The sequence below is a fragment of the Seriola dumerili genome, unplaced genomic scaffold, assembly GCF_002260705.1.
Source record: "Seriola dumerili isolate Sdu_G_001 unplaced genomic scaffold, Sdu_1.0 BDQW01000393.1, whole genome shotgun sequence".
NCBI classification, from domain to species: Eukaryota; Metazoa; Chordata; class Actinopteri; order Carangiformes; family Carangidae; genus Seriola; species Seriola dumerili.
In genome coordinates this window covers 824,585-896,673 of record NW_019174648.1, presented here as the reverse complement: position 1 = coordinate 896,673, position 72,089 = coordinate 824,585, and the positions used below count along the sequence as shown (strand labels likewise).

The following is a 72,089-nucleotide window of genomic DNA, read 5'->3' as shown; positions in this document are numbered from 1 at the left end:
CAGAAGATGACAACAGAGAGTCTCTACAAACAATCTCTTAAGCTTCTTGAGAGGATCGTGCACACACTCGTATTTTTTTCCATCAAGTTATTCTGAGTTAAATAACTTATTCTGAGTTAAAGACGTCTCTGGCATTCAAACCCAGTTCAACTCCTCATTTCATTCATCAACCAGCATGACAACGACGAAAAGACAAAAATCTTAAATCAGCAAAAGAAGGAAAACATAAATGTTTACACCTTGCTGTTCCTTTGTTTTCCATCTGCTGAGACAGTGGGAGGCGGGAAAGACAGAGAGAGAGAGAGAGAGGAAGAGGTGGTGGAGTGAGGATGGTGATGAGTGACGAAGGCCGAGGCCGGCTCTATTGATTATTTAGCCGTGTGCTGCTGCTGCTGCTGCTGCCCACATGTTAGTGATACAGTGAGAGCCCACACAGAATTTAGAAAGGAGAGAAGAAGAGTGAGGATCTTTGCATCTGACACAGATGAACACATGCACAGAGATGCTTCTTTTTTCTCTCTCTTTAACTCACACACTCACACACACTCACTCTGAAACATATACACACACACACACACACACAAACATGTGAGTTCACTCTCTATAAAGTAAACTGAATGGAGAGCTGCATTTTGTTTTATCTTCCTTCCTCTTCTCCTCTTTGCAGCTCTACATCTGGTCTGTGTTTAGAGGGACTTTCTCTCTTATCATACTGTACGTGCTCTCTCACACACACACACACACACACACAGACACACACACAGACACAGACACAGACACACACACAGACACAGACACAGACACACACACAGACACAGACACAGACACACACACAGACACAGACACAGACACACACACAGACACAGACACAGACACACACACAGACACAGACACAGACACACACACAGACACAGACACAGACACACACACAGACACAGACACACTCACACACACACACAGCTGACAGCCTCGTAAACTCGCGTTCACAGTCGACGTACTTTATTCATGCGCTCACTCTTGGGCTGTTACGCAAACACTGAGAAAACTGTGCGAGATAAGTTTGTGCAAAGTTTGCAAAGTAAAACAGGTTGGCAGCCGCGGTGAAAATCTCCCATCATGCATCTGGGCTGCTTCTTATTTGCATGAACTATTGTCAGATAGAAGAACATGTGTCCCGGTGACACTGATAACATTAATAAGCAACCAAGGAGCATCACGAGGTGCTGTTGTCACTCTGATCAACACTGAACTGCATTGTACTGCAGGCTAATATAATCTATCACTTGGTAATTTCAGATTATTGATTGTTATTGTGAGTCTTCTGGGTCCTTTAAAGCTTGAAACGATTCATCTAGTGTTGACAACAGGTGACCTGTCTCTCTGGAAAAGGGCCGTTGAAAACTCTTTATGACGATGAGGGAACATTAAACTCAATGTCCAATCCGATCAATTCGGAGGCGGGGCTTCACTTGGAAACAACAGTCATGGAGGAGGAACTAGTGGTGGCTGTTGCCGGACACCTGGAGCTATATGACTTCACCAACTACAGGTAGTATCGAGGTTGCTATGTCGGGAGCTTATCTTTAAAAAGTTAGCATCACAACAATATGACATTATCACATTTTTAAACTCGCAAATCGGCCTCAACAATCCAGTATATTCGGTGTATATGTCGGCGGATAAGTAACAAGCAAACTGCCAAATAAAGACGCCAAACTAGATTTGAGGTGGCACCAATAGATCATTTGTCCACCAGACGGCAGTGACGCTGATTTGTCAACTGTAAAATGTCCCAGTCTGTAAGTATCGGCCTGAAAAACCAGTCATCAAAAACTTCTTTAACTTAGCAACAACAGAAAATACAAACTCTCATGTAAATCTAAACATGAATGAGATTTCTCTGATCCCTACACAGGACGACTGAGACTGAGAATAAACCTTAAATTCATCAGAAAGTTTTTCAAACTTGCAGATTTTCTCTTGACATGATGTTTTTAGACTTTGCTTTAAATAATCATTTGTGTCTAATATTTTTTTTTTCCATAATTGCGACATTTTTTACATGTACTACTTGGAAAAAATCCAGAATCTATGAATGTGATCAACACGAGACGTCTCCTCCTTCACTGACAGCGGTTTCCGCTTCATACTGGATCCTGATTCGCCTCCAAACTGGTTCTGATGTCACAAAATCCTGCTCAGAGCTCAGAGAAACTCCCCTCCATCCGGAGACGAATGTACACCAACACACACCATCCAAACATTTTACAGCATATGGGGGGGCTTTAAGTTACAGGTGAGTGACAAGAGCATCATCTTAAATGTGCCTTGACCTGCCACAGCTCTCTTCAACGCCACAGCTGAGCGACAACATCGACAGAGTTTAAAGGGAAATGTGACAGAGAAGCAGGAGCTGACGCAGCGAAGGAGGTGACAGGGAACAAAAAGTGGCAGGTGGAGAGACAAAACTCTGAAACATGCATGACATCTCTGCTTCTTCACCAAGTTCACATTCCACTCTCTGTACGCCCACAGCGTGCTGCCTTCAGGAGCATCGTGGAAAACCTGCACAGACCCGAGAGCTAACGTCACAGGAAAGTCGCAGATCAGAAAAGGTGTGAGACTTTCCACAACCTTCCTGTTGTTTCCTCAGAAGCAAATGACCAACAATAACTCATCATGAATCATTCTTTTATCAGTTATTCATGTGCTTACATTTTCTCCACCTCCTTCAACTTCACATTTTGGCAATTAACTCTGGTTTAATGAGACTTTCACTTTTTTTTCCAGCAGATTAGAATCACTGTACTGCATCATTCAAAGTAAATTCTGATATTTCCTGCGGCACATGAACGCACACACCTCTCCTGCCAGCTGACAAAAACAAAAAAACCTTACAATAATAAACATCTCACTTACTCACACCCTGGATAAATCTTGTGCACAGAGCAGATATGACCCCTCGGTGAGTCATGAACAGAAACCATGAAGTTTGACACCACCGGTTCAACTCTGCTCCTGCAACTGCAGGCTGTGTAAAGTGACACCAGGTGTGTGTGTGTTTTCTTAAACTGAAATGGATTTTTAATTTCCTCTTACCTCTCGGCGGAGGCTTGCTGACCAGCTCTGCGACGTGCCTCTGCAGCCGGACCACTCTGCCCTCCAGCGCGCCGGACCGGTGGCACACGGACACCAGCTCTCCCTCCAGCTCCTCCAGGATGCTCACCGAGTGGCGGGACAGATCCGAGAGCTGCCGGAGCACCGAGCACAGGGTGAAGCCGCACACGTCCGCCAAGTCCCCGAAAATCTCCGCCTGCCGCCGCCGCTGCTGGTGCTGCGGACGCGCCTCCAGCAGCAGCAGTCTGCCGTCGGGCTTGCACACATCTTTTGGAAGTATCGTCCGCTTGCAAAAAGGCATGATTTAAACAAAAAAAGAAATAACAAAGTCCGTGCGTGGTCAAGTTATATTCCTGTGGTCCTTCTCCCTCCGGTTGGCGCACAGACGCATGCTACGACTCCTCCGGGAGGGAAAACTCCGCCGCTGGTGGAGAGGCTTGGAGCGAGTTGCGCGTCGTGCGCCCTCATTGTTTTTGACTGGGAACGAGCTTTTCACTGCTTGTCGGTGTGGAGGAGAGACTCAGCTGCTCTGACGACTGCTGTCAAGACAATCAGAGTGTAATACAGAAAACATCCGGTTCGAACTTTCAAAATCAAAGCCCGAATTTAGCCCATATTCTTTATCAAAACCACCGAAGTGTCCAAGTGGATTTAAGGATGATCTTAGGTCTAATTGTCGTTGTTATTTTAGTATAAATACACTGATATATAATCTTAGATACGATATAAATGTAGAGTTTAACTTTAATATATTCTACTACATTGGCCATACTAAAGATAACATATTATGCAACGAAGAATTTACTTGAAATTGATAAAACTGACTTTTCTCTTATTGCTTTGTGACTTTAGTTTTGTATTTTAAAAGTATTTATGTTAGCTAAATGGTTTTGCATACTCAAAATCTAAAAAGAAGAAGTATCCATGTGTCAGTCTGTCACTTTAATGGCTATTCTGATTTTTTTGTTCCACATTAGTTATGAAACAAATGCACAATTTTATCCTGCAATTTTGTTTTTATGACATTTTTGGCGTGATTTAAATTTTCTAGACCACTTGATAGTGTTCAACCCTCTACGTGCTTTTATTTTGAAGCGAAATAACAAAAGTCGCATCTTATTTTGTCAAGTTTGACGCGGCGACACGGGGAGCAACAGTCTGGTGTTTCCCGTGAAGAAAAAAAAAACCTGTCTGAAGGAGGAAGAGAGATGAAGAGGAGAAGAAAGATGAGGAGGAGGATGAAGAGGAGGAAGAGAAAAAGAGACTGGAAGGTTGAAAGAAGAAGAGACTGAGGGTGTAGGAGACGGGGGATGGATGAAGTGTTCCGGAGTCCTTCACGCACCGCTGCGCGTAACGGTGCGCGCCCACGTGTGACTATGCGTGTGCATGTGTGGGTAGGTGAAAGACAAATTAAATGAGTGGAGACTCCTGCCCACAAACTTTTAGTGTGGGGCTGTTAGTCACGGTTTGTTGCCCCTTAATCTTAATGCTACTGTGTGCGGTTGTATTTTAATAATATTGTGTGTTGTGGCGCTGGTTTGTGTTTGTCCCTTTCCTGTTCTAACATAAAAGTGTCCATGTAAAAAACAGGGTTCATAAAGAAATGGTTTTTTCCCACTTTAGTGTGTAAAAACGAAGCATCAATCATCTTCCGGGGCTGAAAAAATGAAGCCAACAAGCAAGTGCCAAAAACTGCAGTTCCTCTAATGGCCACTTGAGGCTGGCCCCAACAGTGAGTCAATCTCCACAGGGTATGCATAGTTGAAGGTGTGGTTGCTTTGAGTGACAGGTGGGGGAGCGTATGCTTGCTACAAACCGGTTGGCACCGAAGTCTCCACACACGCCTCTCCCCTTTGCCCATTTTTGGAATTAGCCAGGAGTTGGGCGGAGTCAGGCACTGCCAAGATGGCGACGGCGGAGCAGCCCACTCCGAAGGTTACGTCCATCTTCGTATACAGTTGACTGTGTAAATTTGAGTGGTCTGCACAGAGCCCTGACCTCAACTCCACCCAGCTCCTTCAAGATGAGCTGGAACAGCGACTGTGGGACGGACCTTAAGTTGGACTTCACCGATGGTCTTGTGGTTGAACTGGAGCGAAACGCTGCAGCCAGGTTCCAAAATCTGGTGGAAAGCCTGAAACCAGAAGAAAGAATGAAAGAATGAAAGAAAGAAAACGTCACTGGAGGCTTCACGCTGTAGAAATGAGACATGATTTAAACAACTGGGTCTGGAAATGAGCGGAAGAAGAAAAACCAGGGGACACGAATTCCTGAGTGAGAGAAGAAATGAACCAAGACAACATGAAGCTCTGTTTTTACTCTAAATTGATTGTTTCGTACATCTTGTACAAATTTGTGGCTCATTGTAGTTAATTACTTTAAAAAGAAACAGTACAGTAGAAACCTGCTACTTTTTTAACTATACACAACCTGTTTGACACGACAAGTGAAAGTGAAAACTGCACGTTTTTCAGCTTCTCTCGACAACCATTCCATACATTCACTCCTTTAGCTAAAACACATTATTATATTTGCATGAAGTTGGGTTGAAGTTTTAATCTGAGTTGCATTAGAGGAGTCTGCAGATACTAGTGAGTAAAAATACAAATATCAAGTCTAAAAACAGACACAATTTTATGCATAAAAAAAATCCTGTAGCTAAAACTTATGTCATTGTTTTCACGTGACACCAGTTTCCCACGAGTCTGACCCAAGATCAGAACAACCTGTGTAGATTACTCATCAGATGCATTACATAACATAGTCACAAGACCATCATTAGATTTCACCGAGAGGATCTTTAGCATAACAGCGAACGCCTCCTCCTCAGCTTTCTGTTTTCCTGCTTTTTTTTCCCCCCCTCATAGTCCCTGAACACACCACCGATCCAAGCCAAAACTCTCTGGTCAACCAACATTACCAACTTCTCAGAGTGGATTTATCTCTTTCCTCCCACACAAAGTGACAACAAGTGCACGGAGAGCGCGGTCAGAGTATCTCTTTAAGAAACCAGATCAGTTGCAGGAGCCCCTGGGGCACATGACGTGGCCCCCTGGACTCCGAGGAGCAGGGTGGAGGAGCTCTATCCTCCCTCTCTCTGGAGCTGTTTGAATCCCTCTTGCTTCACAACTGTTTTCCCCCCTGCCAGCTGCTCACATCCTCCGCCGTAAATCTCACTAAATTATCATTTGTCCTCCGCTCACCTCCCTCTCATGAGAGATGACGCATGAATCAAGAGTTTCATTCCAAAAATGACATTTGGTAGAATCTAACACTTGCTCAGATTAATTGATTAATCGTTTTAATGTGTCTCTCCTCTGTGTTTTGAAGAACTTTTACCTACATACTAATGGTTCTGTGTCCATGCATGACATATTAAGTATAAAAATTAATCACCTTTAATTACACAGCTTTGAATTCCTTCTCATCATTTTTTTCGCCTCACCTTTTTTCTGTTTTCATGCACTTTTATACATATTTATCAGTAATATTGATTGTTTTATTTATTGTTTGTTGACTTGTTTAATGCACAATTTTTGTTAATCTATCAAAGATACGATTTCATACAAGAGTTTGGAGGGTCAAAGCTTTTTTTTTGTTTGTTTTGTTGCCAAGACGAAAACAATAACAGCAAAATAGTTTTTAAAGAAGCTATTTGTAAGTTTTGCTAACGCTACATAGCTAACGTTAGCATTAGCAGCCGTTTACTAAACCATTATAGAGGAAGCAATTTGAGTTCAGCATCAAGCTTCATTCGTTTACTCACCAAGAGTCGTCTCCAGAGGTGGAAAATGTTTGCTCTTGTCTCTATCACGTCTTTTGTTCTACTGAAGTTAGCATGCTAACTAGCCAGGCTAGCCCGTCCGTTCACTTTTCCGATAGCAGCTCACTCTAGCCTCCAGTCTGCCCTGAAGACGTAGCGCTGCTCTGAGGACGTATTATAACCTCTTGTCTTTGAGGAATAGCCTAGCTCGATGGTCAAGGAAGGTGATACACAGGCAAAGGTGAATATTTGATTTACAGTCCTCAAGCTAGGTGACCCGAAAAACAACAACAACAAAAAAAGAGGGATTTGGTCAAGGCTGGGGGAAGTTTGTTGCTAGGGTTAAACGAAACACTAGATTTCAATTAAAGTAAACAAAGCATCTCAACACTGTGTGACTGACTCTGTGTGACTGAACAACCTGTTTCTGTAGCTCTTAAGAACAATGCACATCAAATATGGATTACATATTGAACCACTTGCTACAAACAATATCTGTTCAAGCCTCTGTTTTTGTGTTGAACACAATCAGAGTTTGTTTTTTGGTTGTTGTTTTTTTTGTTAACAACTCTGACCTTTGACCTTTTTGTTCTGTTGGTTCTCCATAACATCGATCCAGCCTGCTGAATCAGTCTCTCCCATCCTTTTTGGTTCATATTCAAATGAATCGGTGTCACCACAGTTCAGCGTGACTGCGAGCTGTTTTTCACTGTTTTTTCCTCCTTAAACTGTTTTCATTTGAATAATTTGAATTTGTGAGTCGCGAAGAGATAAAACTACACCCAATATTCAAGGAGAAGAAAGCAAATATTGGAGAGAACTCTTGAGAGAAATAAACAATTTTGTGCAGCAAAAATATGCAGCCCCTCGGATTTATGAGCCTATTGGGGATATTTATCTCATTTTGAAAAAAATGTGTGTTTTTAACATTTAATATAAAGTGTCGACCGAGAAGTAAAATCCTCAAACAAGATTCTATTTTACAATGAACCCGTCCAGCTGCACAGATCTCCTCCTGCTCCTCCGTGAGCTGAATTTACAGCACAGTGACGTCTCAGCAAACTTCTCTACAACACTTTCCAGGACTCTCTGCTTTCTGCGGAGCCCAACGTATCCCCTCCTTCCACTTCCCTCCTTCCACTGCCCCCCCCCCCAAAAAGAAAAGCACATCTGGTCCTCAGAGCACCCCCCGGGCCCCCTTTAGCAACCCCTCCCAGACGTGAACTTGGCCTACCTAAATGTTTTTGTTCATGCAGTCTGTGTCTGTCTTATGGAGCTGGGGGGATGGAGGGAGAGAAACGAGAAGGAATTTCAACATAAACTGCCTTTTATTGACACAATTGAAAACATCAACATGAGAAACTTATGAGAGACAGAAGAGAGAGGGAGTGTGTGTTTGTGTGTGTGTGCGTGTGTGTGCGTGTGTGTGCGTGCGTGTGTGTGCGTGTGTGTGTGCACGACATCAAGAATGTAGATCCAAACTGCTCTGCCTGTGCAGGAGATTGGAGAAAGAGAAGAAGAAGCGGATGGGAGCGGCCGCATTACATCATCTGCACACTTACCCTATGGCCTCACACTAATCATGTCAGTGTTGTTGCTTAGCCAATCAGTTGCCACGACAACCGACGCGTCAATTAGTCAATCAGCCGACCTAGCTAGTCAACCGAATCAACCGGTTAGTTTTTAGACTGGACGTCCAAACCCCGCCTTTCGGCCGGCGACCTCGACTGTCACTGAGCCCGTCGTCCAATCAGCCGACAGGCAGTCAGGCAGTCAATCATATGGAAGCAATTGATTAGAAACAGCTGTCCTCACCCACTCTCGCTCCCTCCCTCCTCCACCTCCTCCTCCACCTCCTCAGATGACTGAGTTCATTGTTTCAGCAGCTCAGCCCACTTTTCTGCACTCGCGCAGGGAGCACGCTCCAAATTCACCTCCATTACTTTTGTCCACTTGGACCTGCTGCCTCACTCCGTCTCACTTTTAATTCATAAAACCATCATCACTTCAGTCAGCTGATCTGCTGTCTTACATCCAGAGCGACTCACACAGGTGATGAGTTTATCTCAGTGGCTCCTAAACTAAATCTGAAGGGTCACAAAGTAGTTAAAGCTCCACATTCTCCTCTTCTTCTGTGTTTTATTTCAAGTGTTGATCCATAAGAAGATATATTTGTGGTTTTAAGAACCAAAAACCATCTCAGTGAAGCCAATCAACAAAGAGGAAGTTCTGAGCCTCTCATCTGATTGGTCGACTGTTTTCTGAGTGATTGAATAAAAATATAGCAGATTTCAGGTAAAACACTTAGAGAAACCAAATCCTGCAAGGTTTGGATGGTGGGTCCGGGTGGGTGGTGACTGCTTTGTTGTGACATCACAAAGTTACAGGAAGTCCTGACGGTTCATTTTAAGGCTCAGTTTCTGAATACAGGCTGTGTTTATTTCTCTGTGGACTGAGGCTTTGATACGTTCGCAGTATTAATATAGATCCTAGACCTGATCTATAATCAATTATATGGAAATATCATTTTATACTATATGGGACTTTTAACATCGTAAAAGAAAAACATACTGTTCGTCCCAGTAGCCTCATGTTAAAGGTGCACACAACATAACTATTTGTATTACTGCTTTCATACATTTATAGTCCATCAGTATTTCTAACTTACTATCTAACTTCCACCATTTATTAACACACTGTAAATTCATTATCTATGGTAGTTTTTTTTGTTTTTATCTTCATTGTTATTGTGTATAATTACTTTTACATGCAGTATTGTCTTGAGTCTCATCCTGGGCATTTCAAAAACTTTTTTTTTTTTCTTCTGACTTTTCTTTAATTTGGTTTTTTTCTTCGCTAAAATTGCTCCAGGTCTCTGAAAATCCCTCAAATGAAACAACCTGAGAAAGAAAAAACAGACTTTTTGCAGATTGAAAACAAAAACACACTAAACTGTGAAGAGGGATCGTAGGCAGAAATGACTTATTAAGAGATTGAATTTTATTTTTCAAAGCCGAGACTTGGCCTGTCAATCATCAGTCATGTATGGGGGGGGGGGGTCACTGCAGCATCATGGGAACACTTTTTAAATGTAGGTATGTCTTTATTTTATTGAAGAATACTATATTTTTAAATCATATTTGGCTCTAAATAAAAACAAAGATACAATTATAAGGATGTCACACCTCTCTGAAATCTGAGATGACAGATACAACTGAAAAGATGTTTAATATTTAAGGCTGAATATCCTGTGATACGCACGACCTTGATGTCACACACAGAGTCGCACTGAGCGGAAGTTAAATCTGCAGCACGGCAAATATGTGAAGCCTGTCTCCATGTGTGAGGTCCAGTGCAGTTTGACTTTCTCCAGACATTAATTAAGGATTGTGTTTAGATGTACGACCGACGATCAAGCGCCTGTGTGTGTGTGTGTGTGTGTGTTGTTGTTTAGGACAGCTGGAGGTGGCGACGGATGCAGGATGAATATATTCAGGACGTTCATAATGACTGTTGTTTTCCTTCCTGCTCAGTTTCAGTCTCTGTAAGATAATTCGACATATTAGTGTTCTGTTCTTTGAGTGGATGTTTTTCTCTGTATTTCCTTCCTCTCTCATTTCTTTTTGCTTTTTCTCACCATGCTGCCAAATGCGTGTGTAAGCCTCAGTGTGTGTGTGTGTGTGTGTGTGTGTGAATCAAATGTGATTGTTGCTCCGCTCACAAGGGGGATGCAGAGCAGGACCGGAGTAAAGCACGCGTCTGTTGAGTCTCATATTTCAAATGTTCAAAGACTGTGTTTGTGCGTGTGTGTGTGTGTGTGTGTGTGTGTGTGCACGCTTATTTGTTTACAAGAACTGGTCCCAGGCCAATAAAAAATGGGGACAACGCTGCCACTTTTGATTTGTTGCTAAACCACAAACCCTTAAAAGTGTTTAAAAATCTGTCACTTCATTTGGTCGCATTACCTCGAAACACAAATCTGTTTACACGCTGCAGCCTGCAGTCACGTCAAGGTCAAAGTTCATCGTCACATGGATGGATTCAGGCTACCTGCGTTCGCTTCCTACTTCAGATTGTTTATACATCGTTGAATAACATCAACAGTTTCTGATTAATGACCTTATTTCCTGTTTCCACCTGCATCGTTTTGTTGGTTGGTTGGTTTGTCAGCGGGATTACACAAAAAAAGTGGTGAACCCATTTACACCAAACTTGGTGGAGGAGTGGGACACGGGCCAGGGAAGAATCCATTAAATTTTGGTGCCGACCCGGTTAAAGGGGCGGACCCAGGATTTTTTTATCACTTTGTTTAATATTGCGAGATGTAACATATATAAAATTAAAACATATAAGTAAAAATTATATATAAGACCTATACATATATTGACATATACGTCTCGCCCGTATAAATATGTATGTTCATGTATGTATGTTTACACTGGAGACATGTTACATAAATACATATCCATCCCAAAACCTGTCATTGTATATTGATATAATAAACAGCAGCTTCTCAAAGTCTGAGACACTTTTCCAGAATGAGAAATTAATAGAAAAACATATAAAAAATGTTATGTTGTTTTAATAAACTTCCATATATAAATTAAATATATATCATCAACATCGTCATATTATATTAAAATAAAATCAATCAATAGATATTTTTAATGTATGTGAATCTGACAGACGTGTAGGATTGTTTGGCCTGGGAGCAGGTGTGTGTTCTACTGTTCTCTCAGGTGTTTAGTAACTTTGGTTACTGGTCTCTGGCAGTTACGTAGGAATTAGTGGCCACTGGTCAGATGATTAGACAGGTTGTCAATAAGTCAACAGGTCAGTCCGGATTATTTTAACCCTTTCATTTGATGGTGAAACTGGAGAGACGATAAAAACTGTACCAGGGAACGCAACAGTAAAACTGATCATGTTTCAACACTTATTACTTCAGAAACATACTAATAATCACTACTACGCCCCGGCTGTTTGTAACCTCCTGCAGAACTCGCTCACTTTCAAACAGGCTAAATTTAAACTGTGTTCCTAAGGCGAGTGGTGAACTCAAGGTTGTCAAAATGATGACACTCAAAACATCTGTATTTTAGAGGTTTTTAAAGGTTGAGTTAGATTTTTTTCTTTTTTTTCTTTCCCCTCTTTTAAAATGCAGCAGATTCTCTGTCCTCAAACGCTGTCCTCACTTCTCCCTGCCAGAGATGATGGATTACTGTACTGTTCAGTGTGTCAGAGAGCAGACGGTCATGGGAGCGAGCCATGCCCCTCTATATGCACACACACACACACTCCTGCTGTGTGTGTTTGTTATAGCGTGTGTGTCATGTGCTGGACAGGCCGGGTGAGGGAACGCAAGTCACGGGTATGAGTGGTGGTGATCTCTTTCTCCTTAACGTAAACACACACACACAAGTGAAGCTGAACACCAGAAGAGGATCCGTAACACACACACACACACACACACAGGTGGTGTGTGCCAAGCCAGGTTACTGCAGCGCAGAGCAGGCTGTAACTCAGCAGTCACCATATGGACTGGTACTGAAGTCACAACACAGAGAGATGGAGGGATAGATTGGGGAAGGGAGAGAGGGTGATCTGGAGGGAAGGATAGGGGGATGTAAAGTAAAAGATGGAGGGACAGAGGAAGGAGGGATAAGAGGTGGAAAGGAAAAGAAAGATTAGATGTGGAGCGGTGTGAGGAAGGATGGAAGGAGAGATGGAGGATATTTACATAAAGGGGGAATTAAAAAAAGAGGGAGGGAGAGAAGATGAGGTAGGGACCGATGCAGAGAAGGATGGAGGGAGGACGAAATGATATTTAGGGAAGAATATAGGAAAGGAAGGGAGGAGGGATAAAGGAAGAAAGAATATTTAAGGAGGGAAGGTAGGAACCAATGTGAAGGGGGAAGGAGGTGAGGGAGGATGGAGCTAGGAAACTGCAGGGGGGTAGGAAAGATGAAGGAAACTGAGGGATAGAAAGAAAGAAGAGATGAAGGAAGGAAGGACAGAGATGGAGAAAAAAAATTGGTAGGAATCGATGTGGCAAAGGAAGGAAGGAAGGAGGAGAGGAAGGGTGAATGGAGGATGCATCTAGGAAAAGAGGAGGGTGAGGTGAGAGGAAGCGAGGAAGGTTAAAGGGAGGATGGGATGAGAATAATGGAAAAATAACTGCAGAAGAACTGAGGAAGAAAGAAAGAGTGGAGTAGGAAAAAGGGAAGGAGGTAGAGAGAGGATGAGACTGGAAAGAAGAAAGGAGGGAGCAGAGGGATTAGGAGAATAAACAGATGGATGGTGCATGATGAGATGAAAAGAGAGCAGAGAGGGATGGAGGGGGGGAGGATGGGCTGAATCCAGGTGAAAGACGGAGTTGCTGTTCAGGTACCAGCCACAGATCTCACGTAGAAGCAGAATTAAAGGGACAGTTCACCTAGAAATGACTCCTGCTGCTGCACTTCACACAGGTGTCACTCATGTTAATTGCTGCCTTCAATGCAATTGTTGCTAAAACAGGAATTCAAAATTACCTTTGTATCTGTAATTTCCTTTATTCAGTTAATTTCTGCAACAGAATTTCAAACAAAAACTCTAAAATTCAACTTTAACAAAATATGTTTAAACAGTAAACTGTATTTTAAACTGGTTCATTAACATCAATAAACTCCAAAAGCCAACTTCAGTGATTTGAGCTTCTGTATTATCTGCTGATATCTTCTAATGACTCATTTCAGAGTTTTAGACCTCTAAGAGTTAAGTTTTTTAGAGCTAACTTTTTTAAATATGTCTTAAACCCCCCCCCGGCCTGATTTTGGATAAAAATGCAGAACACCATTTCAGTTTCTGAGTTGAGACTTGCAGCTATACTCTGGAACTTTTCTCAACATCTGAATAAAATCTATTTCCCATCAAAGTCTAGGTCTGCGTACAGGAAGTCTTTATAGCAACCAGAAAGGACGCACATGGACGAGCAGAGTGTTTTGTAAATAACAGTTTATTTGAAAACCAGGTGGTCTGTTCTGTGGCCAGTTTAGCTGCTGCCCTGCTTGGCGGCCAGCCTCTTGTCTCTCTCCTCGGCGATGGTCAGACGGATTCCCTTTCCTCTGGGCAGGGACACCCACGGCTTGTTGCCCTGCAGACGGTAGAGGGGCGACAGGGGCAGGTAGAAGGTTAAATGGTTAATGTTGATCGAGGGGGGGTTCAGTTCATGCAAGCCGGCGGTATCAGACAAGGTTTGTAAAAGCCTCTAATTCTGAATGTGTTTGTGATTTGCTTGTTTGTGTAAGGCTCAATCATGTTAACGACAGGTTTATTCTTTACAATTAAAAAATCACGAAAACACAATTTTTATGGTGATTAGAAACATTCATTTACATTTTTAATGAATTGTTTAATTACCAAGATTCAGGGTTATTTTTGAGAATCTGTAGCCATCATCTTATCACCATTTCAAGCTAAAATAACACTAATTTCAGTTTCTAAAATGAGAGATGTACTGATTGTCATTGTCACAGTAAATTAAATCTCTTTGGACAAACTAAAAAATTCTGATTAAAAAAATAAGTCATTAGTTGCAGGTCTAAATATTCAGTGTAACAGGTTTATTTTTAAATCTTGTAAAACATTTAGCAGAGATGATCCTTTAAAATGTTCTCTGGAGAAAACCCAGTCAGTAATAAATATATTAATCTGGAGATAATGGCCTTTCAAGTTACGTGCAGCCAGTTAAACACAGGGAGGAAAAGCGAGAGAGCGGCGTCCAGCTTTTCACTGCTGACGCTCTCCACAGGCCACATCCTCGTAATCACACCGTCTTTATCAAGGAGCTCAGAACTTCTTAGAGGAATTGGTAGTGTGTTTTCATTGCTGATCAAAACCAAAAAATGTCATCATTGCTCCAACATTTAGAAACACAGGCAGAGGTTATTCTCTTCTGCATGAAGAGTTTTTATCAACCGAGAGAAGTCAAAATATTCTGTGAATTTACCCCATCTCAGTATGACGGACATTTTATACTAGTATCAGTCCTGACACATGTTCTATAAGCAAATGAAGTTGTATCTAAGTCTGGTTGTTTCTCACGTTTTCTCTAAACTCGGTCTGATTATTTCTACGATCCTCACCTTGCCAATGACGAAGATGTTGGAGAGCCTGGTGGCGAAGCTGTTGCCTGTGCTATCCTTGACGTGCACCACGTCGAAGGAGCCGGGGTGACGCTCCCTGTTGGTGATCACACCGATACGCCCCAAGTTAGCACCACCAGTCACCATGCACAGGTTACCTGGAGGGGACGAGAAAAATCACATTATAGACATTGTATTCATATTAAAATCAAACACAAACATCAGGTGACGTGAAGGAGAGCTGAACCTACCAGTATCAAACTTGATGAAGTCTGTGATCTTGCCGGTGTCCAGGTCGATGCGGATGGTGTCGTTGACCTTGATGAGGGGGTCAGGGTAGCGGATGGTGCGGGCGTCGTGTGTCACCAGGTGGGGGATTCCCTTGGTGCCAATGATGATCTTCTTCACCTTGCACAGCTTGTACTGCAGAGAAAGAGGAGAGCAGCTGTGTTACACGTACATAATTACAGGAGTCGTCAGTTCTGAAAAGTTAGCATCAATGTTGCACAAGCTGAGGTTAAAAATGGGTTCAACCCGTTTCCAGTTCTTACCTTGGCCTCCTCAGCGGTGATGCGGTGGACGGTGAAACGTCCCTTCACATCGTAAATCAGACGGAAGTGCTCGCCAGTCTTCTCGATGCTGATCACATCTGTAAAAACACAAGCAGTCGACAGTCTTAGCATCTTCAGCAGCTTCTTTAATACATTAATGGTTTGTGTCGTGGAGTTTAACACCTTCTGGATTATACAGACGTCAGTGAAATGTTAAATGGATTTGGAGCTCCGAGTCCAAGTCTGCCATTAAATGCAAAGGAAACCGTTTAACAGCCAACTAGCCAAACTTTGGCCTGACAATACTCCTCTAATTTGTTGACACTATAAGCGGTGCAGCAGAATATATCCATCCTGACAAGCTTATCATTATCCCTAATTTAAGAGACGATACTTAAAAGCAACTGTCACCCTTTCACTAAGAACCAGACAGATTTATCCCCATCTTGTCTTTCCAATTTAACTCATTACCATTTACCCACACTTAAATTCAAAACTATGAGAGCCTGTTGTGATTAAACTGTCTTAAAGGGAGTTTTACCGTCTCCATACTATGCAATTTTTACCAACACTTCCTGCTTTATTTTACAACTTTGAGTCGACTCCAATTTACTTCACCAGCTACAAATTCACCGTCTTTGAATAAACACAAGATCATGGACTAGAGCAAGTCAAGAGCATCACGTCTCATCTTTCTCAAAGACACCTGAACATCGCCAAGGACACCTCAGTTGACACTTTCTGACCACAGCAGCGTCTCCACCTGTTCAGGTACCGGGATCATTCACAGTGACTTCAACAGATCAGGGTGGAGGTTTGAATACTTTGATTACATGCACAACCAAATGTGTTCTTTTTGGTTCATGTATCATCCCACAAATCAGCAAAAACTCGAGTTCTCTGTACAAAGAAAAAATTAAATTGCCCAGTGTAATGATATACAGTGGAAACACTTTATTCCAAAATGCCAGTTTGATTAATTTAAGAGAGGAGTTGTCAATTTATCCAAAAGAGTAGCCATCAATTTCAATAGGAATTATATAGGAACAACCTTTAACTGCTACTGGCCCACAGTGGCAGGTGTTCAATGTGTATGTATATAAATAGGACGGCGTCGTCCTGCTGTGAAGACTTCCCTTGGATTTGGAAATTAAAATGCCGCACCTCCGTATGAGGCTGTTGGCCGGCAGTGAGGTGGAGAGAAAACTGAATGGGTGACAGGTTTGGAGGAGGCGTGACTGTTGGACCCTGGACAAAAACACGTCGTGTCAAGGCTCCACAGCCAGTTCTGCAAAATTGGGTTTGTTGCAGTCATTGAAAAATACATTGGACATTGTGATTGAGCTGATGAAGTGTTAAGATTTAACTTTCTATCGAGTTGGGCAGACTTCGTTTCATAATCAAACACTTTGACACAAACATGGACCATGTTTCTTTGGTATCACTGCTAAGTACAGTCCTCATGTTTTCCCCAATTTGTGACAGCGAAGCAGAAGTTTGTTTTTGATTCATAATCTCTCCCTTTCTAATCAAACCAAGTGGAGCAGCTGATGTTGCCTCATCTGTCCTGCAATGTGGCCGAACAGTCACCTGTGTTCTTCCAAATATTCCTGTTTTCACTTGAATCAACCCGACTTGGTCCTGCCAGTATCTCACCTCCAAACCAGTCGGTGTTTAATTTAGTCCATCACAAAATCAAAAGTGACAACAATCACTTCGATTTCCAGACGACCAACTAGGAAAGTGTTAGATCTGACAACTACAACTGAAGCACAGACATCTAATATGAAGTTTAATGTGAGCGTCTTCCTGAACTGATTCGCCTAAAGTGACAGCTGTTGCGTCTGCCATGTTCAAACACTGACAAATGATGGTTTTCAATCCATCTCTTGCCACTTTTTTCAAAAGAAATCTAATGATAGAAACTGACTGAGGGCAAAATAAATCTCAAATTTAGCAACTTAATCTCAAAGTCACACTTCTGTTTTGGAGCTGATTGTTGATATTTACTTGCCTCCAACAAAATGCAACAATGAGTAAGAAATGTCAAAGTGTTGTTGTTGGAGCTCAGAACTTCTTAGAGGAATTGGTCGTGTTGTTTCAGCTCATTGCTGATCAAACCCACAAATTCATCATTGCTCCTTCTGCCTCCTCAGAAACTGACTAAAAGCATCACTAAACAAATCCACCGGCATCAAAACCAAAACACCAGTTTACAGGTTGTATAAATCCGCTTCATCTTACATAACATTACCTATAAATTCTTATATACACATCAAAACAGGAACCAAAGACCCAATCAGTAGACTTTATCAAAAACCTTACTGAACACCAGAGGACATATCCTCCAACAGATTTTAGCAGTAATGAAAGCTCTTCCAAGTCCAATGAGTTAACTCACCCATGAATCCAGCAGGGTAGGTGACATCGGTGCGGACCTTGCCATCGATCTTGATGAACCTCTGCATGCAGATCTTCTTCACCTCATCCCCTGTCAGGGCGTACTTGAGGCGGTTCCTCAGGAAGATGATGAGGGGCAGGCACTCCCTCAGCTTGTGGGGACCGGTGGAAGGACGAGGAGCCTGAGAGGAAAGGAGGTAAAATAAGTATAAATGTATCAAAAATATATAGTATATAAAACAAAGGATAGATCTTATTTGATTATTGGTATTTTTTTATCTAGTAGAAAAATCAGAGCTTGCTCGTTGATGTCTCATTTGTTGTCTGAGAGGATGGATGTGCACGCTCCATTGCTTAAAACTACATCTCTTTACAAAGCTTCAGTCCAAGGCAATTAACAAAACATGCATTAACTTCATAGAATTACTATGATGCTGTATGACAGCAAATCAAACAATAAAGGACAAAGACAGCTGTATCTGACTTGTGTGCATACATGAAACACACGAATGTGAACTTTGAAAGTGTCAAAGATCTGGTTTCCTGCTCAAATTGCCCCAATATTTTACCTGAGCAATAATTGACTATCTTCATCGTCTAAAGCAAACATGGCCCTAGCTGCAACTATTAACTGATTAATCAGTTTACACAATACTGACGGACATATCTTATGATAATCAAATGCTAAATTTAGTAGCTTCAGGCAAAAAATTCAGCACATTCTCAGGTGCCAGCTGCTGACCCTTGTCATGTCTAATAAAACTTAATGTCACGGTTTTGGACTATTAATCAGACAAATCAAGACTTCTGTAGACATCAGCTTTGATTCAGTGACATAGTGACGTGCATCTTTTCCACTTCTGTGACATTTCATACAAACAAACTGAAGATAGACAATCAGATTCTTTGATAATGAAAATAATCATTAGCTGCGTTGCTAGTTTCTTGTGTATTAAGGTCATTACAGTCGCAGGTCTGAGTATGGATTTATATGATTTACAAATCCATAGTGATCTTTGAAAAACTCAGGTTGTGTAACACACTGCTGCTTTTCAAATCCCTAAACTCCGCTAACAATTTAACTACAGATATACAGTGAGGTGCACAACAATTATCAGTTAACTTGCAGCTCTCAAAGATGAGACAGATTACATTTTTAAAATAAAAATGTTTAAGCAACGAGAGACCAGCAATTTAATCTTTGGAAAACTGTACTTTTGCTCCATGAACATTATGAACTAGAAACACGTGAGGATGCAAATACATTTAAAAAGAGGAGCTCATGTACATCACATTTCAATAGCGATGTCTTTATGATTCATACCGTTTTGCTTGCAACTATTGAACCTCAAACCTCCCTTTACACAATTTACACATCAACACTAAACAGATGACACGAAATATAACAATTTACAAAAGGTAGTGGAAACATTACTTACGAACACTCCGGTGAGCTTGTCAAGCATCCAGTGCTTTGGCGCTGCGACGCGCTTCAGGTGCTTCTTCGGTCCTCTTGCCTGGAGGAGAGAGGACAAACCCGGTCAACAAGGCGGCAAACAACCGACAGCGCTGGTCCGGTAATATAACAAGAGCCACAAATACAAAGTAACAGCGCCAAAGACGTAGGAAAGCCCGCTTAGATAAGGACACGCTCGGTCAGCCCGGTTAGCATGGTACGCTAACGCCGGCCGCGGCCTAGCCAAGCTAACGCTATCACCCATTAACATAATTTAAATCTCAAAGTTAAATTAACGTAACTATGGTTCCAAAACGTAGAAAAATCGCACAAGTTTACGTACAAAACAGCGACATTCCCACCGACTAACGTAAAAGCATTTTTCCGTTAATTTAACGCGCTAACACTGATAGCCACGTTCAAGCTAACAAGCCGTGGCTGACTGAAGTAGCGTCAACTGACTTAAAATCATCAATAAAAAACAACAATCGATGTTTTTGGCCACAATATTAACATCTACCGTTTAATAAGGTGTGGAATTTAAAACTAGGACATGTATATGTGCGATAACACAACAGCAGAAAGCGATGTTTGGTGATTATTTCAGAGAGGAATCGTGAGGAGAAACAGCTCACCATGTTGGAGTCTGCGGGGAAAAGGACCTCTCCTCTTCCGGAAATCAATGTTAAGGCCGACTACGGCAGACTGGGAGGGACATAAGAGCTGAAAGTCGCAATGTAAAATCGTACAAATTTGACTGCAATCGTTTCCAGGCACTTTTACTTTTACTTATTCTTCTTATTTTCAAAAATTAAATTCTCTTTAAAATGAACAACTTTCAGCTACTGTGAATTATAATTTGTATGCTCATTCTTTAGAAACTACTAATATTGATATTATACATTACTTTTGCTTTTGATAGAATATTTTTTATAGTAATGTGTTGCTACTTTTACTGAATATTTCTCCAGCCACTGCCTGATATGTAGGCTGTAATGTAGTAAATGTGACAGTTGTTGACACATTTCAGTCAAAACTGCCAAAACAAGGGGAAAAGTCAGGGATTACTAAAGATCATAGGATTTAACCTCTGGGGACCATTAATGTCTGTGCAAAATCTGTCTAATAAACAGGGCCATATTTGTTTGGGCACCATAGTGATTTAAATGTGACGCAGCAACCATAATATCCCACAATAAAAACATGATCCAAACCTACTTTCAAAGTTTTGGTCCATTTACCCTCCTGTTAGTTCATCCTTCAACTCCCTTCGCTTGTTTCAGACTGTCTTGGTCAGGAAATGCCAGTGTTGCAGTACCGTTTACACTTATGGAGATAAAATTCCTCCTGTGTCTGTGTCTTCCTCTGCCAAATGATACCAACTGATGCACACATGAAACACTCTCTCTCTCTCTCTCTCTCTCTCTCTGAAGGTCTCTCTGCTTCCTCCAGGCTGGTGCAGGAACTAAACCCAAAAGCTTGGGACAAAACCTGTAGTCTATTTATACATACTGTAAGAAAAATGCTCCCTTGCGTATGGTATTATCACATATTTATCTCTGCTGACCCACTTTATTTTCTTATTTTCTTTCCTTGAAACATAAATCTTCAGAGCGTGCACGAATCTGTTTTTCAGTGCAGTGTTTCCAGCAGAATCAACCCACTAACCTACATTTTATTCAGACCACTTTTTACGTTTTGCACAAGCTTGGAAGAGCTCCACAACGTGGCCTTTGGCCAGCAGCTAGTTGGGGAACCCATCTACGTTTTCTCCATTTTTAATTTCCTGACCCACTTCTTTTAAAAACACGCTGTTGTACTGGACACTCAATCCACAACCCAGGAAGTTTTAGCTCAGGATTAAACACAGATTTGTGGAGTCACATTACAAAAGTTGACGGAATAAAGAGGCGACATTTGTTTAAAGTGGCTGTCTGAAAGCTGCAGTATTGTTAAATACAGATGCAGAGTGTAATAAAGTCCAGCTGATGGCAGTAATAAAACAAGTATGCATGGCTTAAGCTTCTTATCTCAGAAATACACGCACACTGCAGCCAGATTTTTAAAAAAAATGCTTTCTCAGCTTTGTAAACCCAAAAACAGCACTTTGTTATGACACACAATCGTGATTCATTAGTCACCCTTAATTATTGACAATCCTCTCTGTTTTTCTGTTTGTTATAATGTGCAGCTGTTGTTATGGTCATGTTCATTCTTTGATCTTTGTCAGATTTCTGTCCATCTAACTTCCATTTAACCAGGAAATACATTGAAGAAAGATGCATTTTTACAAGAGAGACCAGGACAAAAAGATAGACAAAAAGATAGACAGATAGATAGATAGATAGATAGATAGATAGATACTTTATTTATCCCCTAGGGGAAATTCATGAAAACAGTGTAAAGTTAACACAGAGTCACATCAACAATTAGTCACATATAAGACCAGAGACCACAAAGGAGAGAAGCTTGATTGTGACGTTTGGGGTCACAGCTCAGACTCAGAAGTAGCTGGATCTCACCACGACCTTTCAAAACGAGCGACCACCTTAAATTCATTGATAAATTATAAATCATAAAGTCATTTTTAGAGGCTGATTTTCTGCCTTTTACTATCTGAGAAATATTTCTAATATCAGATGTTTGGTCTCTGAGCTGATATGAGAATCGACACTGGGTTCATTTAAAAGCCATAATATCATTTATATATTACTGGTCTTGTGTCTTTATTTTATGTCTTCCTGCTGTTTTTAAACCATCTACTTTTCTCTTTATTCTCTCTTGTTCTCTAAACGTGTCCCTCACTTTCTCCCACCAGTTAAGCACTTGAACTTGTGTGTGACCTTTTCTGTTTTCACACTTTTGTTTTCTAACCCACATTGTCCACGTTAATTAATTTTTAAAGAAGTTTATCTCAGCATGAATTATGTAACACGGGACCATTTGATGAGGACTGTTCCTGTACCGTGTGTGTTGAACAAAGCTCTGTGCCAGTCTTGTTACATGACCACCAGATGGCAGCATTGCAGCAATGTATTGTTGAGTTCACATATAAGTGTGAAACTTGTTGATAACTGTATTCGATAGGAAAACTGATATACGTGGGGTGAATTAAGAACGGGCAGAAAATGTCATTTGTGTGCAGATAAGCATAAACTGTAATATACAATATATAAAGAATGAAGATTCTAATTATAAATCAGTTATTAATTAATAATTACTTAGGTTTAAATGGAGCTGCTCTGGAAACAACAACAGTTTTAAAACTCAGCACAAATAATGACAGGATGAAACTTTTGTCTGCACTTTTCCTACAATTGAGCTGCAATGGAACAATATGGATGTTTCTTCCAAGAAGACTTTAAAGAAATTGTTGGGTTTTAACAAAGCAACAAAATGAGCCTTACACAATTTTACCACGCAGAAAACGTAAAGACGTGCAGCATAAAGCTTAAAGGTTTTCTTCTTAGTGATTTGAAGCAATTGCACTTACCACCACGTACCAGCAGGTGGAAGCCTTGCACAAACAAACAGACAGAATGAGACACACTGAAAGTTTCTATGAGCATTATACTGTATGTTTTCAAATGCTTTCAAAAAGGCAGAATTTAGGTTTTTCTAACAGCACTATGACAAAAGTAAACTTTTATTTTAGCTAAAAAATAGTCCAATATTAGTATGTAGTCCAATTGTTTATGAAATATTTAACTGTTAATATAGTTATTATTCTGTATTTTGGTGACTATATTGTCTCGTATTCTGTATATGACCCATGTATCTGATGATAAACCTATAAAAAAAATGTGAATTGGACATTTTAGAAATTGGAAAGTGTAGAGATCAGTAGATGCTGCTTCAGATCTGTGGTGTTTGTGCTGCTGTTTTAATGACAAATATTCAGTCCAGCTCAGATTTCACTTTCTTTATTTTTCCCCCAAACTCCAGAGCCGTAACAAAAATACAAGCATTTTTCAATATGATCTCAGTCATTTACATATTCATATAGATGTACAAGTGAGAGCCGGTGAGCAAAAGTGCTTTAAAAATCATCTTTGAATAATATTTATTTCATCATTAGGAAAAAAAAAAAGAGAAGAAGTAGAACCAAAAAGCAAGCAAAAATAAAACACAAAGTAAGACTTTAATCTACAGGTTTAAAGGTAAATATGAGGAATAAATCAGTTTCACAAATGAACCTGGCAGCAGAGCAGTGGCCCAACGTTTTCATTAGTGTGGAGAGGAAACCTTGTAACGGCGACCTTTTAACACGTTTTCACACTCCTTGATGTGTCGGGACATTTTTCACGACCCTGAGGCCCAGAGGCAACGTCCGAGTGAGTAACAAATCTCTGCTGTCATGTGTTAAACTAAACTTACTTCATTAATCGTAGGGACGATGAAGGGTTTTAGTTTAAGTGTGTTAGACATCCCACCTAAAGCCTCAACGCCGCTTGTGAAACCTTTAGTTTATTTGTGAAAACAGTTTTTCTAGACCACGTCAGAGCAGGTCCAGATCTAAAACCACCAGCCTGGACTTGTCAAAGGGGGTTTTAAGGTAGACCTGGTCTGTTGTCGACCTGATGGAGGAAGCGGGTTTTAACCAGACACAGGACAAAATCAGGAGCTGAGAATCTGCGTAAATGTGAGAACTGAAAACTGCGGTATTGACGTTTTCGTCTAAATCTATCAGCATTACAACCGGTGGCCAGTTTTAATACAACAGCCCGCAACTAACAATTACTTTCATTATTGATTAATCTGCAGATTATTTCTTCTGGTTAATCATTCGAGTATTAAATGTATTTGTTGCTCGACTGTAAATCCAAATATCACAAAACATGTGGTTCATAATGATGTTTGACTCATTTTGATTGACAAATTAATTATTGTTCTGTTAATTGCCTCATTTTTTCAGCTCCAGTGATAGTGTTGATGAAACTGTTTTAGAGGCGTGTTGATTCGACTTCATGGTCATTCTGGAGGCTGTTGAACTGTATTGCGTTTCACCGGCAGGTTTTTTCCGCCCTAATTATGTCATTGAGGGTATTTAATTACAAGCAGGAAGTCCTGACATCTGGAAGGGTTCAGACTAGCTCAAACTTTCTTGACTCATTAATAATTAATCCACTATCAAACTTGCTGTTGATCAACCAACTGAACGGCCCCAACTCTTGGACTTTTAAGATGAAGTATGAAAATGTAAATTTGATGGAGAACTAGAACAAACAGAAGAAAGAAAATCTTTTAATGATCTGTTTGAAGTTCAGGTGATTTGTAGTTTGAGCTAAAACATACAAAACTTAGGTTCAAGTGTCCATCAGAATTTCAAATGGTACACTGTGATTACCTGAACCTTTTTTCCTTTTCTTTTTTTGCAGTAATTAAGTGCTAAAATACACCCATGTGGTTTTCCAAGCAAAGTGAAACCAAAGTGAGGAATATGTTTGCATGGATCTGAGTTTCTGCCATTAGAAACCAAATAGCTGTGAGGTATATTTTGGTTCAAAAGGTCTGTGCCGGGGTTAATCTGCAATATCGGGGGTCAGGGAAAAAGAGGAAATGAAAGCCCGCAGACGATTCAAACATCTCGACCAGGCAACTTCTCCAGGGAGGGGATGGGAGGAGGAGGGGAGGGTGGGTAACGTCCGTCTGGTTCACACAGCAGAAAAATAACATTCACTCAGCTGGGACAACACACACACACACACACACACACACGCAAAAGAAAAAGGACTTTAAAACAACGTTGAGCAGATGGAAACAAACACAAGACTGTGTTCGATCTGAAGAATGTTATTTTGACCCACTTAGGCGACGAGACGGAGGAAGAGAAGATCCAGTGTGTCTGTCTGCTGGATGTGGAAGTGATGAGAAGCATCTTTATTTCGCTCTTTGCTTCCCACTATGTCGGAAAAGTGACTGGTTTAAAGGAAAAAAACGCAGCAGATCCTTTCAAAAAAAAAGAAAAAAAGAAGGTATTCTGTCAAATTATTCCTTCAGCGGGTTTTCATTAATCTCAGCTTCTCACGTTTCATTAAAGAAAGTTTTGTGCTCACTGACTGTAACCGAGACCCACACCAACATCAAAAAGTGGTACTGAGCAGTGTGTGTGTGTGTGTGTGTGTGTGTGTGTGTGTGTGTGTGTGTGTGTGTGTGTGCAGGAAAATGGTCTTAAAGGACTTGTGTGTTTATTGTGTGTAAGCTGACCTGTCTATATCTAAATAAATTAACAAGGCCCAGCGTTTGTTCTTCCTCCACCAGGGGTCTTAATCCTGCTCATCGTTTCCCCCTTTAACACACACACGTTGCATTTGTGTTCTTTTCACACACCCACACACACACACACACATGCACACACACACACACACACACACACATTAACAACCCCGATACCCTGTGAAGTCTGTGTGTAACTGAACAAGTGCCTGTTTCATGGCTGCTACTCCCGTTTCCCTGCTGTAATACCATCCCCATGCTCCCGTGTGTGTGTGTGTGTGTGTGTGTGTGGGTGTGTGTGTGTGTGTGTGTGGGTGTATTTCCATGCCTTTGTGTGCCTGCGTATAGTTGGTTTCATCCTGTGTGTGTTTGTATGGACTTAAATGTACATGCAGGTGTTTTGTTGCAAGCTCACGCACACACACACACGTGCACATATATACAGACAGACAGACAGACATACAGGTGTGGTTTTGTTTTTTTTTTTGGTGTGTGTGGTCCAAGAGGAGACCCACAATGGCCCAAGATGACAGACAAGCTGGGTTGAGGTGAAAGGCCTTTGTTCCTGCCGTCTCCCCCCGTCTCTTCTTACCACAACAGATATAGGTCAGAGCCCCCAGCCTGACTGCATCCATCTACAGCTGGACACGGCACAGTAAAGCTCCTATAGATGGGCAGGGGGGGTGGAGGGTCAATTTAACCCCCCACCCCCGGGATGTTTTTCAGTCTGCAGCAGCGAGGAACAACTCCTGGTAGATGGAGAGTTGACTGTGTGATCTAAAAACCGTTAATATCCCGTTATAAAGTCTGAAATCATTTGCGAACCAAACTGGCAACCCCATCTGGCAGCATCACGGAGGCCCGGCAGAGGATAAGCTTTATGCAAATGAGGCTTATAATATTGGGTTTTAACTGCCAGGCAATAAAGGCCGCTGGTCAGTTCAGTATTAGGTTTTAAAGAGAAGTCGTCAGTGTCCAGTCCAAACACAGTTAATAAAAGATTTAGCCACATCAATTATCTTCCTTTACAAAAGAAAAATGCCCATCAGGGCTGTATGGCTGCCATTAAGGACACTTTCATACAAGTTTTCTAGAAGTCTAGACCATATAATTATGTATATAAATAATGGATCATGATCTAGGGAGATTAAATTTACAGAAAATGTAATTTAACAGTTAAATGAATGAACATAATGTGTCTTTTTGTGAGTTTTTTGGTTTAAATGAAGAAATATTTCAGGTGGGAGGGGTTGTGTCAAAACATTCACATATATACACATGTGATTTTCAGATACTCACATGTGAAATCTAACATATATGAGTTCCACGTGTAAAACAACATCTCACATCCGAGCAAACGGTCCCAACTCATGGTTGACTTACTTTCCTCAACCGAATTGCATGGTCTTCGGCGGCAGATGGGAGTTTGCTCAGTTGTCACAGAGATGGATTTGACATGTGAGCTCAGCAGCTGTTATGATATAATCCAACCCTTTTAGGACCTCTCGTCCACGTTAGCTTAAAAGTTCATTTGTACAATGCAGTTGAGAGCTCTGGAAAAAAGATTTAAGTGGACCTTGAGTTGGTATTGTTTTGTCTAACTACTGTTTTCAAACTTGATATTTTTTCATGTGTTTTTTGATATTTCAGCAGCGGTGCTATCCACATACTGGATTTGCTAACGCTAGTTTCTGCGAGTAACTTAGCCAGGATTAAATGTTTAGGTGAAAGTGATTTTTTTTGCAACTGGCAAGTGGACAAAAGGCTGTTCTCTCTGGTCCAGACAAGATGGACAAATATGGCTGCCAGAGGGTGCACCGATAGCTTGTCCAGATGTTTTCTACGAATCGCCTCTGCCTTCAAGAGACAGTGAAGAATGAACGTGAACTGATAAATGATGCAAACATGTCAGCCACTAACTTCAACCCCCTTTGGTCCCATTCAAACCTTCTTAACGCCTGCACGCGTGCGGACCAGCATCTGGAGACAGCCCTCGCAAACACGAGCCTCCAGGCCCAGTGATGACAAAACAGACGGAGCTTCCTTATCAGCCACATGGAAGTGCGGCGATAAGAAGTGTTTGTTGGGGCTAAACAAACTGTTTTGACATGAACACAAAAGTGGCAGGACAGGAAAAACAAAAACCAGAGGAGGACGTGTGAATCAATCAGTTTATGTCCACACATGTTGACAAAACCTTGTATCCTCAATGTACAAGGAAGTGCTACCCAGAATCATTGACACTGGTTTGACTTGACCACGGAGGTCAGTGTTTCTTACACTGCAGGTCAGGAAACAGAACAAAGTACATGTAGCGGCGACTCACATGACCGTAAGGCCTCGACCGTTTTTAATGCGGCTGAGAAACAATTTACTCCATTCAGATTCCTCGTCTCTTGATCTAATTCATTACGTTCAGAAAAGTAGAACTGATAATAGATGCGCTACAGAAGCCCTCCTTGTCCAAGAGACCTGATGGATATCAGCCACTGTCTTAAATAACATGTTCTTTGAATGCGACTGGTTGAAGTAAATTCAAACAAAAAAAAAAAAAAAAAACAGAAAGAAAGAGAAGTACATTGAGATAACAAGTTCTCAGACAATCAGTTTCTTTGTGAAGCCGAGAGACAGGAGTCTCTTTCCCGTGAGACCAGAGTCTAATATTGTCCATTAAGAAAACAGGAAACATAGTGTTTGTCATCCTTCACGAATCTCCCATAAAGTCATGTTTCCCATCTTCGTTTTCCTGACGTGATCGAGAGAGAAGAGAGAGAGAGAGAGAGAGAGAGAGAGAGAGAGAGAAGTCCAACAGGTGTGTCTTCGTCATCCGCGCTGTTTGTTTCCAAGAGACCGACTTCGTTTGTCTTCGCCAAACCTCCTTGTATTAAAATCACCTGGTTTTGATGAAGCCTGCAAGAGGGAGTGATGGAGGGAAGAGGACAGGAGCGATGAAGTGTCTTTGTACGACTCCTTGTTTCTGCTGTTTCTGTTTTTCTTCTTTACACGAAAAGGAAAAAGAAAAATTAGAGTGGGACGCAGCGAAACAAAAGAATTCTTAATCCCATTAGGCCGGGGTTCAACCGCCACTTTCGTCCTGGCAAAGAAAAATAAACTGACTGAATGAAATGAAAAACAGATCACGCTCTCTTTCACCTCAATCTGTCCTTTTCCTCACCAGTCCCTCTGTCTGCCCATAGAGAGCATGAAAGCAAAGTAGAAACAGGAGTATGTCTCTAATCTCTTTCTCTTTATCACTCTGTGTCTCTTCTGTTTCCTCGTGTTATCAACCAAGTAAGGGAGGAAAGAGAAAAACAAAACAGGGGAGAGAAAGTCTTCTCTCTCTTTGTCAAGCAATTCCACCGCATCTGGATATCTTTCTTCTCGAAGGTCAGCATCCGGCCGGCACGTCCGACATGAAATCAAACTCGTTCTGACCCAGCCAGAGCTCGGGCAGCTCGTTGGCTCGGTCCAAGCCCAGCTCCACCACCAGCGACATGAGCACCTCCTCGTCCACGGGGTCAAAGTCGATAATTCCACCTGCACCGGAGCCCTGGTTCCCCATGCCGATCCCGACCCCCATCCCGCCTCCTCCAAGGCCTCCAGAAGGCCCCAGGAGCTGGTTGCCAGTGCCCAGAGGCGAGGATCCGAAGCCCCTTTGAGCTCCGCCGGGTGCTGGGTGTCCAACAGAAGCACCGGTGAGGTTCTGGTAGTGCGAGTTGAGCTTCTGCAACTGCATGCTGGCGATGAGATGAGGCCCCGTCTGCAGGCAGAAGGGCTGAGGTTTGGAGAGAGGAGCCGACGACAGCGTCGACCCAGGAGTGGAGGCGGGGCCAGCGGACGGGGAGAAGGGCGCGACGGAGGTTTTGGAGGACGGGTAGTGGAGCAGGGAGGTGAGAGGAGAGGAGGAAGAGGAGAGGTCCTTCATCGCAGCGTGGGCGTTGCCAGGGAACAGCAGTGAGGTCATCACCAGGAAAACCCAGAGGCTGCAGGAAGAAAGGGGAGATGTTATGCAATGTCATCAAACTGGGACATGGGGAGGAAGAGATAAGCTCGTTAGCTAAACAGAGACCTGCTCCTACGGCAGGTGATATCATCCAGACTATGTATCAGTAAAGATAGGATTTACTGTGATTCAATGTAAACCAATACATGCAAAAGCCAGACCTGCAGAACAGTAACCAAACAACAGGAAATTAAAATGTTATGTTTTCATTGTATGCTGTTTTATTGTCTACGCTCATAGTGGATTCTGTCATACCTAAGAAGAACATCCTGTTTATGCGATAGAAAAACACACATCCCAGTTAAACCAGATGCTCACAGACAACTGGGGAACTAACCCCCAGTTCCTCAGCTCTTCTGCCTGCAGAACAAACTCCTTTAAGGGATCAGTTAAACATTTTCAGATACATGTTCTTTGCTTTCTTGCTGAGCGTTACATGAAATCTCTCATAAAGCTAAAGTAAGCAGGTGAGCATTAGCTTTGCATTAAGACTGGAAGCCGAGGGAAACAGCTAGCATGGCTCTGTTCAAAGTTTAAAAAAAAATAACACGTCAACTAACACATTTAACGCTCACTAATTAACACATTAACTTACTAATTGAATCAAAACAACAGTCATTTTATTCACTCCCTTATCTGTCAATTAAATATGAGGGTACAGCTGCAGCTGGTTAGCTTAGCTCAGCATAAAGACAGGAAATAAAGGAAACACTCAGTCAAAGACACTTAGCACACAATGATTAGGCCAATGGACAAGTTAATGAAGACATGAATACAGAATGAAACTCCCAATAAAACCACAAGTTGTCATTTCCACATATGTCTGTGTGTATGGTTTAAACAAACAAGATAAAAATCGAGCTAAAGCTCTTAGCGCTAGCAGCTACCATCAGTAATGTCAGCAGGACAGATATGCCTTTTACTGTTTGGTGACAGCAAAGAAAAACAAAATAACAAAAAAAGAAATAGCAAAAAGTAGGATTATATATTAAGTGTAAAATTGGCAAATGTTAACTGTTGATAAAGAAAGATAAAGACCGGATGGACTGTGTTTATGCTAGGCTAAACTAAGCTAATCTCAACACACAAATATGAAAGCAGCATCAGTCTTCTCATCTAACTCTCGGAAACTGGTGTTGAACTATTTCTTTAACTTTTGGGACTTCTTGTGAAAATGTTTTGCGATAGAAGATGAAGATACTGATAATAATAAACTGATAAATTAGCTCTTTTCTTGGCTCTTCTGTTTGATGAATGATTTTACACACATGAGGTCAATATCTGTAAGTATTTTTAAACAGCACAATCTTATGAATGACAAACACAGTGGCTTGTGTTGACTGGAGGAAGGATGACAAATAACATAAGTGGTCATTTAACAGCGTTTCCTGACAAGCACGCGGCTGCTTCAGACCTCAACAACAAACGCGTTGTTGACTTAAGAGAGCGGCTTTACTCGTGTTCTTATGACCCTGGTAAATCACTCAAGTCAGATCTGTCTGGGAAACGTAGAACGAGGCGACTCTGGTGCCTGGACGCCCGCATGACTCGGTGTGTTTAAGACTGACTTTGTGCGTGTGTGTGTGTGTGTGTGTGTGTGTGTGTGTGTGTGTATTCGCTTGATGTCTGCTTTTCCTCTTGACCTATTGAGCAGCAAATTAACCATGAAAAGGCCGTGAGGAGAAAGCCTGTGGGTACCAACAGGGTTAGAGAGTGTTTATACGTCTATGTAAGGGTGTGTGTGTGTGTGTGTGTGTGTGTGTGTGTGTGTGTGTGTGTGTGAATGGAGTTCGCAACACAACAGTGCCTTTGAGGATCTCAAAGAGTGATTAGGTCACATGGCAGGATAAATACATATGGACCCTGAGAACAGAGCATATGTCTCACCGTGTGTGTGTATGTGTGTGTGTGTGTATGTGTGTGTGAATGGGAGAAAGTGTGTGTTGTATAAAGCGTGACAGCGAGAAAAAGTCATTGAGATGTTTGTGTCGAGGTAAAAAAGGGTGAGTGTGTGTGTGACTCAAACCCTCTTGCGAAAAGACTCCAAGAGGCTCATGTTAAAGTCCCCGAGCTGGTTTATATTACACACAGTTCAAACAGCATGTGCGGATTAACACACACACACCAACATCATGCGGCTATCCTTTGAGTAAGTTAATCACTTAATAATATGTGCCGATCCTGTGCCCGTTCCCTCTCTCTCACACACGTTTGTATTTCTATCTTTGCGAGGACCCTGATTCACACCCTAATCTTAATCGTAAACATCACAACTAAATGCTTCAGCCCTAACCTATAGTCTTGCATATTCAGACCTTATCATTCTGCTATAGGAAAATAAAAAAGCTGTGGCTTGTTCGCATTTCTTTAAACCAATCATAATCGTCTTGGGTGGCGCTGAGCCCAGGATGGAGCAACACTGCGAAATAATGTTTAGGGGGGAACTTGGTTTGGTGGAACAGTTGCACAAGGAGAGGTGATATTTGTCATAAAAACGGTGGAATTTAACATGAAGACGACACCACAAAGAGCAGTAAAAGACAGACAGTATGTCGACTGTGTGATTGCACGATCCAAATCTTTCAGAAAAACTTGTTCAGTTGCTTGTTCAGAGGTTGTTGGTAACTGTGTCCCAATTCAGTGGCCACATCCTTCTGAGGGGGCATTTCAAAACCGATTGTGTCACAGTGGCGTGACTAGGCTGCCCCATTTGGAAAGCTCTTGCGAAAAGCATCCTTCTTCTCCTGGGCAATTAAAGCTCCAACAGGTGGATCCTCCGTGGGCCAAACTCTCCCAAGATCCGCTGCCAGCCTGACGATTACAGCTTCAAGTGTTGGGTTTCAGCTCAGTTCAACGGCTTTTATATAACTCACTCTTTTACATTTTATTAAGGTTTAAAAAGATCTGCATAATTGAGGGCGTGGCCACTTCGAGTGACAGGTGGGCGAGTGTACGCGTCCCTCTTCTTTGCCCGTTTTTGTATTAGCCGGGAGTTCGGCAGAGTCGGGTACTGGCAAGATGGCCACTGGCGGATCAGCCCACCCAGCCGCTCTTCAGAAACCTATGCGTGACGTCCATCTTTATTTACAGTCTATGGTTGGGACACAGACTTAAATCTAACCTGAACCTTAAAACCAAATCTTAACCCTCAAACAGTCCTTTGAAGATGAAAAGTCCAAAATGTCCACACTCTCCAAGGTTTAAAACTCAAGTTGGTCCTCACAAAGACAGACTTACAAGCACACACACACACGCACACACACACACACACACACACATACCGAGCCCCTCCTCCCAGCGCTGGCTCTTATTTAGCGAGAACATAATTGCTACAGGCAGGCATGCAGCTGCACTCGACTGATAGAGTTAACACACACACAAAGATACCAAACAGCTGTCAATGGCAGGTCTGTATGTGTGTGTGTGTGTGTGTGTGTTCATTATTCATTGACTGATTACTGTCAGGGCCAGGCTGCACATGGTGCCTCTGCTCAACAGCTTTCCACCACACTGAGTCCAGGAGGCACAAACAAAAAAAATATATATATATCACACGCATGCAGTCGTCGTCGTCTCTCAGGAACAACTGCAGCTTCTTTCAAACCGTTGTTTTCCCACCGAAACACGACACATAAACAGATATTTCGCGTATTAAACTTGTGTCAGGGAACAAGTTGGAGTGAAAATCACAACAAAGTGACATGTGCATCCAATCCGACCAAGAGCTGCTCTGGTGTTTCAGATACTATTGCTTAACATTAGCATCAGCTAATTACATAAAGATGCAGTGGCACAGTGTCTCTGCCTTTGGGCTTTCAATGTGGCTTTGAAAAGTTTGTAGCCGAGGATGTAAGCTGCGGTCTTGCTCGGATTGATAACAATTACAGTGGATTCCAAAAGCAACTCAAACCACTTCTGCAGCACGATCCGCAAGTTCCTGGTACCATCTGAAATGCATCCCGAGGCGAGAAGCTGTCATCAAATGTCTGTTTAATACTTAACATACTTGTTTACTGATTATTTGATCACATTGTTCCTGATTTAAATCTAAATTTTACCAAGTTTTTGGACGCTCCTTTTAAAATCTTTCTTTCATTTAGGCGACGCTGTTGTGCAGCTGCTTATATTTAAACATTTAACATTCATGAACTGCGGAGTCTTTTATGGAAAAACATATTACAACATATTTCATAAAGTTTTGGTTTTGGTTTAAATCATCACAGACCTCAGGGTTTACTGATATATATCAAGAACTAAGGGTATTGAAGTTTCTGATTTATGGAGGCGCCAATGTGCAAAAAAAAAAATGTCCGAAATTGTAGCATCAACAGGTTTCATTGTTTGTTTTCATTTCGTTGCGGGTTTGGATTAAAAATCTCATCGCAATTTTCAAATGGTGCCTGTTTCATTTTGATGATGTTTGTCAGGAGTAAATTTGAATGAACTGAGGAGATCATAAAAACGCAGAGTGGATTTCCTCACATACTGTTTAACAACTGTAGCTCGCAACAATGACTAACACTCTTCTGTCTGTGTCTGACATGAGGATGGATCGGAGTCAGAAATGTCCAAAGTGTTTGCTCCTCGTCTCTCATGCGATCGGAGGGCGGTTCACTGGAGTTAGGAAGGATGCTGTATGAAACCGCTGGAGGAGAGCCAATGTTTTTTCCTGTTCACAGCTGACCTGACTCATTGTGTTCTTCCACCACTTTTTATGAGATTGTGAAATCGGCCCTGGCTTAGTTTCCCTGTAAATGATTTCATTAGCAGTCTAGGCTGCTGTCTTGGCGGTGGACTGCTCTGCATTTATTTTAATTATTAAGCAATGAAAGTCTGTCTCTCTCTCTCTCTCTCTCTCTCTCTGCCAGATTGGTAGCTCCAACAGAAAACAACAATACAGCTCTACAACACCTCCAGTTTATCTCAGAAATGTTATTACGGCTTATTATTTACTCCACTGAATGTCAGGAAATTGTGCAAATTGCCCATCACTGTCTGTCAGAGCAATTTACAGTGATAGAAAACAGAGAAAAGCAGCACATCAGGAGCTGAAACAGATGAATTTATGGAGCCTTTTTTTGCTCGAATAATGATTCATTTTCTCTTGTTTAATTCCCTGATTAATCAACTAATGGCTTCAACACTAAACATCATAGAAACATATAGAAAATGATGCCAAAAGAGATGAAAAAATGCATTAAGATCCCTTGAAGACGGACAAGACAGAAGTTGTGATTTCACATTTTTTGACATTTAATAAAGGAAAATTTGATTGATATTGAAGGTAATATTAGTTGCAGCCTTATTATACACCTACAATGTGGGATACAGTTTCAATAAAGCACAATAAAGTCACTACAGTCAGTGTTGAGTCCTCCCTATGGCTCCCAGGAGAATAATATAATATTATGATGGGAGTTAGTCACTAACAATTTATTGAGGACAATAAACTTACATTAGGGATTATATATTACAGGAACACTGGTGCATTAAAAGGTTTAAAGTTCATTCTTGACCTTCGACAGAGCAGCTGGGCAAACAATCTCACCACAAGGTCCATTTAGTAGCTGTTCTGGAGCTTTCGATCAAACCACACAGTCATCATTTCAGCTTCAAAACCAACACGGACGAAAAAGTGTTTAAAAGAAAAAAACAGTAAAACTGAACATTTACTGTTTGATCAGCTGGGAAAACTTCCATCTGCCGAAGAAGATCATGTGATATGATCGAAAGCTCCAGATAAAGCTACTAAATGGACCCTGATGTTAAATTATTTTGTCAACAAAGGTGAAATAGTCTCTAAAAAAGTACAATAAAGTCACTATAAACAGACTTTTGATCATAACAATTGATCAAATACACTATAGATTTATATAATATCATATCAAAGGAACAGCATTAAATTATAGGAATGCACACACACACACACACACACACACACACACACACACAACAGCAGAGGTTTCAATTACACAATTAAAGCGTGACGAGCAAATTGAAACGTCAGTCTGTCTCTGTCCCTTTCACACACACACACACACACACACACACACACACACACACACACACACACACACACACACACACACACACCATATGCCGTCCCAGCATGACACATTCACCACTTGTTTTAATTGCCTCCAACATCCACACTGAAGACAGTTAATGAGGAGCCGGTTTAGAGATTAAAAAAACAAAAACAAGCTGATGTGACTTTTGTTCCTTTTGAAACTTTGCTGTTTTGGATGGAAACGATTCTGATCACTTTTTTAAAACTCTCATTAAAAATCTTGTGTCACATTTTCCTCAACAGAAGGTGAACAGGAGCAGGAATCTTGCAACACACTAGTTGTACTTGCAGGAAAAAAAAAAAAGGTTTTCTATGGATTTTGCAGTAATGCCTCCCGTGCATTTCTGCAATAAAGAGATCAGGGATGTTTAAAAAGGCGTGACGCTGAGTTAGGTCGAGTTTATCCACATCTATACGCTCAAACTGCAGAGAAAATGTAAATTTCACACAGGCTTTTTACAGCAAAACCCCTTCAGCTTGAGGCAGAAAACGCTTGACCTCATTTGAAATGTTATGTAAACACTTGAGGAGGCAAAGAGACGAGCCTGAAAAACACTTTGAATAGACTTAGATTTACACACACTGACAAACTACTGACACAGTCTCCAAACACCTCTGGCTGTATAGAAAACAGAAACCAGAGGAAAGGAAGAGAAACTTTGACCAACCTGTGAGAAAAGCTCGGTGCAGCCTGACAGCAGCAGGAACTGGAAGAAAATATAGATTCAAACAGTGAAGTCCAGAAGGTCCAAGGTGTCTGTTTATAAGAATAAAAGCCAGGAAACTGTATCTGGTGTTAGAGGCTGAAGTCCCGGGGAAATAAACTGAGCTGACAGAGACACACTGACTGACTGACTGACTGACTGACTGACTGACTGACTGCAGAGACTCTGGAGGGTCTGTCCGCTCCTCAATGAGCTTGTTACTGAATAAAAAGCAGGTTGTGCCGCTCTCTCTCTCTCTCTCTCTCTCTCCTCTCTGACCAGCCCGGTGTGTGTGTGTGTGTGTGTGTGTGTGTGTCCGGGCAGGCTGCCATCCACAAAACCAGGAACTGGACTTCCAGGGGATTTGGATGGAGGCAGGGTGGATTGATCTTACTGGCTGAGTGGGCTGGGCCAGTGACATTTTAAATGTGAATGAGTGAATTTGAGTCAAATACTAAAACTGGGTCGTGGAAAACATCCACAGCTCTTCGTTGCACTGATTCCACAAGATGTTGAAACTTTTAGATTCTGCTTCATGTCGACAATGATTGTGTCACATCATTTCTGCAGATTTGTCAGCTGCACACTCATGCTGGGACTTTTCCTGCTCTACCACATCCCAGTCATCTCAGTCATCTCAGTCATCTCAGTCATCCCATCTGGATTCAGATCTGGTGACTGGTGAGACGACTTCTGCTTCTCGTGCCAGAGGCAGTCATTAGAAGATGGTAAATTGCAGCCATAAAGGGACGAATATGAACATCAATAATAACCACGATTGGTGCTAAGTGGCCTAAAGTGTGTGAAGAAAACATTGGACGTGTCTTTCCTGCTCACCACAGTTTGCAAAGAGCGGTTACCTGAGCAACCGCCGCCTTTCCGTCAGCTCCAACCCTGATCTTTGATGTGAACGTGACCTGTACCTGCGGGACTTCATTCATCGCACTGCTGCCATGTGATTGGCTGATTGGAAAACTGCACGAAGAAGACAAACGTCCGGTGTGTTGTATTCAAACGTTCCAGTGAGTCACGACGGAGAGACACCACCGGGACCCCGACAGGTCGAACCGTCCGCCGAGCTGAGAGAGAGAGAGAGAGAGAGAGAGAGGGACAGAGAGGTCGGTTCCGGCTCCGGATCGTGGACGAATCCGGCCTTCCGGGGTTTTGGCGCCGCCGCTCTTCAGGGCAGATGTTGCTCATTCTGAAGCAAACGCCATCAGGAATCAAATGGACCATTTCAGACCACTCTGTCTTTGTCTGTGTCACTCGCCCAGAGAGAGAGAGAGAGAGAGAGAGAGAGAGAGAGAGAGAGAGCTCACGTCTGTGAATGATTTGCTTAACTACATGTTCTCACTTGTGGAGATGTCTTCATATCATTAGAGACACTGATGAATATATGTGCTGAATGATTTATCGTGGCAGCTTGGTTTGTGTGGAACATACGAAGAAATGTTCCGGCTTTGGTGATTTTATGTCATATTAACATTTAAATGACATTTTAAATATAAAGTTAGATCTGAGTAAAAGCTGATTCACATACATTCACACAGACAGAATATCTTTCACCACAAATATACTTACTTTTTCTTGAATTACAGTTAAGTGTAACTCCTTGGCATAAAGAAAATATTCCCTGTTTATATGTATTTTTATTTGGTGTAATCAGTAACAATTTGGTTTGGTTTTATTCTGTCATAAAACAACATGATGTTTTTGCAAAAATATGCCCGAAACAAATAATGAGCATAAAAATATTTATACGGGAAATAAAACAATACAAGATAATAAATATGACAAAAAACAGCCAAAATTTTATGCTTAAAATGAAGCATGTGAAACAAATTTCTTTTATTTGCTTAAACGTATTAATTTCCCGCCACAACAAATCAGTTTCCTCTTAACAATCTTGTTTTTATTCATCTTCCACATCAGGCCACCCTGCTCCAGTATTACTGGAAGCAAAAGCTCTTTTCAATTCAAGTACCAGAGGTGATCAGCGACTGTCCGTGGTCACAGGATCGGCTCGTTGGACTGTTTAAATGTTTAAAAGTTTGTCCTCTGCCACCTGGAGCAGCTTAAACTCAACACCAAGATCTGCTGAAAAACCAGATTCTCGTCTCCTCTGGGTCAATTTAGCCTATTTTATTCATAAGGGACAAACAAAAGCTGTTTGGGAAAAAGAGAAAAAAAAAAAAATCACTGAAAGCGTTGTTGGGGAACCTCCACCAATTCATCAAAAAAAAAAAAAACTCCAGTCCCTCCCACAACTCCTGCTAAAAAAGAACAAGTCCATTCCCCATTCAACATTCACCTCAATAGTCTTTGGAGGGAGGACGTCATTACGCGCCAACAACATGCAACGACGCGGTCAAGTGCCACGCGCTCGGCCTCTCTTCCGTTAAGCGGATAAAAGGAGGCATCTGTCTTTATTGTGCGAGTAAATCCCCTCCGCCATTGACCGCAGACACTTCACATGTTGATGAGGAGGAGGACGTATAGACGGAGGCCCCCGCCGCTTTGTTCCCCTCGGGGGAGACGTTATGCAAATCAAACAAACCGTTTGTGATTTCCATCTCTGGAGATAAATAATTATAGCACGTTGATCAAACTGCCAGCGCAAGTTTTGTTTACGAGGTTTGGTCGAAAACCGCGAGGGTTCCCCGATATTTCACACACCGCACCTCTGGAAACAAGTTCTTTTCTTTCCCTCCCGAAACAGATACGATCTGCGCTGGTTTGGAAAATTCCCAAAAATCGAACTCTTATGCAAATGTTTAGCACAACTGGCAAAGCTTTTAACCAGAAAGGAACCACGGACAAACAGAGGAAGAGGAAGGACGGGTCTTTGGTTTATCTAAACGACTCAACAGCGAGGGTCAAATGAAACTTTATTCAAAGCACCGGCTCAGTTGTGGAGAGGCCTCGGTGCCGATTTGCATACAAGTCGTTTGGAAAGTTTTTTTTTTTTTTCTTTTCATAGAGCAGTAAAGGTGTGTTCAATACAAACCAGAACAGGAAGAAATGTAATCGCAATAAAACAATGACCTTTCTCACACAGGATCTCTTTATGTGTTGTTAAATGAACCGACTGGACTTTAAGCCTCCCCCCCCCCCAACACACCCTCCCTAAATGTTAGACTGAAGACCGAAGTCACCGGAGGCCTGGATACAACCGCTCTTTACAACTCACCACTTTGTGATCGACCCAAACCAAATCCAAAAACCTTACTGCATAGATTCCAAACGCTGCCTTCCATTTTCATATCGGAAAAAATACATCTGCGTGTCTCTGGAGGAAGAGAAAGTGTGCCAAAGACAAATTACAGCTCAACACTGGCAAAGGAAACCTCTGTCTGCGCCGTAATGTGGAAGACAAGTTTTTCCTTTACAGAATATGTTGCATCACAGGGCTGGTTTATGTGGGATTTTTAAATGACAGAAAATCTCCATAATCTTGTCCCTAGTAATTTAAATTCCATGCAAACGGGGCTGCAAGTGGACAAATGTTATGTAACACAGACTGTACACTGAGCTGAGCCAGTTGTTCCTAGCTGTTCCTAAAAAATAGTTCCTGTTACTGTGATCTGATCGTAAACTTTTTGTCTTCGATGCACTTTGCCCTACATCTGTGGGTCAGTTTGACCAAAGATTCATACACCAGGTTTCAGCTCACAGATGTCGGTGTATTGGATTGTTTAACATTTGTTCTCTTCAGAATTAGAAAGAAAAAAAAGTTCTGTTACCTGCTGGTTCAGTAAACACCAGTCCTCCAACCTGAACGACCACGTGGGTCGTTTGTTTCTACCCTCCGATACGACCCATAGGGAGCGTCTCCTGAAATAGTGCCCTTCCTACTAAACCTCAGTTGTCATGGTTACAATAATAACTGTACCGACAGCGTACCTACGATTGTCGCCACGGTTACTATAAGAACGGTCATGGCTTGATTGGGTTTAGGCACAAAAACTACTTGGTTAGGTTTAAGGAAAGGATTGCGATTTTGGTTAAACTTGGTACGCCGACTTCCTTGACATTAAAACGGTCTTCGTTGTCATGGTTACAACATAAACCGCCACTCTCACATGGGAATCGAAACACCGCTGTCCTGTGTCGATTTCGTTGATTCATCCATCCGCAACAACCTCCTCCTGACGTGGACTTTGCAGCTCTTTATACTACGTCACCGCACTTTTCCCTTCGCTCCTGTCATAATTTACTACGTCCACTAGATGTCGCCTAGCAACAAAACGTAACTATTGGTCATAATAAAGGACACTCTTCAAACAAAGTCGGATCGTCGAAACAGCACGAACAGTTTGAACTTTTTTCGGAGGTTTGAAATCAACAATCTGACAATAAAACCGTTGGCCAGGTGTGCAGAGGGAACATTTCCCTCAACCCTTTTTTCCACTTTTCACCCGCTACTTCTGCCAGTTTTTTTTGCGTGCAACATCATGAATAGTTGTAACTTCAACTTTTTTCCTCCAGTTTTTATGTTCTTCTTGTCTTAACCCAGAGTCTAAGGGCAGAAAGTGTTGTATCCTTCGTAGACTGTAAAGTCTTTACAGCCAATTTGTGGTTTGTGCTTGAATAAAATTGACTGGACTGCAATGCCTTTGAGGAATGGCTGTCCAAAACTGTGCAGTGATGAGACAAAGTTCTTGCGGAGAGAGATGGAGGACGCAGTGAGATCCAGCCAGGGAAGGCAATAATGAGGAAGTTTTCCCCTTGTTTTTGAGTGTGATCCTTCAGAAAAGGTATAAACACTTTTGCTTTTAGATGGTGCAGAAAATTGGTCATGTTAACGAGTCCATTTGAAGCACACTGAAGCCTTAACGGTCTTGAGGACATGGAGAAAACACTGTAAATGTTGAGGCTTGTGTTGTTGTGTGAAATCTGTTTTCCTGCATTAAACTTGGACGTGATACACTCCCATCCACCCTGACCTCGTTACGTAAAAGGTCTCACTACTTCAAGCGTTGGCGCTGGATGTAGATTATGAGGTGCAGAACTGTCAAATATAGATGTTACTTCCAAGGGATACTGGGCTGAAACATAACGTTGTGGTTCCAAGTCTTTGGCTGGGACTAATGACATGGGAAAAGCTCTGGTCTTAGAACACATACACATACAACAACAAAACATCGGAGAGATGGACCCAACAGCTCCGTCGCCTCAAAAACTGGTATTGTTTAGTATTGAGGCATTTTCAGTTTTGCTTGGCTACGTTTCCAACGGTAAACAACCAAAAGACTTTGTTTCCTCCTAAAATAAGATAACACGGGTCGCGACAGAACCCGATCCCGGCTTTTGCTTTTTTGTGAAAACGCGATCCATGAATTCCAGCGGTGCCCTGATTCCTCCCCGGGGCCCCCGGGTTTTTCTAATTTGACTCTTCGGAGCAAAGAAAAACTACATAAACACACACGAGTCTCTCACGTAGCTCATGTTTACAGCCCCTGCCCGGTACCGTGTAAACCCCCCACCCAACCACCCAACCACCCACCGACCCACCCACTTTCTCCCCCTCCCCCAAGTTTATGAGATAGAATTTCAATCGTCTATACTTTTCCGAACTCGTAAACGGTGTAATGAGTTTCATTTGCTTCGGCTACGTTGGGCTCAAACCGCCGAGGTGACCGCAGCAGTGTTCATAAAGATCACAGGGAATCCTCACACACACACACACACACACTCATAGCCCACTTCTGTTCAGCACATGCCAGCTCTGAGTGGTGACTCCTACATTTGGTGTGAATTTCCAGGCCATTAATTTAGGGAACATCACTTCTAAAGGAAACTGGCCGACATTTGTGGTTCCTCTTTCAAACGCTCTCCATTAAAGCCTCTATTAACCAGCCCACACTGCATAAATCACAGCTTAAAACGCAGCAGAGACACATGACAACAACATGCTCTCTTGTCTTTTATTTCAACAAACGTCCGTGGTATGAACATCAAAAAACAAAACAAAAAAAAAAAGAAGTAATTCTGTGAAACAAATGCATAAAAATAAAATGAAAAAAAAACAAACAAAACAAACAGTTTACAATACTTTCTTTTCAATATTCAAACAATATGATAGATCAACTTTACCCTAAACACACAGGATGTCATGTTTATCTACAGTGGGGTTTAAAAGTTTTGGTCAAATGAGTGTTGAAGTGAAAAGTGATGTCACATACATATATTTAGAATTAAAAACGGGTGGAAATAACCATTAAAACTGTTGTTTTCTTTTTCTTTACCAAGTTTAAAATGTGTTTTTTATTTTATTCAGCAGCAGTTAAAGATGCAAGATAAGGCAGAATCTTCCTTTATTTTTTCTACTTTTTTTTTTTCTTTTAAATGTGCAAGAACAATAAAAAAAAAAGACGACACGAAAAGAAAGGAAGTATTGATATGTGAATCTTAAAAAGAAACCAATAATGGATTTTAATGCCTGAAAATGAACATTCATAGTAGTTTCACCAAAAAAAAAAAAAAAAAAAAATCTTTACTCAAGGTCCACTTACTAGCTTTTTTCTGGAGCTTTTGCTCACATTTTGCAGCTGAAGGAATGGGGAACGAGGAACATGCGGTTGAAAGCTCCTGAAAAAAGCAAATCTGTGGACATTGAGTCGGGATTTATTTTGTCAAACTAGTTTCTATGGTCAAACATGAGCTACCGATCAACGCAGCAATACCAAAGACTTGATGATGATCCAGTTAAGTTTTCTTCACTTGTTTACCCCCCACCCCCCCCACGTCAAAATGTCAACATCCCTCATGCACCTCAGCTTCATTAGGAGGATTTAGAGATTTTGGTCACTGTTCAGTTTTGATGTGCAGCGGCTGAAGCTGCTCGATGCGACTCTGCCAAATCACAAACAGTATAGCTGGAGGGATTAAATGAGGTTTCGCTGTTTTTACAAACTTCTCCAAACATGGAAGTAACCAGATGCCCTTTGCATCTATTTTTAGAGCTGTTTGAGGAATCTTAACGGCCAATAAAACAGACTGCAATCTTTGCTACCTCACTCTTTAACTTAATTCATTTTCTGTACATTTCATCGCTTGTTTGTTTGTTTGTTTGTAATCGAACAGCTGTCGAGGATTTTCATATCGTTCAGCATCAAAGAAGGGAGTGAGGCTTGACACACAGCCCTGGTGTGTAGTTCATATGATGGTATAGTTGAGAATGATACACACAGTTTGGGTGACGTCCAAATATTTTCATTTCCAGTCCTTCTGGGGGGAACCTGCGGCAGCCATATTTGTTCAGTGACCTGAGATGAATTGATTTTACCTACATCTCCAGTCGTGCCAAAACCAGTTTATCTAAATCCTCCTTAAAGTTCACGTAATCTCTCTGCTGTTGTCCGTCTGTGGAGGAAAAAAAAAAACCTTTTTAACTTTCCCTACATATCTTCCATTTAAAATTCCAAACTCTGTCCAGATGTTTGATTTGCAGATTTCGCCCAGAGGTCAGAACAGTGTGGCTGAGCAAATCAACTCAGAATCTGTAACCGGCTATTTCCCAAACCTTTCCAGCCTGTTTGTTTGTAAACCTTACAAGTTTCACACAAGCTTTTCACATACTTTTCAGGACTTTCCAGACCTGATCAGAAACCCAGGGTTGTTTCTTTTCTTTTTCTTTTTTTTACAAGGATAACGGAGCGTTTTGGGAACGAGGCTGTTTCGCTATATGTCTGTTTTAGTGCTTATCTGTCTTCGGGGGGTTAAAATCACAGCAGCACCGGGGTGAACGTGAAACCGGACACCTGAAAAATCTGTTTTTTCCATTTAGTTTAAAATGTGCAACTGATAGGACGCACACAGACGCATCCCCTGGATACCAAAAAGAAAAGAAAAAAAACTTGGGGTGCGCCGACTGTAAAATCCTGATGTAATTCAGTTTTACATAACCGCACTGAACACACCGTAAAGTCGCTCATTCACACAAACACACATAACTTTTTCAAAACAACAAAGGATTAAAAACAGTGAACAACATTGTACAGCGACCACATCCCCCCCCCCCCCCTTATTAAACTGTTTTCCCCTGGAAACACTCAGCTAATGTTTTCCAAAACCTTCCCTCGCTCTCTTTTTCCTGCCTTCATCCCTCCCTCGTTCGCTCCGTGCCTCGGGGCCGAAGGGGTCCGCTCCATATTGTCTTCATTAAAGCCGCCGAGCATCGACCTGGATTGGAAACATGGTTTGTGTGTGTGAGTGTGTGTGTGTGTGTGTGTGTGTGCGTGTGCGGAGGAGGTTGAGGCTGCCGGCTCCTAAATCACATTCTTTAAATTCCCTGTAAACAAGAGAAAGAGACAGAAATGAGAGGGGTTGGGAGGTGGGGGTGGGGGGGCACACACACACACACACACACACACACACACATCTAACAACACATCCACACACACACACACAAACAAACAACAAGGACGCAGAAGGGTCAAATGCATCACATTAAGTGGGATACAAAACCAGGCTAAATACACACATTAGACAGCAGGAGAAACCAAACCAAAGATGGAAGCAGTATGGAGGAGAAATACACACACACACACACACACACACACACACACACACACACACTTGTGCCAATGAAAATGCAAAATAACATCTGGCCGAGGTAAGCCCTGTCGCTCCCCAGGAAATACAAGCATGCAAAAAGGGAATCGATATGGAAATGACAACGTTAAGCAACACTGCGAGTTCATTTGCATGAGGACACAGATTGGTTTCCATGTCTGACAGACGCAGACACACACACACAGACACACACACACACACACACACACACACACACACACAAGTTGACACAATAGCTGCATTATAAAGTCTGGTCGTCGGTTTACTTTATGTGTTTCACTGGAAACAATGCTGCTTTGTTTGTCTGTTGTTATGTTAAATGACCTGATTGTGAAGAATAACCATGTTGTACACACACACACACACACACACACACACACACACAGGGGGGATGAGTAATTGCCCTGACAAATGTAGCCCCTTCACTGACGCAGTGAGGGAGGATGTCCTGTTGGTCGGCCATTGTGGAGCTGTCAGTGGAGTCCTGTCACAGTGACAACAACAGCAGCAGCTTTATCGAGAACCACACGGGAAAAAATAAACTGTAATTAATACTTCCACGTGTTCTTCCTCCGGGCCTTGATCACTCTGCCTCCACCTCTCCGTTTCTGTCTCAGAGAAGGTGAAGATTCTTTAAATCTGTAGAAAAGAGGCTTCGTCTGTTTGTATCCACGTATGTTAAAAGTAGCGTGAATATTATCATCAATTTTCCCATAGATGGATGCTTTAAATGTACACACATCCATGCTTTCACTCAGATTTGACCGAAATCTGGAGTTAACTTCTAAAGAAGCAAGAGAGGGACATGAGGGACAGAGGTGTAAAAATATGTGAAATATTTTGCATATTTTTCATCCTATTCATATTTTGTCCTACATTTTTTATTTTTTCCAATTCCACTTTGACAGTATCTTCTGCATTTTGGAGTTAATTGTTGTCTCTCAGTATGTAAAACCTTTCCATTGCGTTGTTGGTTTCTCTGTGGGAAATCCGCCCTATATTACACTACATATGAGCAGGATGCATGATGTGATGTGATGTGATGTGATTTGGTCTTTAAGCCCCGAAGAAGACGACACGCTTGTGCCGAAATGTTAGGTTACGGAATAAAGTCGGTGCTGAATAACCGTCAATATGCTTGTTTGTTATCTACAGTTTATTAATTTATCATATTGAAATTATACTTATACAAGAAACTAGGATCAGAATGAGGAGTTCAAATATTCAAAAGGTGAAAAAGTTCAGTTTAAATGCCTAAACTTGACGTTCATTGGTTAAATACAATTTACTTATTGGCCAAAAGTAGGATTTTCATTGGTTGAGACCAGCTAATATTTGACGTCCATTACAATGGATGCTGGGTTTGGGGGGGGGTTCAAGAGACTTCCCCTTGTGTCCGCCACAAATTCAGGCAGCAAATACTGGAAAACATGATTACAAAAAACAGTTCCAGCTCACACTTACACTTTAATCACCACATACCGGGTACAGATTCAGTGGCCGCTGTCAGAGTCTCTGGGGTAACGGTTGCAGACAATGCAAATTTTTTTTTTTTTTTTTTTTTCCAACTGTGACAATAGGAAAAGTTTCAAAAATCATGATGTGAGCTAAAAACAGGAAACGTACGAGAAAAGAGGAAGAGCAGTCAGATGTAGTAGAACCTCAGCACTGACAGAGCAACTGCTCTCCCTGCAAGGTATTCGCTTCACAACATCACAATGATGATTAAATGATGGAAATAATTAATAATAATAATAATAATTAATCAATTAACTGTTGAAGTGATTTGTGAAGGACAATGCCAATCAATGTTTGGTTTGAGCTTCTGATTTCCTGTGTTTTATATCAGTGTAGATTTAATCATTTAGAGGTTTGGGACTTGGAGAATAAAAACAATATGAAGACATTACATCATCATTTTTCATTATTTTCTGACAGTAAATGATTAATCTAAAAATACTGACGTATAAGAAAGAAAAAAAGTTGACTGACTCTTCGTTCTTTTCCCTCCCTGTATTCATCCTCCTGCTCCTCTTTGCTTTCCAGATGTAAACGGTAAATTCTGCTAAAGTGACGAACAACCACGGGGGCCTCTGATATTTACTACCTGCAAACGTTCATCTATCACAGGGTCTGTGGTTATTATCCTCTGTGTGTGTGTGTGTGCGTGTGTGTGTGTGCGTGTGTGTGTATTTCTTACGTGGCATTTTTAGAAGTAATTCTCTGGTTCAAGTTTGAATGTGTTCATATCTCTTCTCTGAGTGTGAACTGTTTCATGTCCTCCTCCTCGTGTGTGTGTGTGTGTGTGTGTGTGTGTGTGTGTGTGTGTGTGTGTGTGTGTGTGTGTGTGTGTGTGTGTGTGTGTGTGTGTGACTGATATGGAAAGCATCTTGTCAGCACAGGGAAGAATTAACGAGTAGCAGGATGTAAAGATGCTGCAATATTTCCCTGCTGACACACAAAGATAATATAAGATACAGTCACACAGAAAGGCTGGCAGTTTCCAAACACACACACACGCAGCCCCTGGGGAAATCATGCTACCAGAGTCTCATAAACACAGATGTGTGAATACACAAACAGTCAGACAGCTGCTGTCGCCTCTGACAATCACCTAATAAAAATCACATCTTAATTAATACAGACACTTAACGAGCCTGAGTGTGTATGAATGAGAGAGAAACAACAGGAAACGCTGAGTAATCCCCTAAAAAAACATTTTAAAATACACAAAGGTCGACTGAAAATAGACTCACTGGACAGTTTATGTTTATAAAAGGCAGAATGTTTCTGTTGCTGTTGACTTTTATTATATAAACTGACATGGTAGTATACTTTTTTATTTTTATTTCTAGAGACAATAATATCTGATGCTTTCTTCTCATCAAATTTAAACTGCAATTCCTCCAACGTTTGATGAGATATTTGACTTTGCACCAGACTCCAGTGGATGAATCTGAATCTGTGTGTAGTCATGCTGCGACTTTTCACCTGTAGCGCCACCAACAGGTCAAAAGTTCCTCTTGTGTGTTTAAGTTCTTGACGAATATCTCTAAAAACTTCAAGGTAATTTGCTAACAACAATAGCATGCTAAAACTGACACTACTGCGGTACAACAACACACTAAAAGTTACTAAATGGAGTAACATGCTAAAAGTAGCATCCTAACCTTAAGCAACCATGCTAACATTTAAACACAACAGCTGTTTAATACCAAATGTCAACATGTAAATGTTATACAGGAAGAAGAGAAGGTCCAAGAGATAAAAACAAAAAAAGGAGAGGAGGAAGAACATTCAAGAGAGGGAGAAATGAGAGTGGTAGCGTTAGCATTCGGCTTAGATCAAAGCTTAGCTTAAGTTCAGTGGAGGCTGACGAAGTACGAGCTGAGTCTGAATGAATCATGTCTAAATGCTAACATGTATGCTAATTTTAGCATTCTGCTCAAAGCACAACTGACCCTAAGTATATCTAATAAAGTACAAACCAAAACCAGATCTACACAATGAAAGAGGCAGTTTTTTCTTCCAGATACTGATGAAACAGTGAAATATGATGCAAGAAGTTCAGTGTGAGTAACAGACCCGTGAAGCTGAACGATTATCAGATGCCAAAACACTGCTCAGTGGTTTGTAATACTCTGACACTGGGTTTTTACAACTCTGCCACCGCAGCAACTGTTTGATCTTTTGTTAGAAAAATACGACGTTGACGTGACAAACCTACCGCAAAGCTACGAGCTAAGCCTCGACGACGACGACAACAACAACACTATCATTCAGCTCAACACACAGCTGAGTCCAAGGGGGGGGGGGGGGGCAGATGAAGTGCACCTGAGGCTCACTGGAACTGACTTTCTGCAAGAGTTGAAGATGTAAAAGAGGAGAGAGTCACTTCTCAATATTTCATTCATTGAAAAATCGTGGCGCACGCATCATTTCCCGCTGGTACGAAATGATATTTTCTCGTAGCACAGAGCGCTGTGAGCACATATCGTCTCTGATGTATGTGTACTGTTCGTTAAACAGATGGGTTAAAGACATAACACATGCTGAACCAGAATGACAAAAAGAAAGAAAGGATTTGGAGGATTACCACTTTTAGATTCAAATCTTTACAGTTCATTCGTGCCAGCGGACAGAAGCAGATGTGGGCATACAGACAGACACACACACACACACACACACACACACACACACACACACACACACACACACACAAACTCACACTGCCCAGTTTCTCTGGGAAACCAATGTTTATAAGCAGCACAGCACTTCCAAAACCAGAGAAACACTTATCCACCCCAATGATGTCATGTGGATATGTTTGCCTAGAGGTGTGTGTGTGTATGTGTGTGTGTGTGTGTGTGTGCATTAGTTAAGTTAGCAGACGTGTAGATTTTTCTTTAATCAGAGACAGAGACGAAAAGACACGCACACTTACTCCAGTGTTTTAAACAGCAACACGCTCACTTCTGGTTGAGGTTCTGGTGTCTCGCTTGTTGTGTGGTAAAGCGTTTTGTGACAGAGCTAATTTTCGTGAAAAGCGGTTTCTGACTTGACAGAGAGCAGACGAGGCAGAGAGACTTAAAGAGAGAGAGAGAAAGACAGAGAGAGAGCGAGAGTGAGCGAGAGAAAGAGAGAGAGAGGACATAAAACAGACGTGACAGGTTGAAACCAGGACTGAAACGTCTGTGGAAGAAAGGGAAGAAAGAAAAAGAGAAATCTTGGTCCAACTCCAAGGATGGACAATTTTTGTTGGTGTAAGATTAAAAACATCCTGAAATATCTCCAATAATTCAATAACTTCACCTAAAACACGACAACTTTCCTTCCTCAACGAGCAGTTAACAATTAAAGAAGAAGAAAGAGAACGAGAGATCTGATAAACGACAGGAGAGGCAAATGGGACGCAGCAGCCAAACGCACATTTTCCCCCTCCGATTTCTCTCCATCTCTGGCTTGCCTGTGTTTCATTTCTCCTCCCTTTTATTCCCTCCATCCATCCGTTCATCCGTCCGTTCCCTCCGTCGCCCCTAATAAAAGCCGTATGACTGGAAACCAGCGATACTTTCAACCCCTCCGGTTGTCATGAGTTAATGCGAGCCAACGGACCAACTGAATTTCGGCAAACAAACTCCCGTTCCCCCGATCTGATGCGACCTGGAGTTTTTCAGAACCTAATGCTGTTTGGATAAAAACCGCCCCGACATCCAGCGTGGTTTCTGTCAGTCGCTGCAGGACGATGACCCGTTCGGTTGGAATTTTGGTCGCTAATTGATAACACGTCCGCTCTATGTGAGAACGCCGTTCTCCCTCCACCAATATGGAGCTTCTGTCCTGTCACACTCTCATCCCCTGATGGTACGCCGTTAAACTCAAAGGGAAGAGGTAGGAAGATGAAGAGATTTAGAAGGATTTTTTTTTTTTGTGCTATGACCTTTAGAAAAAGTTCTAAAGGTCAAAGGTCATGTGTGAAATGCTGAATGTGGGTAGAAGCTTTCTGACATGTAGAAAGTCGCCATCTTGAATGGCATCAACTCAAGGCAGTGACTCCCAGTTACTACGGGCATTTTCAAGTCCAAATTTCCTGGATGAAAAAAATAAAAATAAAAAATATGAAATTTGTCTAGTTGAGACCTAAAACAGAGTTTTACATTTAGAATAAACAGAATTGAAAACAACTTTTATGCTTTGTTGGATGTTTTTTTAAAGACAAAGGGAGTTTTGACTCTTGCGGTTTTTTGAGGAAACAAAATCCGTCTCCTGCTTTCAGTGGCGCTTAGATGTGTAAGTCTGAGTTTATCTTCCACTTTTCAACATAAAACATGTTGACGTGACCAGATTGGGGCCTGATTTTATTCCCTTTAGTGTCTCCAGAGTCAACAGTGTTTTCAACACCTTTCAATCAAACAGTAACACACACACACACACACACACACACACACGACGGATAACACAACTGTGATGTCAAATACAACAGAGGGAAGGGAAGGAGGATTTCCTTTTGGTCTGTGGTTAACACGTCTACGCACCAGAACTTCGACATTTACGAGACACCAAAATCAGATTTCTCTCTGTGCAGTTTTGATGTTCGGAAAATGAACTCAAGTCACGGTTGTTTCTGTTGCGGCGAGTTCCTGACCTAACATCCAATAATTCTCCCGCCGCTCAACTCTTCACCTGAGCTTCACCCTGACGGAGGATCTCTCCCGGGTGCTGCGGGCTGTCAGCGCTGAGACCGAAGGCCCAGAGGTTTAGGGCTTAACCACAGCGCTGCAGACACTCACACTCACGGATGGATGTACAAACATAAAGGAATATATATATATATAGAAGGAGAAAGATGCAAAGAAATAAAAGAATACCACATGTGTCAAGACCCAGACTCAGACCAAAGAGGTTGTGGGTAAAAGAGCAGGGTTGACAGTTTATTCACACACACACACACACACACACACACACACACACACACACACACACACACACACACACACACACACACACACACACACACAAAAGGATGTTAAGAGTCACAGGGAGGGGGATAAAAAAAAGAACAAGTCATACTTTCATCCCACACAGAGACGTATAGGAGCAAGATCAAAACATGAAACCACACATGAAAAGAGCCGTGCAGAGACAAAAGGGGTTTTAGGTGAGAGAGGGTTCACACACACACACACACACACACACACACACACACACACACACACACACACACACACACCTGTTTATCCACCCCACCTTCAACCACTCTAATAGACACACCTGTGCATCCACCCACCCACACACACACACACACACACACACACACACACACACACACCTTTGATGGTGCTGATGACCTGGTCCAGGTGTTTGGTGTCGTTGCGGTCTGGTCGACAGCTCGGGCTGATCTCCAGCGAGTAGTCGGGTCCGTATTCTGTGAAAAACTACAACACACACACACACACACACACACACACACACACACACACACACACACACACACACAAAACACACTGAGAGATCACATCACGACAATCATCATGACAAATCTGGATTTACTGATTTCAAAATGACGTTTCTTTTCTTTCTCTCCGTCACAGTCAAACTTTAATCCCTCACATCTGCACGCAGTCGCTGCAGCCGAGCGCCAAAGTACATTTTCTCCTTTTTCTCTCTCTCTTTTTTAAAGAATGCAGCTGCTTTCCTGGAAAATTCCAGCCTCCGTTTGGACTTTGAAGAACTGGACTGTGAAACTGACTTGGTGATGAATATTTACACAGGCTTTCAGGGATCATTCTTTAAGAAAAAAAAAAGAAAAAGAAAAAGGAAATACATCCAAAAGAGTGAAAAACATCAAAGACTACCTTTGAAATATCGAGCTATGGCTTTTTTTCCCCCCTCTCCGCAACCAACATATCCACTTGTCATCCTTTCTCGTTGCTTTTATAGATTTATTTGCCCATATTGTGCATCATATAAATGATCTGATCAAATATGGAAGTAGTGGTAAAAGTAGTTTTCTCCCCTTTCTCAGATGAAATAGATTAGAAAAGTGAAATCAAAAATGAGATTAAGAGCGTATAGCCATGTTAGCATCTCTGTGAGGTGGTACTGCACTGAGCTAAATGCTAACACATGATGCTAACGGGTATAACCATCACAGTGATACCTTAGCGTCAGTCATGATCCAAAGTATTGGACTAATTCAGATTTTGACCTGATGGTGGAACTTGATGAAAAGTGAAGAGATCACCAAAGTCATTACAATTCATCCTCAGGGGAACATGAAGATCTCTGCCAAAGTTTAAGTGAATCCATCCAATGGCTGTTGAGACATTTCACTCAAACCCACAAACAAGAGACTCATGATGCTGCTCAAGGAAAAGTCGGGGGATTATCAAACTCATTAGGATTCATCCTCTGGGGACCATGAACATCTGTGCTAAATTTCAGGGTAGTCTTGCTTGACTGAAGTGGTGGACAGAGCAACATCGCCATCTCAAGAGCCAGAACACACACACACACACACACACACACACAAAAGGTTTTTCAGATGGACACATGTTCCTTATATTTCCTGAACTCGGTGTGTTGTCTAGGAGTTGCATTAACACAAATAAACGTATGAGGCCGACTCGTCTGGTTCATGTGCGGGGAGAGAAAATGTAATGCAGATCACAGAAGAGGAGTCAGTCAAAGGTTCTCTAAGACAGACAGGGCTTCACCAACACGGGTGAAAAAATAAAAATAAAAAAAAAGGGTCTGAGATTATTTCAGCAAATACCAAAGGCTCCTGGCATTTCATGCAGAGTCGTGCCGATTCCATGAAAACAAAACCAGCCAACAATAAAAAAAAAAAGAAGAAAAAAAAAAAGAAAAACAGGTGGAAATCCAGAGAGTGGGTTCAACCAGAAGTTAAAAACGGAGCACGTCAGTTGAAAAAATGCATTTCCAGGGAATTCGTTGGGCCGTGACTCAGTGCCATGAGAGCAAAACAAACTCAGAGGCCAGGTTTGACCACAAGTGCGTCAGTCCATTTGCAGCGATAGTTGTGAAAGCCTTGGAGCCTTGAAGACCCAGCAGAACGCACAGAGCAAGCCGAGGTAACTCGAGGCCTAAAACAAAAGACCCATATTCCTCCATGCACGCCGCATATTTAAAAAAAGCTCTTTCTTTAAAATGAGATGCTCAGTTATTTGTCAAGTTTAAAATCACCTGTTGTGAAACTGTATTTACGATTTACGAGCATGAGAGTTCATCCTTGATCTTGAAGACAGAAGTTGGACAAAGAATTTTTGACTAAAGTTCCACTTACTAGCTTTTTCCTGAGCTTTCAGCAAATATGATTTCAGTGGTTATTGACCGTAAGGACGGAAGGCTGTTGGATCTCGATCAGACTGAAAACCCATTAAACAAATCTGTGATTTTGGACTTTAAAAACAAAAATGACCCGAAGTGAGTTTTCTATTATTGATTTATGGGTTGATTATTTTTTCAGTTGATGATTTAGTCTTCAAATTTCAACCCCGAGTCCAAACCCTAAAAAGATTTACAAGAAAAAGGAGAAAAGTACTGGCTTCCCGTTGAATCAACAATTTGTTTGAACCATTTAAACTGATATTGATCTTCTCATCTGGCTCTCAGTACTGACAGCAAACCACACGAGTATTCCCCAAAATGTCAGACTGCTCCTTTAAGTTGGGGAACTGATTCAGTCAACATGCTGTAATGATTTCTCCGCTGATGCCACGGTCATTTTAACGACAGGGATATCTTGTTTTGGAATGAAACTCTTTAGTGGATTAGACGGGTGTCATTAGAGAAGACTTCAGAAGGTGTGTTGGCAACACACACACACACACACACACACACACACACACACACAGGCCTGAGCAGATGTACACACACAGCTGAGCCAAGCCAACAAGCAGTAGGAGTATATTTTTGTTTACTTGAAAGACAAAGAATACTTTGTCTTTGTTTGTATGAGTGTGTGAGTCAGAGAGGGGGAATTCATCCGAGTGTGTATAGTAGAGATGTCCCAAGTCAATCCTCAGGACCAGTATTAGCTCAGGCGCTAATAATCGTTAGCAAAGAAGTGTAGAAAACTAGCTAGCAGCTTCTCATTTTCAGCTGGTGCTGTGCATTGCTTTACAGTACGGTATGTCATATCAGCTGCCACGAATTAATGTTAATTCTGTGAGTAACGTCATGACAGTTCAACTTGGCTGTTGTTGGTTTGTGTGCTCGCTGCACGCCGCTGACAGCACTTGTCAAGGATAGTTTGTGAGGGAAGAACCTCCTCTTCGTGAGACCACTGTACGACGGGTGAACTGAGCGTTTCTTTAGTTCCAACAAATCCAACAGAGTGATGTCATTCCTGCATTGTTTGAGATTGAGATTGAGATTGAGATTAAGCTGTTGTTATTTCAGTGTGTTATATACAAAGGCTATTTAATCAAAATTTAAGTAAAATAAACTCTATCAGCAGATATCCAATATCGAAAGACTCAAACCCTGGCCACAAAATCTCGATCGGGACATCCCTTGCATGTGGTAAATGTACACGGTAAGAGTGTGTTAATAAATGTGTGTGTTTGTGTGAATTTCCATGGGTATTTGCATACAAAGGTAAGGCCTTGCTTTAATATGTGTGAGTGTGTGTGTGTGTGTGTGTCTGTTTCCAATTAACTCCGATGAGTTCTGTGTCTTACCTCCGGTCTCAACTGAGCTCAACATGAGAGTAGTTGCTTAACACACACACACACATGCACACCCGCAATGTATTCCCATGAACCCAGTGCTCTGTCTCCTGCTGTCCAGCAACACACACACACACACACACACACACACGCACACACACACACACACACACATGCACACGCGCGCAAATCATACACACAGTCTCCTGCTGCCTGCTTGTTTGGCTTGGATGACCATGGGGAGAAGCGAGAGAGGAAGCGAGGAAGAGAGAGGTGCAGACACTCCTTAAAGAAACACTCGTTTTTATATAATATCTCTAGAACATTTTTATATCATCCGTAATACTTTGGAGGCTACAGACAGCTGTAGAGTGAGAGGAGAAGATAAAGGAAGCGATGCTGTGAGGCAAGCATGTGAAACGGACAAAATGACGCATGATAAATGAGAGATTTTAGTGCACGGTCCAATGACGCGGAACATCTACATCACCTGGACAAGGTCAAGAGACAGAAAATACCCACTGACTGGCTCCAGTGTCTCTGGCAGAGACGCACAGGGAGATAAATAATGAAAGGTCCTCGCTTATTTACCATGGTCCTTAACATGGACCCTCCGCCCATCACTCACTGTCCGTATGAGCTGGTTTCTATGAGAAACACTGGCCTTCACCCAGAGAAAGCTGAATGTGTGTGCACGAATCAATGTCTTTACCTGTTGCCGTTTTAAAAACAGCAGAAAAATAAAGTTTTATAAACGCTATCAGTACAGATTCTATTCATTAATTGATTATATGTTTATAAGTGCATCATTTTGTATTGTTTTTACGGCCTCATCAAAGTGACATTTTATACGTGACGCTTTATAGTACACAGTATAATCATGGTGGCAGCAACAGTAAACAGGAGTTCTAGTAGTAGTATTAGTACCAGTGGTAACTATAATACTAACAGTAATATTAATAATAGTGGGAATGAAAGTTGCATTCATAGTAGTGATAGTATACAAAATAATAATAGTAATAGTAGTAATAACAGTGGTAGTATTTGTAGTATTATTCATAATATATGTACATCCATTCTTGTCAGGTACGTGCATATTTTTATATCTGTGTGTGTTTATATAAAAATGTACAATTGTGAGAAAGTCTGAGTGTGTGTTCCAGTGCATGCGTCAATCTGTGGACAGTAATGTATGTGTGTGTGTGCGTGTGTGTGTGCGTGTGCGCACGTATGTTTGTTTTTACAGCGATCAGCAGGATCTCCAGCTATGAAGGACGCCGAGCGGCACAGCGGAGGGGAAAACGTCTCGGAAAACAAATGGACTGTGTCTGCTATCAAGCTGCTATCTAATAAATGTTTTCAACAAGGAAAAGAAAAACGGCCCGATGCCCAAAGTCGCAGTCACATAACGCACGTACACCTCTCTCTCTCTCTCTCTCTCTCTCTCTCTCTCTGCTGTTGGACTCTCTCTCACCCTCCCTACCTTTTCATCTTTCCATCTTTTTCTAGCCTCATCTGTCAGTTTTCCTTTTAAGGCAGGGAACCCCACAAATAGTATTTGTATGTTTTTGAAATGTTGGGAAAGCTAAAACCTATTATTACTGTTTCAACTTTGTCCACTGGTGTTAACGTTTGGATGTGTGCTACGTTACATTGTGAGAATAGTTTTCTTGCTTATTTAGGCTCTGAATATCCTGTAAAAATGTCTGAATGATAAATTAACTGAAAAGTAGCTGCTTTTTTCATTTTTAACATTTTTCTGCAGTGTGTGTGAAGCTCTGCCACACTTGCTCTAGCCCAGTGGTTCACAACCTTTTTTTGTCTGATTGGACCCACAGTCCTATCAGATGAAATTATAGCTATGTATTTTAGCAATTTACTCATTACTTTCAGCTTGTTAGCTTACTAGTGATACACTCACAGTATCAGCATCGCACCAATTTGCATTCTCCTTAACTCATTATGTGGCTCCATTTTGAAATCAAATCATTATTTTTTTGCTGAGTTATTTGAGTTTAGTTATTGTTTATGCTAAGTACCGTCATCAACATTACAAATACTTGCAGACACAACACTATACATCCAAATTTCACCATGTTAAAGTTGCTTTAAAGGAGCTATTTGCTATTGCTACATAGCTAAAATTAGCATTAACAGGTGTTTATTAACCAGTCTACAAGAAACATCGAGAGTTCAGCATCAAACATAATTATTCACCAAGAGCTGTGTCCAGCAGCGGAAAGCAGCTCTTGTTTTGCTTCTATTTCTATCACTTCTTTCCCTTCTACTGAAGTTAGCCTGCTAACCAGCTAGCCCCAGCCCTGTTAAGCTGTCTCGTGACTTTCCAATACCGAGTCACAGTATCATCCAGTCTGCCGTGAAGAAGTAGCACTACTCAGAGGATGTGTTAAAATCTCTCATCTTGTAAAAGCAACAATGGTTAAAGCTCTTGGCAAGACTGATAAGTAAACAGCTCTTAATGCTAACACTAACACAAACCTTTTCCTTTAAGGATGTGGAAAGCAAAACAACTTACTAGTTCTTTCAATACAGAACATGTTATCAATACCTCAAGCTCATCACCTGCATTTTTCTTAAACAGGAAGTAATTTACACCGTCTTGCAATTAAAAAATATACCTTTTATACACATACGTATTTGTGACTACATGTGTATGAGTTGATTCTGTCTTGTTTCACAGTTGACCTCAGTTATAACTGAGAATTGAAAGAAAATAATTGGTTAAAAATAATAATAATATTTTTTTTTTTGTATTACAAATACAGGGGCCAGTGGGTTTATAAAAACATCTTGCCTAATAGGAAAATTAAAATGAAGATAACAGAGTGAATGATGATTCCACCTTCTAGGATCAAGACTGTCCATGAACTTGAAACACAAACACATTAAAAGATAATTGCAACACAGACACGACTCCCTGAAGGGAAATAGAACAGGAAACTAACTCTTTCAGCTCATTGTTGGTACATCCCAACATTCACCAACAACATTCCCTGACATAATAATCTGTAATATTCTACAGCAGAAGAACTTTGAATGGAGGAGGATGAGAAAATAAATTGTAATTATCAGCTTCATGTTTCTGTGCCATTTTGTAAATAGACAAATCTCCCCAGGTCTCAACACACACTCTACACCAGCGATGTTTCCGGTGATTGAGCCCGTGACTCTGGGAGCCGACACATCCCTGACGGCAGCGTGGGGCAGGAGAGGAAGTGGCTGCAGACAGGAAGAGAGGAAGTAAAGAGGCGGGACGCTTCCCCGCTGCCAATCTGGGACCAGAGACGTCCTCCCTTCCTGTGTGACTCTGAGACAGACACACATTTGTATTTACTTCTGTTGGGTTTACGAGACACAAGGGGAATTCAAGCACGCTGTTGGGATGATCAGTTTGTGTGTTTTACCTGTTCCAAGAAGCTGTTTAAAATCTATCTACATTAATCAGTGTTTGCACAGTAACAGAGGTGGACAGGACTGGTCTGGTTCCATTACTCTGAATCCCTGTCCACTCCCTGTCTCTGATTTTTCAGACTAGCAAAAGTGAAAAAAAAAAAAAAAAAAAAAGGACAGAAGAAAATGATGCAAGCCCTTCAACGCCAAAATCTGCAATCGCCCAACTGATTGAAAACTGGAAACACAAGAAAGATCCCAAACTAGCTGCATTTTTATGAAAAAGATGGCACTGCCTGACGCACACAGCAAGAAAAACAATTCACTAACTGGCAGTTTGGGGATTGTTATCAATATAACTGCAATAACAAATTAAAGGACTCTGCATTCCCAGGTTTGAAGTCTATAAACAAGCTCGCTCACATGTCTCAGGCCTTTTCTCTCTCCGTCCTAATTTTGTGTCATTTGTTGCTGTCTTGTATCCAGCAAAGAAGAAAAATACTTCCAATATTAAAATGTTAAACAGAAACAAAAAACCCCTTGAAGCCTCTCTTATTTGACCATTCTGCGGTCACAGGAGTAGAGGGTTTGCAGATGCATCACAAATCTGTTAGCTGCTTCCTCTGGTTTAGTTTTATTTTGTTTATCCTTCAAAAAATAATGGTTTTACCAGATGGTACTTTCTTTTATTTCTGTTTGACAGTTGGCCTAACCTCAGTGCTGCTGGATGAGCTCGATGTGCTCCAAAGCTGTTCTCTGCATCTTTGTACAAGACAACGACACATATTTTCACGGGGGTGTGTTTCAGATCTATTGCTGTTTACTATTAAAGTCGCTGATATAGGAAATAAAGCCTTTTTCTACTGCTGAAATCACTTTAGGTAGCCCTGGATTAGGCATACTCTTATTAACATTTTATCCAGTGTTCACTTTTAAAATCATTTCAGATTTCAGATTCATTTAGATTCGGCTTTAAACAAATTCAAGTTACAGAAGTTTTAAAAAATTATTATATTACGGCTAGAAATTAAAGATTGACATTCAGAGAGCTGAACTCAAGTTTTGGTTCCCAAAAAAAGAAAATAAGAGATAAAAGAGTTGATAAAGGATCCAATAGGACGTTGTTGGAACTATAACCCTATTCTGCAAATCAAGCAAATCCAGTTCCGGTTTGCATTTAAGAATATTTTTAGCATATATAATAAATACTTTATGGGCACATTGGAGACAGGATAGAGAAGAGTGACAGATAGAGGGGAAGGTATAATATGGATATGAGCTGGAGTCACACCAGCAACGTTGAGAGTACATAGTATGTGTGTTTTCCCATTGAGGCAGCGGGGCGGCCGCAGGAAGTTTGGATCTGTGGTTTGTTTTTATCAAACCACAGTGAAGCTGGAAGGAACTCAGCTGCTGGGAAATGACCAAAAACAGAATTGGAGAAGAGGAGTGGTTTGGGGTGGTGCAGGTTGAATTATTAAAAGGAAGGCAGATGGACAGCTGTGACTGTTTACTAAACACTCTGCTAACAAACATCACAGTTGCACGGCTAACAGTCTATCATTTGTACTATCTTATATCATGCTAAAAGTGTAAAATACACAATCACATATTCTGATTAAATCTGATCTTAAAAGATGTTAGCTCATGCCCCATTAGCATTTTAACAAACTAACTTTTTACAAATATGTAACATTTATTGTTAGCTTTTTTCTTCACTAAAAATGACTTAAAATCTCTGTTGGTAGCAGTTTTGTTTACATGTTAACATTTATCATCTAATATTTGGAATGTAATCTAATTAGCATGTGATTAATTAGCATTTTTACATGCTAATAATTGGGTTAAAACGTTTAGAATGCTTCTCATTAACATGGATACGTTAGCATTTTAACATGCTAATGTTTAGGGTGTAACATTTTCAATGTTAGTTCATTAATGCAGAGTTAGCATGTGGCACGCTATAGTTTCAGGTGTAATGATTAGAATGTTAGCTCGATCTCTTTGCATGTTAACGATTTGACTTTTAGCACATCCTCCCATGGCTGTTGCGTTTTTTAAATTGACATTTAAGACTAAGAATAACTCATTGGCTCAATCTATGAGTTGAATTCGCCAAAAACAATGACGTTAATCCATAAGAAATATAACAGGTGTCATTTGGTGGGCAAATTTATGAAAAGCATATTACGTAACCATGTTTTTGTGCAACTCAGAAAAGGATTCATTAAAGTATTATCAATACTGTCACACTAAGATACCCTTCTCTTGTCTTCTATAACATTACCTTTAATGCAAGATGACAATACAGGGAATCAAATGTTACAAATAAAGTTGTTACAGTAGCTACACAAGTAAGATGAATGACTTTCTCTTCAAAAACAAAGTAGGTTATAAAGACAATCCCCATGCCTGTCCAATCAGAGACACTAACTAACCTTTGACCTCTATAGCTATTCTTAGCAGACCTCATATTGTCGCCCTCCGATTCACATGCAGATTGGCTCCACCGCTATCACACAATGGAGGGTCAAACATGTATCAGCTAACCACTACCACACAATACAAGTCAGCAGGGAGGGTTAATGACTGTGGACCTGGCGGCTCGATTCCTAGTTCAAACTACAAAAGGCGGTTTTACTTGTGTTTTTATAAGATATTGCAGTATAATAGGTGTGATAGAAGCGGGGCCATTGTGTGGGTTATCTGCAGTGTAATATTTTGTCTGGTAATCAGCGAATATTACAGCACTATTGTTGATGTGACTGGCCAACTCTGACTGATGATTGTGTTTTTAAGACTACTATTTTTAGCCATTTAGCCAAGTACATGCCGAAAAATTGTATACTCACTCTTGGATACTGAGGGAAAAGAAACAAGGTTGATTTAATTAAAAATAAACTCTTCTAACAAAATATTTTCAACAAAATTAAAGCAAAACAAATTTGTTTGGATCTGAATCAGTGAACTTGAGCAGATAAAACAAACTGAAACTGTTTGAAGTGCCTGTTTTTGGATGTTGGAAACGAGGCGAAGCTTCATTTATTATTTCAGTTTGACGGACATTTGTCAGAGGGCACATTTGAAATGCAGCAGCACAGTGAAAACAAATAAAAATTTATTTCACTTCTACTTGAGTCTTAATGGAAACGCTTCACTTGTACGACTTCCTAATTGACAGTTCGCCAGTTGTTTCCTCCACTTTATCAGTAATTTATCAAAAAAACTGAAATACAAAGAAGTTATAAAACAGGGCATTGCATTATCTGACTTTGATGAATGTGTGTATTCATGGTGGTTTTGTCTACAGTAGAGCACAAGGGTGGACACACACACACAGACACAGACACACACACACACACACTCTCTCTCACACAGAGGGGTACAAAGGTAGTTTTTGTTCCCCTTGTCGCTGGAACTTCAGCTTTGCTTGGTCATCATGGATAAATGCCCCTCTTATCGAGCACAACGGGCACAGACAGAGCCACAAAGACACACACACACACACACACACACACACACACACACACACTATGTAAAGTTGTGTAGTGCTACAGTAGAGAGTTACCCTTCAACATGATCTATAATACCTATTGAATTGGAAAAAGAAGCAAATAATCTCGTCAATATTCAAGTTAAAAGTCAGTTTGTTTCTTCCATTTTTGATTTGAGGGAAAAATGTGTGTGTGTGTGTGTGTGTTAGTGTGTGTGTGTGTATCTTTGTCTTCATCATCTGTGGCAGCTGCCTGCACTGATAGTTGCTTTGTTTTCAGTGAGTGCTCCTTAATGAGGTCAAAGGCTATTTAGGGCCACTGGACGCTGACGAGGAGAAACAAGAGGTACCTTCATCACGGTCACGATGCACGCGCGCGCAACCACACGCACACACACACACGCACGCACACACACACACAAACACACACACACACACACACACACAGCTATTCATTACATTTGACCAAGACAAGGTCCAAAAATCAGTCGCTGGAGAAAGAGACTCTTTGTGTTTGTGTGAATATAGGAGCAAGAAAGACAGATGGGTCTACTGATTTCTATTTGGAGAGAGGATGAGTCTATTTGATTTGCCAGTCACATGGTCACATGTCCTTTCTATCACAAACATAAATTACTGGGCCAGTTTCCCTCCTTGCTAAATTAAATCCAATAGGTGTTTTGCTTAAATCCACGCTGTGACCTGATTACGATGAATAACCAGATTAAGTTCCAGTGAAAGCTGTTTACATGGTTCACAATCATCCGATTCTTGCGTTAACCCAGGGGTCGAAATGTTGTGTTTGATAATCCTGTTAAAGTGATAGTTTGGGTCATTTGATGTGGGGTTAGGTGAGGTAGTTATCCATGGTCAGAGTGTTACCTGCAGTAGACTTACATCAGCGCGCTGCCCGTTTGGAGAAGCAGCAGGAGCATCGGTACAGAAGCTGAGTGATGTGCTGCTGTGTTTTAGGCTTCGTCCGCACTACTACGTTTCTCTCTTTTGCTACGTTTTCGCTTCCCGTCCACACGACTCCGGAGTTTTCGAGCACCGAAAACAACTTTTATGTGGATGGGTGTAATTATGTAGGTTTTCTGGTGCGAACACAAAAGTAACCAGACGTCACTGTGTTCTAACTCCAGCTCCACACTTAAAGCACAGACATGAACTTTATATCAATCTTCTCATCTTACTCCCGGAAAAACAATTAAACACATTTCCCCAAAAGGTTTAACTGTTCCTTTAATGTGTGGTTGTAAAAAATGTAATAATCCTCTCCCTCTCCTTTAATAGCGCCATATATGGTCAATGAAAATTCACCTTGCTGGCAGATAAGACGCAGAGAGAGGAGCCTGTGTTAGACGAGGCCGACAGAGAGGAATTGTCAACACTACTACCCTTCTCTCTCCACATACACACAGTCTGACTCACCTGGAGACAAACCCCTTTATTGAGAAGCAGGCGGCCATCTTTGATTAGTCGGGGTGACTCAGCACACAGCGAACACAAGGGGGTGTGTTTGTGTTTTTATGTGTGTGTGGCTTCTTTTTGTGTGACAGTGCGATGAATGAGCACATTTGTGCCCATGTGGGAATATGTAAATGTGTGTGTGACTATGGCCGTCGCAGTGGGAGAGTGTGTGTGTGTTGTCATACCTCGTGGTCTGGTATCTCAGAGGAAAGAGTCTTTCCCAGCACCGCCGCCGTCAGGTAAGTCCAACAGCGAGCCGTATTAGCCAGATTATAACACCCTGGTGAGAGAGAGAGAGAGAGAGAGAGAGAGAGGGAGAGAAGTTAAGACGAGATGCATTATCATTATGTGGTTACATGCTGCATATATTATGTTGGACATGAAGGTCCATGAAATCCAAACCTCCCAAAGTTCATCTGACCACGACTAAATTCCGCTAAAGGTCTCAAGTGCCAAAAGTTTATTTTAAATTATAATGTGTGGAACTGTTATACGGTCACGTAGAAGTCAAGTTAAGATAAAGACGTGAACTGAAAAAGAGGAATACAAGGTGAAAAGAGCTGAAATAAAGGGACAAAAAGCTAACAAAATAAAAGTTAGAAAAGTTATCATCTCTCTCTCTCTCACACAAAAATACGAACAGAGAGAGAGAAGCGTGAGGGAGGAAGAGGACGGACTTGAGTGATATCAAGAGAACGACAAGAACCAAGACAGAGAGGAGGATGTAACGAAGAGAAAGTATGTAGGACAGAGAGAGAGAGGGCGAGAGAGAAAGGAAGAGAGGTGGGATTGTAGTTGAGTAAAATGGCTTCATTGTGTCGTATAATTAGTAGCTATCATCTGGCCAAGGGCTGAGGGGTCTGGAACAGAGCACGGTGTGTGTGCCTGAGTGTGTGTGAGAGTGCGTGTGCGTGTGTGTGTGTGTGTGTGTGTGTGTGTGTGTGTGTGTGTGTGGACTGTATGTGTGTGTCTGTAATTGTGCACAAGTGAGTAAATCACTGAGATTCAAAGCAAATGCAAACACATACAAAAGATGTGGAACATTGTCTACCTTTTCCTCTGCAGTATTTTAATACACCAAGTACACGTGCACATACGCACATAATTAGCACATGCATACACACTAACACATGGACTTACATCTGTGCATTCATGCACAAAAAAATAAACAAAACATCAGCTAGAATAATAAACACACACACATGGCGTACCTCCTCCCAGCAGCAGTGTAGGTAGCTGCCACTGCAGGACATACTGCAGACACTTGGCCACCCCCACCGGGGTCATGTTGAAAGAGCACATGGGGTCGCCCGCCATCGTGTCGGCACCCAGCTGCATCACCACCGCCTCCGGGTTAAACTGCGCCCGCACTTCCTGCATCACACTGCAAGACAAGACAGCAGGTAAGCGCTGAGGCTGTCAGCCACTGATGATACATGCTGCACCAATCAGGAGTCAGTATGTTTGAACACAGAATAACAGCATTCAGCAGTAGTAGCATCACACTATTAAGATTTATCAACATCTGTCCAGCTGTTACTTCTGTTCTACACAGGAATCTACTGTCAATATTCAGCTCAACCAATCGGACGTGGCGTAACACTCGTTTGCAGTCTGTTCCACCAATCAGAAGTCACCAGTCAGAAATGATTTATGAACTGGAGAATCATTCTCATCTCTTCTATCAGTGGTTAATTACTGCTTAAGAGTCATAAACTGCAGTTCCAGTAATAGCCACTAGTTGGTGAGTCAAAGAAATCCATATGTCCATGATTTCCACCTTTTGCAACCAAAACTAATGTGTATGTTGTGGAGTGTTCAGTCTGACGGAAAATCCCTCAAGTGGAAAACCCTAAGTTTAAAACCTCGCGTAGGAGGGAATTCCCTGCTGAAGTGTCCTTGAGCAAAACCCTGAAACAGCACCAGCTCCAAGATGAGTGCTCTGAAACTGACCCTGACCTTTGACCTCAAGGGAGGGGGGGGGGGCATTCAGGGGAGGAGAGGAAAAACAGAATTTCTCCACAGGGATCCTTGAGGAAAACATTTCTTAAAAGTTGCCCTTGAGCTGCACAGGGAATTCCAGATATTTCACAGTGTGTGTGTGTGTGTGTGTGTGTGTGTGTGTGTGTGTGTGTGTATATATATACCTGGTAAAAATCTGGTAGTATCTGTCATCCTTGATGCCGTCCTCCAGCGGGACATTCACGGCGTACCAACGACCTTTACCCAGCCCTGTGTCACACAGGTCACCCGTACCTAAATATACACACAGTTACACACACATCTTACACAGCATCTTATCACAATACAGGTTAAACATGTTGTATCTTAAACATCTGCAAGGGCTGACCTGGGAAGAATCCAGGGGAGAACTTGTGCAGAGAGACGGTCATAACTTTGGATGTGAAGCTGAAGGCATCTTCCACACCTGCAGAGAGGAGGAGGAGAAAAACACCATCATGTTATAATGAATCAAAACAGAAAAATGTGTGATGATGTTGTTTTTGAAACACGTACACCCTCTGCACGTTTTCAGACACTCGTAATAATAAATAGAAAAGAAGCTTATTTCTGCGTGTACCGTCTCCATGATGCAGGTCGACGTCCACGTAGAGGACGCGCTCATATTTCTCTCTCAGTTTGAGGATTCCCAGCACAGCGTCGTTCACGTAACAGAAACCTGACGCCTCATCCCTGGAGGAGAAACAGAGAAAAGTATGTATGTATATATATATATATATATATATGATTTTCTTTGGCTTAATAAAGCATATTTGAAAATAAATTACTATAGCAACGCTGTTAGAAATGTGTGTGTGTGCTCTAATGCATAGAGTGGGTTTAGAATATATCTATGACTTGTCTTACTTCTTAGCGTGGTGCCAACCTCCTGCCCAGTTGATGGCCACTTCACACTTTTGGTCCTGCAGACACTGGGCTGCGGTCAGTGTGGCGCCCCCGACTGCTGCTGCATAGTCAAATATCCCCTCCACCACTGGGCAGTCGTAACCTGGAAGAAAATGTTACAAAATATCAAAAATAACAACAAAAGTCTGTTTTTATTGAGCAGAGAGGCCGTTCTTTTAGTTACACTGACGTTAAAAAGGCGTATATATACTAAAGAGTGATATATGCTGTCGATACGGGCAGTAAAAGTTCATTTAATCTTTTATTTCCACATTTGAACATTTCCTAACACACACACTTAAACAGGAACATCAATCACGTCATCAACAAAACTCCAGAGGAAAATCTATTTGTTCCTTCTCAATTTTCTGTGAAACACTTTCCTTGCCTTTGATGGAAACTTTTATTTTGTTTCTGCACAGTCAGCGCTTCTCAAGGCTGATTCATGGAGGTTAAAAAAAAGTGATAGAAGAAGAATGGGAAACGAGACAAAGGAAGAGAAGGGTAACAGAGAAAAGGGGGAAAGGGAGGAAGACAGAGATGAGGGAGGCGAGTGGATGTGATCAATAGAGAACAAAAGAGTGTGGCGTCAGATAAACTGAGGAAAGGCTGGAGAGACACACAGAGAGAGAGAGACAGAGAGAGAGAGAGAGAGAGAGAGAGAGAGAGAGAGAGAGAGAGAAAGTCCTCAATCCAGGAAAAGGTGGAGCATTTTCCTTTTTTTTTAACGAGACAGAGGGATGGAGCAGAGAGAGCGAGGGAGGTGTGCAGAATACAAAAGGAGGAAGAGGACAGGATGAGGAATGAGTCGAGGAGACAAAGAAGAGCAAGGGTGAAGGAAAGGAGGGAGCGATGGGGAATGAGTCAGAGAAACAAAAAACCACTTGAGGATCACTCTAAAGTTAGAAATGTGAACCTTGGAGAGGCGTGGACTGACACCCAAGACCAACGGACCACAGTGTAGGTTCAGTTAGGATGAGGCCACTCTGGGTTAAAATATCACATATTTTATAAAATGCATTGCTGTCTGTGAAACGTACACCAAATTTACATACAGATAATATTTTAAATTGATGTTCTGTTTTCTTTAATGTAGTGTTACGCTGCCCTCTGCTGCCAACAAACACACACTGCATATGAATCCTATTTCTACTTCCCCCTCCTTCTGTCCACTTTCATCCCTCCAATCGCTTTGTATGCCTCATTTATTTAATCTAATCTACAACGAACACCTGTTTTACACCAAATTACAGTAAAAGATATATTTAAAGAATAAGAGGAATCACACAACACTATACCGAGACACTGAACCTGAATGTCCGCCTCTAAAATTACGGTAAAGCACTTGTAAGTGTTTCTCTAGTCATTTAAATTTAGATGACTGAACACATAATTTACAAACGACTGCTGAAAACCTATTTATTTCATTTGGCTGAATTGATTTTCACATATTTTACTATTCTTACTGGTTTCTCTTTTTAATATCATTTACATATTTTATCATTTACTGTCTTTTTATTGTCTGATTTCATTGTCCTTCTATTCGCTCGTTTTATTGTACTATTCCATTTTTTTTTAATTGTAAAGCAATTTCAGCTACATCTCTTGTATGAAAAGTGCTCTATAAATAAAGTTTATTATCATTATTATTATTATTTATTCAGAAAATAAATGGCTAGGTCGGTAGATTTTTAATTAATAGATTCCAACTTCCAATAGAAGTTATTGTGGCAAGTATAAGTTATATCTTGGCATCTCTCACCCAGGCCATAGTCGACTGACTGGGGGTCGTCGTTGTCTCCGTCCTGGCTGATTTTATGAAGATGCTCCAGGTAGGAATCAGTGTGGAACTTGGCCATCTCCTCTATGGTGGCTGCACGAGGCTTCACAACGCTGAAAAAAGAGACAACATTAATGTCACATGCTGCTTCTGCGATAACTTGTTGTATACACAGTGGCAGATAAAACTCGACCTTCTGACTGGTTTATTCACTGAGCGGTCAAATTAAATACTGTGTGTGAATAAGGCCGCAGGTGATTCATGGGAGTCTTTGACCTGGTGACGCTTTTAGTCACTTGTAGATCAGAGACGACCGAGGCAACAGCAGAAAGCTGCAGAAAATATTGACACAACACAGCTGGGTGGTAAAAGAAAATAACAACTGCACAGAAACTGCTGTGCCAATATAAAATAAATCAACAGTATAAGTACTACATTGATAGCGGGAGTGGAACTGAATGGGATATGGAGGGAAGAAAAATGCCCCCCCCCCATCATCCTCTTTTTTGACGAGTCAAAAGAAATAAAGTGGCACGAGCTGAATGTTCAGATTCTTGGCTTGAAAAAAGACTGAAACTGTCGTGGAAATTATGTTTTTTCCCTTGAGGAGAAATGAACGAATAAATGATAACAAGCAATTGTCTTTTTGTATTTTTAATTAAGTGATAGTGAAAATAATAGAGCATGACAAAGTCAATCTATTTCAGCTGAAAGGACAGAGCTCATACACCAGAGTGTATTTGGTGAGTCTGACAAAGGAGTACAGATACATATTTATAGTTAGATCATAGCGTAGGGAGGCAAGAGAGGCACATAGGCTGACCTTGAGCTCAGCCACCTCATCTTTGTTAAGTGTGATGAGAATGAAGTTTCTCCTCATTTCCCACACAACAAATAAAGTTTTGTAGTTGTAAATTGATTAAATTGATGCCACTACTGTACTCCAGGTCAGCTGAAAGCTTACACACAAAAGAAAACAGCAGAATACTCTTTCAACCACAGGATATTACATGTCTATATATGGTAATGATAAATTTTGCTCCTACAGAAGAAGAAAGTTTAGATAGATAGATAGATAGATAGATACTTTATTTATCCCCTCGGGGAAATTCATTAACATGCTTCAACCTCAACAGACATCTCAGCTCCTTTCAGTTAACACGTTAGAGCTGCTCAAACGAATCTGAATCTGAATAATCTGAAGCTATTTTTGATCAGTTGCTCCAGCTTTTCAAATGTGAAAATTTTGAAAATCTTGGTCTTACCTTTTAGCAAATTTGGGCTGTTGGTTGAAGAAAACAAGACATTTAATAATGTCATCTGTTGCCTTAAGTTATTGTGACGGGCTTTTATCTCTGTTTTCTGATGTTTTTAAATCAAGTGAATTAGAGAGTAATCTGCAAATTAATCCTTAGTGGAAGCCTCAAATATATTGCAAGATTTTTAAATTACACTTTTGTATTACATCTGATATATAGCAGATTAATCTGACCTTTAAAGTTTTGTGGGGCTAGTTTTGGGAGGCTTCTGCTGCAACACTGCAATCTAAGAGAAGTTCTCCACCCATACATCCACCCATAAGGCAGCACACTTAAATTTTCCTCAGAAAAAAAAACCTTTTTCTAGTTTAAATCTGCTTTATGAAAGAGAAATTCTTGACTCCGGTTTACTGAAGTAAGCAGTAAGTAGTCTTCGTGAAACATCGGCTACCTCTGGCAGGAGCAAGCCAAACAACCTGTTTCTGTACCGCATGTGAAGCTCTATTGCCATCTGATAAAAACATTTTTTTTTTTAAGTATTTTAATCTCGCTTTTAGCACCATTTGCGTGAGAAAACACAAACACCAGCAACTACTCACCTCATATGTTCGAGCAGCCCGTAGGCTTCTATCAGTGAGTGGACCATACTCGCCTAGAAATGGCAAAATAAAATAAAAACCACTTGTTATAAACCTCTCTAAACAGATGAGGCACACATATAAACTGGTAACTAGCTTCAATAACCCTCCTCGTTCAATACAACTCACCCGGTTTGGCACTTTGGATAAAGTGTCGCAAGTCTCGATGTACTCCGGACTGTAAACGTACGCGACTCTCCGTGTACCACAGCTGTCTTCATCGCTGTCTCCTCTGCGACTCATTGACGGCGGAGAAAACCTAAATTATTTGAAACTGAAGCTAAAAACAAATTCACAGTGAAGCGATGCGAGCGGCGTCCTGTTCTCTCTTCTGGTGTTACACCGTCAACATTCCCCCCAGCCCGGTAAAGTCGGTTCAATTGTTGGACTTCGCCGCTCGGTTAGAGGGAAGATAAAGACAATAAAATGTGAAATTGTATAAACTGTAGAGGGACTATTTTTATCTACCTTTAAACAGGAACACTTGGGTTATTTTAATAACGGGTAAAATGGAAAGCTACTGCTAACGGTCACACGAAATCAAATCCAACGTTCCGGTGCACGGACGTTTTTTACGCACGGAGCGTGAAGCGAGAAGCATTCTGGGACTTTTTTGTAGTCTTCTCTGTCAAGTAGCCAAAGGGCTACCTGGAGTAAGTGTTAGTTATAAAATAAAATATGTTTCTTTTACCATTTTTCATTGAACATATCCAGTAAAACAAATAATGAAGATGTGTAGACTCCATATTGAATATTGTAATTTTTGTTGATAAAAAAAAGGAAACGGCCATCTTATTTACACAACAATGTTTATTTTATGGCAAACACCGAGAAAACAGTTGACATTTTTGTTTTGAGGCCAAGACGGACAAGGGCTTTATTTTCTTTGTACAGCTGATGTTATTATTATTCATAAGAAGATGTGGACTGACTCTATTGACACTTTTGTCAATATCTACTTCTAATATCTAAACAAGACGGTTATAAAAACAAGTAGTATTTTAGTAAAATGTGGTATGGATGCATAGTATATTGCATTAAAAAGATTTTTGACATTTAGATTTTTATTTTTGGCCGTCAGTGTTGCCATGACAAGCTATAACTGAACTCAATAAACAGGCTCAATCGGTATCACAGAGGTAGATCTTTTTGTAAGTAAGTAAAGTAAAATTTGATAACAGCTGTTCTATCGCTATGTCCAATGCCACCAAACTCCATTGACAAAAACAGTCAGCAACCACCGTGTTCTACGAGATATAATTACTGTTTTCGTCAATGAAGTCTGGTTGGTTTTTAAGAAGGAGACGTCGTGTAACATTAATTACAAAACTATGTGACTGTGTAAAATTCAACATAAAAAAAACAAAATTACATAAATGACGAAAATAGATAAAACAATAATAACGCTAAGAGTTAAAAGTCACACGAACGGACGAACGTTTGATCCTGTGACGTCATGTATTCCTGGTCAGAATCTGACGCCAGAATCTAGATGACGCATCAATTTGGCTTTGGTCATGTGCTGCCTTATCAAAGACACTTGTGTGTGAAGTTTCCCGTGCAGGTTGAGGAAGAGCCAACTAGAAACCTCATTTTGTATCTTGATCCATTGAAGAACCAGATTCAAGAGCCAGAAAATACTGTAAGATGGTGGACACTGAACCGGATGCTCCTGTTTTTGGGGCTGCTGACCCTAACCCTGAACTCCACAAGTGTCCCGGTTTCCTTTCTAAGGGCGATGGTCCTGATGTATTAGTGGAAACCGTCAACGACTCTGGCTTGGACTGCATGGCACTGGCGGCTGCTCTGGAGGAACCCTCATACTGGGACACCAAAGTGTGGGCGGGGGCCTCCCTTCCGGATGTGGAGGAGCCTATGACAACATATAGTCTCAGTGCATTAACTTGTTTCCCAAGCCGTGTAATACGCATTCATGTCAAGCCAAAGGCCGAAAG

General features: G+C 41.3%; 4 protein-coding genes across 4 annotated transcripts in view; all 4 read right to left on the bottom strand.

Moving 5' to 3' along the window:
• Positions 1 to 3,589, bottom strand: part of nhsl2 (NHS like 2) — a 127,273-nt gene extending 123,684 nt beyond the window's left edge. Inside the window, exons 1-2 of the mRNA XM_022761291.1 lie at positions 3,383 to 3,589; positions 3,100 to 3,328 (exon numbers count right to left, since the gene is read on the bottom strand). Coding sequence (XP_022617012.1) covers positions 3,100 to 3,328; positions 3,383 to 3,418 — 265 coding nt within the window. The 5' untranslated portion in view covers positions 3,419 to 3,589. The remainder of the gene's footprint in view (positions 1 to 3,099; positions 3,329 to 3,382) is intronic.
• Positions 3,590 to 13,859: 10,270 nt separating this feature from the next.
• On the bottom strand, positions 13,860 to 20,095 carry rps4x (ribosomal protein S4, X-linked). The gene is made up of 7 exons (XM_022761279.1): positions 20,049 to 20,095; positions 19,397 to 19,474; positions 17,959 to 18,139; positions 15,558 to 15,655; positions 15,258 to 15,429; positions 15,007 to 15,164; positions 13,860 to 14,015 (listed from the first exon to the last, which is right to left on the bottom strand). The coding sequence occupies exons 1-7, from the start codon at positions 20,049 to 20,051 to the stop codon at positions 13,914 to 13,916; spliced, it is 792 nt and encodes a 263-aa protein (XP_022617000.1). The 5' UTR covers positions 20,052 to 20,095; the 3' UTR covers positions 13,860 to 13,913.
• A 7,085-nt stretch (positions 20,096 to 27,180) lies between these two features.
• On the bottom strand, positions 27,181 to 36,536 carry cited1 (Cbp/p300 interacting transactivator with Glu/Asp rich carboxy-terminal domain 1). The gene is made up of 2 exons (XM_022761305.1): positions 36,371 to 36,536; positions 27,181 to 29,612 (listed from the first exon to the last, which is right to left on the bottom strand). The coding sequence occupies exon 2, from the start codon at positions 29,591 to 29,593 to the stop codon at positions 29,018 to 29,020; it is 576 nt and encodes a 191-aa protein (XP_022617026.1). The 5' UTR covers positions 29,594 to 29,612; positions 36,371 to 36,536; the 3' UTR covers positions 27,181 to 29,017.
• Positions 36,537 to 44,456: 7,920 nt separating this feature from the next.
• On the bottom strand, positions 44,457 to 70,419 carry hdac8 (histone deacetylase 8). Its single transcript, XM_022761280.1, has 11 exons — positions 70,264 to 70,419; positions 70,096 to 70,148; positions 68,220 to 68,350; positions 66,419 to 66,560; positions 66,132 to 66,244; positions 65,901 to 65,978; positions 65,698 to 65,806; positions 64,762 to 64,934; positions 63,736 to 63,830; positions 51,813 to 51,918; positions 44,457 to 44,699 (listed from the first exon to the last, which is right to left on the bottom strand). The coding sequence occupies exons 1-11, from the start codon at positions 70,375 to 70,377 to the stop codon at positions 44,677 to 44,679; spliced, it is 1,137 nt and encodes a 378-aa protein (XP_022617001.1). The 5' UTR covers positions 70,378 to 70,419; the 3' UTR covers positions 44,457 to 44,676.
• Positions 70,420 to 72,089: the final 1,670 nt, after the last annotated feature.

Excerpts from the sequence above, each read along its gene's own strand:
- rps4x (XM_022761279.1), bottom strand. Across the intron at positions 15,430-15,557 it reads TCACCGCTGAGGAGGCCAAG|TACAAGCTGTGCAAGGTGAA; the intron begins GTAAGAACTGGA and ends CTTTCTCTGCAG. Across the intron at positions 14,016-15,006 it reads ACATCTTCGTCATTGGCAAG|GGCAACAAGCCGTGGGTGTC; the intron begins GTGAGGATCGTA and ends TACCGTCTGCAG.
- cited1 (XM_022761305.1), bottom strand. The coding sequence starts at position 29,593 with ATGACCTCACTGCTGTTCCCTGGCAACGCCCACGCTGCGATGAAGGAC.
- hdac8 (XM_022761280.1), bottom strand. The coding sequence starts at position 70,377 with ATGAGTCGCAGAGGAGACAGCGATGAAGACAGCTGTGGTACACGGAGA. Across the intron at positions 66,245-66,418 it reads GGTTGGCACCACGCTAAGAA|GGATGAGGCGTCAGGTTTCT; the intron begins GTAAGACAAGTC and ends TTTCTCCTCCAG. Across the intron at positions 65,807-65,900 it reads CTCCCCTGGATTCTTCCCAG|GTACGGGTGACCTGTGTGAC; the intron begins GTCAGCCCTTGC and ends GTGTATATTTAG.